General features: G+C 40.0%; 1 protein-coding gene across 1 annotated transcript; it reads left to right on the top strand.

Moving 5' to 3' along the window:
* Positions 1-3311: 3311 nt before the first annotated feature.
* On the top strand, positions 3312-35903 carry LOC150079138 (large ribosomal subunit protein uL1-like). Its single transcript, XM_090382967.1, has 3 exons — positions 3312-3426; positions 31443-31615; positions 35733-35903. The coding sequence occupies exons 1-3, from the start codon at positions 3312-3314 to the stop codon at positions 35901-35903; spliced, it is 459 nt and encodes a 152-aa protein (XP_090239093.1).
* Positions 35904-60948: the final 25045 nt, after the last annotated feature.

Raw genomic sequence — 60948 nt, 5'->3', positions numbered from 1 at the left:
TATCAGGGGCCTACCAAACAACTGCACCACAGGCCCTGACAAATTTCCTCTTTTCGTTATTAAGATATGTAGCCTTTATTGGTGGACTTCCTATCGCATACTTTCAACAGAATTATTGAAACAGCCACTCTCCCTAAAGTCTGGAAAACATACCGCACAAAACCAATACCTAAAACCCATAGCCTAAAACCTGGAAAGACTACAGACCTATTTCCATAGGATGCAAACGTTTAAAAATTTCTGAGAAATCCATACTCAAACAAATAAATAATCAGTGTTTTGGCCATCGTCCATCCTATCTTTGCTCAATCATCTAAAACAGGCCAAATAACCTCTTAGAGACAAGTTACAGAATCCAAACCGCCCTGAAGAGTAAAAGCTAAATGGATATCCTATTCCTGGACATCAAAGCCGCTTATGAAAGGATAGCAATTCAACTCCTCCTCCACTTCCTGAAATCTCACTGTTGCATTACAGGAAACTTTCTCACACTACTGCGAGAATTACTTACAGAGAGGCTCATAATAGTAAAACATGAAAATTTTAGCGTCAATTACACACTAAATAGAGGAATACCCCAATGAGTCTCGCAGAGAGGGGTGCTCTCTGCTACACTATTCGCAACAGCCTTCGATCCTTTCTTCTCTCGATCTGCAATAACATCCTAGCCTATGCGGACAACCTGTAAATGGTCTTCCCATCCAGCAATAATAATAGCGAGAATGACGTTGCTCATCAAGCCACACAGCAGTTAACTAATCTGGCCAACTTCCTCGCCTCGATTGGACTCAAAATTAACCCTCTTAAATCTGCTCAAATGTCCTTCTCTAGAAAGCATAAAATACATAACATCACCATTCTCTTAAATGGCCAACCCATCCAAAAAGTCGATCACTGCAAGGACCTGGGAATTACCTGGGACAACAAGTTATCCTTCACTCATCATTTCACTACCACAAGGAAGAAAACACTAGCCACCATCTGGCTCTCAAGACAAGATTTTGGCTGGGATTCATAATGTTCAACTGGTGAAGGAATACATTGTTAGGTGTGTTGTTCCGGTTGCCCTATACGCTTCGGCCATCTGATCGTCAGCTCCTGAAACGTACGTTAAAACCTTCCTAAACATAGAATATTGGATACTTAGGAGGCTTAACAAGATCTCCCAGTTCCCCTTCACTGTCCAGGGTCGTGAAAGAAGAACTGTTGCGCCATCTCTTAAATTAGTCATAAATGTAAACTGTAAAGGAGGATTCAATAAGCTTTAGGTAGCATAAGCTGTACTACCGTTTACTTTGCTCAAAGTTTACATTTGAGGATTCTCACCAAAGATAATGGCTAATTGTTTAGAAGGCACAAAGGACAAAAGTAAGATTTGAGAAAGACATTTGGATGATAAGTTAGGGGACAGATGTATGGGTTTAGTTAAAGATATGGAAACACGGGAAAATACAGTAGTTATGGAAACAAAGGACAATAAAATATTGTTGGGTGGAAAAGAGTGAGATTTTGATGTCAATGGGACATTGGTGAATGAGTTTTTCTCTCTCACAGCAGGGAATAATCAAGACATAGTGAAGGGAAGTAACGATTGCTTAGGATCTTCAAATGACAAGGTTGTTCTAGATGCAATCTGTTCAGGCAAATTGAATAATCTTGGTGAAATTAGTGGAGTTATAAATAGCGAAAGAGATATGACTGGATTTGGGGATGAGGAAGTTGATAATGGAGAGGATGAATATAGTGAAATCTACATGTCTGTGGCGAGTCATGAGAAAATAACAGATGCAATATCCGCTGGAACAATGCAAAGAAGTTCTGGAAAGGGTAGCCCAAAGAACGTTAAGAATAAAACCGATGGAACATTAACTAAACTAGATATTGAAGAGGAAAGCAGAAGTGAAGGTTTGCAGATAACTGATGACTTGGAGATGGTTACTCCATTATCTTCCAGAAGTCGGTCTCCCGGTTTTTTTAGAGCAGTTAGGCTTCGAAATATATCTAATAGAATGGATGACAGTTCAAAGGGCATCCCCACCTCGCGGAGCACGACTAGGTCGTCATGTAGTAGATCCCCCTCAACCTAGGAAAAGTGCCAAAGGTAAACGTGTGCAACGTTCCAAAGTAAGTAACAGCTTGAAAAATACTCTGCACAATGTTCAGAAGGATCTTGACTTAGCCAAGGCAATAGGAATTTGGAGAAGTTGATGAAATGCACACCAACTGTTTCCCTTGGTTTGTCTCCATGCGATGAAACACAGAGTATGCTAGATCAAGAGGATTTTTACCTGGATCGTGTGGGGGAACCTGTAGATTTAGCTGAGAAAATATCTTTTAAAACATTTAGTAAGCTTTCTCTCTGCCTGCGCAAAGGTCAGGAGGAACTTCTTTTTCAGGAGAAAAAAAGTGTTGGTATGAGGATTGTAAATGGGGTACTTTCAAGATGGCGCACACTTGAAAGTGCTCTACATGATGTTGGAATTGAAAATGAACGTCTAAAGGAGAAGGTCACTGGCTTAGAGAGGGTACTAGATGTGAATGAAAAACAACTGAGAGGAAGACCGGCTTACTAAGGAACTGTTTAATGCTTCCTTGTTGGGAGCAGAAAATAAATGCTTAAAGGATAACATTACATCCTTAGAGGTGAAATTGGAGGAATACAAACAAAAAATTGAAGGAATGAAAAATAAAGATAATAATATGGTAAGAGAACTATATAGTAAGGTAATACAGCATAGAACACCTCACAATCAGGTGAACATCGAGGGACGAGGGCAAACTAAGGGCAGAAAGGAAAGTCAGGTGTGCTTGTCTTCCTCGTCATTGGATGGGACAGGAGGACATGTTCTGATAGTGAAAGCAGCTGAGGGATCAAGATTGAAAAATGATGATGAGGTGCGTTTAGTAGTAACTAAAGAGCTTAAAAGCAGCTTAAAGAAAATTAGGATAAGGAGGCTTCGGAAGATTAGGGATAATGGTGTGGTATTGGAGATGCAAATAGGAAAGGAGCTATAAAAGGTAACGGAACGCGAGAGCATTAAACGATTGGGCGTGATTCTCTCGACTCCAAAAGAGCCAGGGTGAAAAATAATATTGTATGATGTGGAAAAAACGATCAACAAGGAAAACCTATTAGAAGACTTATACAACAAAAATTTACTAAATATGAACATCTCTAGAGAGGAAGTGAAGATGGAGATATTTTTCCGTTTTTGTAGTATTAATAAAGCAAAAACAGGAAATAATTGAGTCCTCCAGGTGTCAAGGCGTATTAGAAGTCATTTTTTACTGGTAGGATTTTCATTGGCTTCATGTCGTATAAGTTCAATGACTTTCATTTAGTTACTTTGTGCTACAATTGTCAGGCATTTGGTCATACAGCCAGAACAGTTTATCGCACAGACCCTGTCTGCAGTCACTGTGCAGGTATAGGACACTCCTACACATTCTGTACTCATCAGCGAGAACAACCGATCTGTTTCAATTGTAAGGCAAAAAATCGAGCTGCAAATCATTCTGTAAGGAGTAAACAGTGTCCAGAATACTTGAATGTACTTAAGTTGGTCAAAGAAAGAGCACGGAAATTTGATAACGTTAATGGGAAATATTGATAACCACTTAATTCTTAATCAGTTCAATGCAAAATCGAATGGTAACCTACGTATACTACAGATTAATGCTTAGAGATCAAAATCAGTGGCTGATGAAGTTAGACTAGTGTGCAGCAGAGAGAATATTGATATAGCCTGCATACAGGAACCATAGTGAAAGGTCGGCCTACAGGATATCTACTTTCAGCACGTGTACTCTGTGCAAATGAACTAGACTTAAGAGCTGCAATTGTAATGTTTAATAAGGACATAGTTATTACTGTTATAAATTCGTTTTGATCTTCACAGATGGTGTGCATAGGGGTAGAGTCAGATCTTGCATCATTCTATCTATGTTATATGTATTGTCATCATTCAACAGACATTAATTTCTACATCAGGTACATGGAACTGGTTCACAATCGCTTGGGTAGTAATTCAGTAATATTTGCGACGGATTCTAACGCAAGATCAGCATCGTGGTTTGATAGAATTACAAATGATCGTGGTCGTCAACTAGATGAATTCTTGGCTTGTTGTGGATTGTTTAGACAAAATCTACCAAGTTTAGATAGTACTTAGTACTTTCTTCACTGTTAATGGAGAATCAAATATTGACTTGACAATCTGTAACGTAAGGGCAGCTGGTATCGTGGACGATTGGCTATTAAGAGCAGACTGGGTCAGCTCTGATCATCGGGCCATTGTATTTTCTGTCAGGGACATAAAAAAACTAGCTCCGTCTCAGGAACAGTTACAACGATTTGCTATCGAAAATGCAAAGTGGAATAGGCTTGACGAATATATTCATGTCCGACTTGGGAATCTGGGTATTTGGGCATTCAATCAGATGTCTGGAGAGAATGCAGTGGAGTTACTTCAGCGCTCTCTCTTTGAGGCTTCCATCACATCATTGAAGCAAAAGAACTGTAATAGGATTCCAGTTAAATGATGGTCTGGTGAGTTAAGACAACTTCGGAAGCAGGTTCATAAAACGTGGAAAAGGTAACAAAGAAGTAAGCGTAACAATGGGGAGGAGGAAGTTAATGTACTTAAAGTAGAGTATCAGAGGAAACGGAGTGCATACGTGCGTATGATATTTAAATCAAAATTAACTGCCTGGAGAACGTTGGTTAGAACAGTGGGCAATGAGAACCCATGTGGAATTGTATATAAGCTATGTACTGGCAAGACTAAAATATATATAATGGAATTACAGCATACTCTATTGAAGGTGTTGACCAGGAAAGTACGAGTTGGAGAGAAAGTATGTCTGCGATTTTGGATCATCTGATTGGAGATACTATTTCTGAGCAAGACGATGAGGAACAGATGTTGATGAAAAGGCTTAATTATGCTTACTCTGGGGTACATGACGAGGATCCCTTTAGCCTGATTGAACTCTGTGATGCAGTACAACGCATAAGGAACAATGAATGCCCAGAAATGGATCTCATTGAAGGAGAGGTCATTAAACGGGCTCATCGACTGATACCAGGGATCCTTCTTGAAGCTTTTAATAGCTGCCTGCGTGACGGAGCCTTTCCATCACCATGGAAGGATGCCCTATTAAAGCTGATACTGAAGGGACCATCTAGGCCACGATCTTATCGACTTATTGCCCTCCTCCCTGGATTAGGAAAGGTGTTTGAAAGGATGCTGGCGAGACGGATTACTGACTATACTGAAAAAAACTTAGGCTGGTCTGGCAGACAATATGGTTTTACTCCAGGTCATGGAACAGAAGATGCGCTTCGGGCATTGCGAAACTATATATTAGGCTGGAACAGTACGTATCTCCTTGGAATCTTTATTGACTTTGAGAGAGCTTTTGACTCCATTCTATGGAGCAGCGTTCTTATGATTTTGAGACTTGCAGGCTGTTCAACTAAGATCTTTAGGGTGGTAAAAGACTACTTCACGAACCGTACAGTGATTGTTAAGTCGTCGGTTGATTCTATTGTACGAGAGCTGACCTGGGGATGCCCACAAGGATCGGTTTTTGGACCACTAATGTGTAACCTAGTTTTGGAGGACTCGTTGCGTAGGGACTTCGAGCATACAGAGATGGTGGCATATGCCGATGATCTTGTGTTGCTTATTAAAGGAAATACACGGATGCAACTAGAAACCAGGTCACAGCAGGTTTCGTTTGAACTTAATAACTGGTGTAGGTTACATAAACGGACTGTATCAGGAACCAAAACAAGGACAATGGTCTTTAAGGATAAATTTTCGAGTAGAAGACCCCCGGTTGTTAGAATGAATGGGTCGAGCAAGGCAATTAAAATATCTAGGCATTATGTTTGACGGATCTTTGACTTTCAACTCACATGTTACTTATCTATCAGAAAATGTGAGGAAATTTATTGGGATGATTACTCGAATCACTAGAGTTGGCTGGGGAATAAAAGGTAAGGCGCTGAACTTGCTATATGAATGTGTATTTATCCCCATGGTAACGTATAGTGCACCAATTTGGTTTGAACGTGTAAGTGGAAAAATATTTACTAGAAAGCTCAGTTCCATTCAAAGGGTAATGCTCCTTGGGATGTGCATGACATGCAGAACTGTGTCGACCCCAGCTTTGCAGATTGTGACTGTAAAATTGCCTATTGATCTGCATTTATTGTATTGTGCATTGGCTTACTTCATCCGCCGTGGCATTCCCTGTTCTTTTCTGAATATACAGGTGGACATTTTGGCAGATCCCAGGAAGGAAAGGACAAGAATCTGGGATGCTTTGGTAAAAGTCTGGCAAGAGCGTTGGAGTGTTTGTGATAAAGGACAGATTACACAAAAATATTTCCCAGATTTAAGAAATGCAGCCTCGATAAAATTCAAATGGTTTGCCCCAAACTTACAAACTATATTCTTATTAACTGATCATGGTTCGATTAATGCAAAGTAGCATGATTTAGGAATTAATGAAAGATCTAGTTGCCATTGTGGTGAAAGAGAATCATGGGAACATATTATGTACAACTGTGAGGAGTACTGCGATATACGAATTGAATTGGTATCTCGGGTTAGTAATCTCAATCTTATGGCAGAAGGCTGCGAGACAATTCTAGTTGATAAACAGGAGAACGTCTTGGCTTTCCAAGCCTTTGCAACTGCAATATTTCTTAGGCGGAAGACTCTTCTGCATCTGGGAGCCTTGGATTTGTAATGCGGTATGGTGTATGCCGAATTACCTAGAATTCTGTGAAATCGTGGAGGCGTGAGTCTACTATATCCACTGCAACTCCAGCTCCTTGTGCTCAATTACGTAAAGTTCTGTGAAATCGTGGAGGCTTGAGTCTGCTATATCCACTGCAGCTCCAGCTCCTTGTGCTAGCATTTCTGCTCTCGGCAGCTCCTGGCGCTGGTATTTCTCTTCTCGGCAGCTCCTAGCGCTGCTGGCTTTCCAGCAGACTGTGAACAGATGCAGATCTTTCCAATGAAGTTTGGACTTTGTCTGAAATTTAATTTTATGTATATTTTATTTTTTATGTAATTTGATTATTTTCAATTTGTCATATCAATCTTTTTGGTCATGGCAGGTTTTTTCCCTCCCTGTACTTGGGCAAACAGGAGAGGGACTATATAAGAGTACTGCTAAATTATGTGTAACCGACAGCGGGGTTGTCATTGGTTGGCTGGGACCGCTTTAAGTAATAAATATCAAACCAATATCAATGTATCCAGGGTCATTTTGTATGCAAATATGGAGTGGACACCTTGAATGTTTATTGTCACTTGGACAAATATTCATATCCTGCTCAAGCTATTGACAGGTAGATATGGTGCGCCAGTACTAACAGGCATCATCTCGCACCCACGAAGTCAGAGACAATCACACAGTCTGCAAATTAGGTCACTTCGCTCCAATCTAATCTCCTTGAAAAGTTTAAACAGGATATTTCCACTAAATACCATAGGAACTCTGAACCATTTTCAGGTTAACTGTGAAAAACTGTGCTCCAATAAAGCCTCCAGGAAGACTACCTACCAACAAAACAGAGTCACAACACTACTAGCTGGAACCCATCGCCTTCTAGTTACTGAGTTATGCTCTCATCAAGGCGTTCGAGTCCAAAGTTAATAATGTTTTAGTGCTGCGAATGCTGCTCTGTGAATACACCCAGAAATAAAGAACAATTTTTTGTATTAATATATATATATTTCCTTTATTTCTAAACTGTAAATATTTTTGTAAATTTATTCTTTGCATTATAAATATACCCCTCTGGCTTGAACGCCGTATAAGGGGCGATTGTAACTTGCAATCATCTGAATGAATAAATAAATAAAAACCTATAAACAGAATCAATGAATAAAAGATCTTTGGATTTTTTTTTTTTTTTTTGTTTATTCATCTGAACACAGAATGTGGATCTCTGTTATGTCAGATGGATCTTTTAGACTACAAGTTAGTAATATAATAAGATGCAGTTCGAATAAATTAAGATCCTTAAAGAAATGTTTAACTTAAGTGAATTTAATAAAATTTAACTTTAGAAAGCTTAAGAAGAGCATAATACTTATGCATTACCTGCTTAATGTTATGCTTGGAGTATTTATTCACCGTATTAAAAAAAAGCAGATAAAATGGCGATAGCAGGGACGATCCCATGTGTCCTGGACTCAACGCGGACTCTAGTGTCCCAGGTGATGCTCTTCCATTTCTGTTCGAGAATAGCATTGGGATCCTTTAGACCCCCATCTCGGATTCCTCGTTAAAGAGCAGGTGACTCCAATCTTCTGTATTCCCGCAGCTGCAGAGATCGGTGTGATGCAAGCGAAACTGAAAGAGTTTTTGATTGAGAGAGCCATGTCCAGTTACCAGAAAGGAAGTTTTCATAGTTAAAGAGTACCAGGCTTTAACCGATTTAGAGAGTAAGAAGGTCACATCAGGCAGGAATTTTCTTGTCGTCGCTCCAAGTGCGGTGGTGTCCCACCTGGTCTGCCAGATGCTATTTTAGGATCTTCATTTAAATTTAGCTGGATACCAAGTAATTCTGAAGGTCATATTTCAACTTTTTATTTATTAAACAGGAATTAAGCACAAGTACTTCTAAAAGTCCAGCTCTCGTATTACATAGATTATTTTCACCCGCTACACTGACAATTCTTGAATGTGATTAGTCGGGAAAAACATGTACATTCGATATTGATATCAAACGTACTGGGACCCCAAGAAACACTAATGTAAGTGATAAGCAAGCACAGTTTTAAAGTATAACGGGCCTTTTTTTCAGAGATCGGCAGTAAAATACAATAAATATTCTTGTTAACACCAATTAGAGAGGGAATGTAGTTTAAAAATTTTAAAACAGTAAAATAAATTCCATACAGAAAAGGACTTCGAAATTTTGAGGAACTAAAACAAACGGCACAGGAGAGACAAAGGTGGAACAGCTCATCAGAGGAACTGCCCAGTCACGATATTGAATTACTGATGATGATGATAATGACAGAAAAAGAAGAAAAACGTTAAAAACTAGTGAAACTAGTATATTTTCTTTCCAGGTTTAGCAGAGTTTTCAGTGTTTCGGGGTTTCATTTCAAAGTTGCAGGGTTTCCAGAAATGAAAAACTAGAATGAATGGACGAAAATTTTCTTCCAGAAGTGAGAACTGCTGAACGCTAGTGAGTCAATGTGTTTCCTTGACTGGCAAAAGCTGTCACAAATTGAATATATATATTTTTTTCTTTTAGAGAGAGAGAGAGAGAGAGAGAGAGAGAGAGAGAGAGAGAGAGAGAGAGAGAGAGAGAGAGAGAGAGAGAGAGAGAGAGAGACATGAATATTATCATATGTAGGACTGCTCTAGAACGTTTGTTCAACTCCCCCATTGTACTCTGTCACGATACGGAATCGAACAGCCAGAATGTATAATGTTATGTGTGTTATGTTGTTTCTGGCCACACCAGAAAGACAATAATCTGGAAAGCCTGCCTAGCACCCATCTACACTACGAGGAGGTGGGCCACAACTAAGCCTGAACCGAGGTTACTAACTATCTCTGCTTGCCCACTAAGCCACCAGGAAACAGAGAGCACCTCGTAGGCAGCACCGGTACCAGCCAACGAGGAGGCGGGCAAGTTTTATTCGTACTTGTGGCGAAAAACCCAGGTATCCAGCATCCACTGGAGGCAGTGCAATATCAGTCGACGCCATCAATGCCCCGTACCACTGGGAGCCCAACCCAAGATACCAGCATAAGATTCGTCTCTAGCAAAAATAGAAGGCAGCAAAATCCTGTCCCGGAAAGAATTGTTGTGTTTTATGTTGTGTCTTATGTGCGGCGGCACCTAAACGCTAGTTCAACTCCGCCATGGCACACTGTGATGAATGCAAAAATCCGTAAAATGGCCAGATATGAGTATGGTGTTATGTCGAGTAGCCTATTTCCGGAAGACTTGCCATATATGGACAGCCCTGACCAAGCGGAAATTAGACGCATTAATCGGGAATATAAGGGGACAACTGAAATTTCCATTTTTAATATGCTTGAGCTAGGAGCTGCAGTAGCTAAATTGAACCATAAAAAATGTCCTGGCATTGACCTCATTGAGAATCAAGTAATTGAAAAATTTTATGAATTCTTCCCTAAGATTTTATTAAACTTATTTAATAAATGCTTGCTAGAAGGGCTTTTCCCTCTTGAATGGAAGCTTGCCCTCTTAAAAATCTTGCATAAACCGGGAAAGCCAAACACAAACCCCAGAGCATACAGGCCAATCTCTTTATTGGCCAATCTTGGCAAATTATTTGAAAGGATGATTGCCCTAAGGATTTCAAAATTATTTACAGAACATAAACTCTCCTCTGATTGCCAGTTTGGATTAAAAAAGGACGTTCCACTGAGAACGCAATCTCAACCTTACTGACTTACATTCAGGAGGCAAACAGCAAATATGTTCTTGCTGTGTTTATTGACTTTGAGGGCGCTTTCGATTCCCTTTGGTGGGAGAGTGCTCTCAGGTCATTGAAACTGGCAAAGTGTGATGACTACCTGTTCAAAGCATTTATCATACACGACTACCGTTTCAAGAAGATGCCCTCAGGGTTCAGTCTTGGGACCTCTCTTTTGGAATGCAGTGCTAGACCAGTGGATCACGAAGGATAGCGATGAGTTCATCAAAGTTGCATATGCAGATGACTTGGTGGTGGCAGTGCAGGGAGGATCAGGACTAATTCTCGAACAAAAAATTCAGTCAGTTTTGAATAATTTAGTGGCATGGGCAGGTTTGAATAAACTAAAGATTTCTGTCACCAAGACCAATTTCATGGTGTTCAAACACCACTTCGATTATGGAAGGCCGCCAAAGGTAACCCTATATGGTACTCAAATTCCATATGTACAGAACACCAAGTATTTGGGTTTAACTTTAGATGATCGTCTCAGGTTTCATGTACATGTCACTAAAATCAATGAAAAAATCAAAAAGTTCGTAGCTGCAGTTGTTAGAATTTCCCGCAAGGAATGGGGTTTATCCAAAAAAACTCTGGTATTGTACTACAAGACGATATTTCTTCCCATTGTAGTTTATGGTGCTGGTATTTGGTTTGCGGCTGCTACCAAGGTTACAACTAAAGCCAAGCTTCTGTCCCTGCAACGTACAATGCTGCTTACAGTTATACGCGCTCCCAGGACAGTGTCGACAAATGCCTTACAGGTTATTGCAGGTACCATCCCCTTGGATTTACACATTATTTTCTGAGGTATTGAATATCACCTCTAATCCAAATAACAACATAAAGGAGGAAAAACATAGAATTTGGGGTGAGCTTGTGAATTGCTTGCAGCAATGTTGGGATTTGAGTGAGTATGGAACCATTACAAGAGGCTTCATTCCAGCCGTAAGCTTTGCAATGGACAGGAGGGTGTCTTCTTGGTTTGCTCCCACCATGACCACGAGTTACTTAATCACTGGACATGGCTTAAGGGCCAAACTATTTGAAAGAGGATTAGAACCTGACCCCTACTGTTCGTGCGGTGAGGTTGAATCTTGGAGACATGTCATCTTTGAATGCGGACTGTATACTTCAGACAGGCAGGAATTACTAAACAGGTTACCAAACCTCACGGAGAATAATTTACCTCTCTTGGTTCAGAGGTGGGACATCTTTGCTTTGCTTCAGGAATTCTCGGCCAAAGATTTTAAAAGAAGACAGGAGTTAAGAAATCTATTGCAGGATACCAATTAAGGGAAGTGCTGCACATTTGACGACAGAACACTTCGTGTAATGTCATCTTTATAGGATGTTTCTTGTTTACAGTGCGAGATGATCTTCTGCTCCTGGATACCCAAATGCAGGCTTGCATTTGTGGATGGACTCTAAGTGGAGATAATGTTAATCTAAGTGTTAATGTTTCTAAGTGTTATTGTTAAGTTAATGTCATTCTAAGTGTATGTATTTGCTATTTACATGTAAATAATTGTATAATGTTGTTTTTGTTTCAACTAGTATACATTGTTCCTAGTTGGAATTTTTTTTTATTATTATTTTTTATTTATTTATTATTATTTTTTTTTTATTTATTTTTTTTTAAATTTATTTTATTTTTTTTTCGCTGGCCTCCAAGTTTGGGCAGCCTTGGGGGAAGGATTGCTGGCACCTACCAGTATAGCACTACTTCCGGTAGGTGCGGGATTTGTGCATTACAGAACACACAGAGAATGGTTGATCCAGGTGTTGGTTAGTCCCTGGTGGCGAAATGGCCTGACATAACACGCTTTTTTCAGGCCTGTTTTGCAGACGTTCTGAGATTTTACAGGAGTAAAAGGTGGAGATGGGCTTATGTCTAGGAGCCACCCTTCATATCAGGACACACACACAATCAAATGTACAGAAAGACTACAGTCTTTCTGTACATTTCTGTAGTCTTTCTGTAGTCTTTCATATATAATAGTATGTATATAAAATCTGTATATAAACATTGTACATAAATTTATTAATATGTATCTTGAGAATGTATATACAGTTGTGTGTTAATAAATAAAAAAATAAAATAAAATATGTCTGTGAAGTGTGTGTGTTGTTCTGTTGTTCCTGGCTACTTAGCTACTAGGAACAGCGATCACCAGGAAGGCAGCTCCCTAGTACTCGTCTACGCCACAAGGAGGTGAGCCACAACAATATGCATACTTTCAAAAGAAAGTGACAAGTAAGAATCCTGCATACACTGGAGGAAAAATCCAGTAATAAATAAAAAGTAAAAAATAACATAAAGTAATAAATACATACAAATAAAAAAACTAAAATAACAAAAAACTAAAATATATGAATGCTAAAAATACCTTTTTAAAAAGGCCATCAGGAACACTGAAATGAGAAGTGAGATAGGGAACAGATAGATTTATTCAGCAGTCGTCATATAGCCTGACCAGGCTACATGACGATGATTGCAACCAGGAGTCTCGTCGTTGGAGAACGTCAGGAGGCAAAGCCTAGTTAGCCGCTGTTGTGTAATAAAATTTCAGGTAGACTTCGTAAGGGAGACACATGGCAAAACAGAAGACTCGATCGGTTGATGCCAGAATCACACGAAGAAGGGAAAAACATATAGTCAACGATGGTTAGTTCTTTACTAAGGTAGGGTAAAATATGAAGGTTAATCAATAACAGGTTCTGTTTGAGGCAGGTAACTATATCATAATCAATAATAAGTTCTATGATATAGCTACCCAGGCGGGTAACTATATTATAGAGATTAAAATTGAATTATAAGGCAGATATCCTGATAGTAGGGAAGCCGGTTAGCTGGCACCGTTTGTTAAAGATTTCTTTTTGCAAAGTCTTAGATGATTTCCAAAATTCCTTATTTGCAATAAAATCATGTTCATTTCCAGGAAAAAAATGTAGTTGAGGTTTTCGCCAAAGGGCTTGGTAGATTGGATAAGAATAAATCACGTGTTGCCATCAGTTCTCGATGCCACCAAATAAGCAAGAATCTATAGAGGTGAGATTAAACTGTAGTAGCTTCAGATTCAGTGATCCGTGTTCTGTTATTAAGTATGATGTGCAAAGACCGGGAAAGAATCATTTCTATATTTCTCCACAATGTTAGAATCGCTAGATGAAATGTCAGGTATAAACGGTTGAGTAACAGTACCTTTGGTAGACAAGGACCGCCTGGATTGCCAACACTTGGTAAGAAGATTCCGGCATTTCTCTTTTTCTTTCTTTGGGTCAAAAAAAAAAAAGAAAAAAAGACAACTAAACTTTTATATTAGGGTCACCCGTAAAGTCACTTTCAACTACCCATATATATTGTGTCTGTAAATTGCATGTGTTCTCTGGTCGATTTGCCTGCTTTGGTGGACGAAAACCCAGGTTTTCAGGGGGTAAAATCTGCTATCTACGCCTGAGACCGATTAACTTAGCCACAGAGTAAAAAAAACTCATAAAAGTTCCTTGCTTCATCGACGGAATTCGAACCCCAGCCTTATCCACCCAGTGTGGGGAGGACGGTGACGATACCACTGTTCTTGTACTACAGATTCAGACTTGATTAGAGTGAAGGGATTAAAAATAAATAAATAATAATAATAATAATAATGGGCGCAATGTCCCAGTGGTTACGACACTGGACTACCAGCCTGATGGACCCGGGTTCGAATGCTGCCTTGGCGGAAGCGAAGGCGGCACCATCACGCTGGGAGACCGGCACTAATAATAGTAATAAATAATAATAATTAATAGTAATAAAAAATTAATAAAATAAATAAACATCCTGAAAGTTGCTCCAAGGGACCTACCTACCCCAAGGTCGGAGTGGCGACTAAGCCAGATTGTGGGGCCATCTGGCGTCACTCGAAAGAACTACCACTGGACATAAGCCGAAGCTAAACAGGTCCACCTCCAATAATGGATGATGTCGCAGAGAAATATTTATCATACTGCATCGAGTGTGGCGCAGAATAAAGTCACTCGCGTTCAGGCCTTAGGCAGAGGGGTTAGTTCGAAAATCAGAGACGGTCTCCCGAGGAAGACAGTGGAGCGAATGGCGCTGTCCCCCATATGGCCACCACAAGAGAAGGGAAGACCATCCAGCCCCACCAACTGGAAGTGCTTCCTGTGCAACTGCGCTAGTGACCACCAAGGAAGGGAGAAAACGCCAACGCATCGAAATGAATATATACATCATGCAAGCATACTACGAAATAACGAAGCTGTAGACCATATCGGTCTACAGCTTGCAATTTACAGGGCGAGACTATATACCAAGTGGCTGGAACGATTCCCGGATGTTCAGGTCACTGAACAGCGAACAGCGGACCAGAGAAGGACCATCGTCACGAAGAACCTGATAGCTCCTGGAATCTTGGAAAAAATCAAGCAGGACGTGAGCGATCAACTACAAAGGATAAAGAATATGGAACCAGAGGAGGAAAAACATACCACCACCGAACCAGGGGAGGAAGAGCAAGAGGAAATACAACCCACAGCAGCTGAAGTGGAAACAGATAAGGGCATGTCTGTTTCCTCATATCCAGAAGAGAGGACGAGTGTAAGAAGGCCCTAACAGAATTCGAAGGATGGACCCCACAAAGACTCACGTGATACCTCTCACGTCACGTCATTCGGCCTCTGTGTCACAGAACACCTGAATTGGCACATAATACCGCATTATCTCGGCAGCAGTGGTGCAACACTGGGGGCCATCCACACAACCGTGTATTGTGCTGCGGTAGCAGCCACGAGGATTAATGGAAGAGAAGCGAGAGACCAGCAACAGAAGAACCGAAAACAGAAGGAACTACCAGCTTCGGAAAGAAGACTTCAGCAGAAAATAAAAGAATTAAGAGTCAAGATAAGCCAATTGACCCAGTACCAACGGGGCAATAGGAGTAAGAAATTAATTGGAAAAGTGAAGAGCATCCTCAAGAAAGACAGCGTCCACAGCAAACATGAGACAAAAAATCAGAGAATAGGAGAGTACTTGGACACATTGAAGCAGAACCTCTTTGCACTCAGCAAGAAACTACGGCGATACAAAGAGAGCTCCCAGAGGAAAATAAACAACCGAATCTTCGATGAGGACCAAAGAGGCTTCTACAGGAATCTCGGAGAAGACGGGAAAGAAGGGAACGGATCACCCGAGAAGAAGACGATTGAGGAGTTCTGGGGAAACATATGGAGCAGGAAAGTAAGACATAACAGCCGAGCCACCTGGATAGAACTAGAACGCAAGAAAACCAAGGACGTATAACTCCAGGAATAGATAACGTCCACAACTACTGGTATAAGAAGCTCATTTGCACACACAAGCACCTGGCAGAGCAGTTCACCAGAATGATAAGGCACCCAGAGACAATCCCGAAGTTTCTCACTCAAGGAATCACATATCTGAAGCCTAAATACGAAGATACAAGAAACCCGGCGACATATAGGCCAATCACCTGCCTCCCAACAACGTACAAGTTCCTGACCAGCTGCATAACCAGGAAAATATCAGACTGCTTGAGAGCCAGAACATAATGGCCGAAGAGCAGAAAGGATGGAAGCGGCTGAGCAAAGGATGCAAGGAAAAATTAACCATAGATGCCGTGATTATGGAGCAAGCCTACAAAAAGCACCGCAACATGTACACAGCCTACATCGATTACCGCAAAGCCTTCGACTCTGTGCCTCATAACTGGCTAATATAGGCGTTGAACATCTAGTCCGATAGTGACAAACTTCCGAGGAGAAACGATGGCGAAATGGAGCACCACCATTAAGGTCGAAAACATAACAACCAGGCCAATACCCATCAGGAGACGAGTCTTTCAGGGAGATGCCCTGAGCATATAAACTCAAAAAAGGAAGGACGAGCCTGTACACCCTCACCCACCTGATGTACATGGATGACAAAGCGTTACGCGGGAACCGAGAAGCACCTTCCGCAACTACTCCAGATCACCGAAGAATTCAACAATGGTATTAGGGTAGAATTTGGTCTAGACAAATGCAAGGAAAACCCACGGATTGCTCCAGGGAAAATTAGTCAACCGAAACTACCAGCTGCAAAGTGGTAAAGAGATAGAAGCTATGGCAGAGGGAGAGGCCTACAAATACTTCGGTATGATGCAGGCTCAGCAGTTACAGCACAAGGAAATTAAGGCCTGCCTGACCGAAAAATATCATCAGAGACTCGGAAGCCTGCAGAAAGCAAAGCTGAATGGAGGGAACACAGTTAACGCCATAAACACCTATGCAGTCCCAGTGCTAACATACTCCTCGGGGTCATAGATTGGACTAACACCGAGCTGGAGGATATCGTGAGAACGACAAGGACAACGATGACCAAGAGCCGTCAACACCACCCGAAATCAGCCGTGGAGAGACTGACAATTGCCCGGGAAGAAGGAGGAAGGGGTCTAATAGATCTCATTGAGCAACAGAAGACAGCGATAGTTAACCTGAAGGATTACTTCCAGAAGCACACAGCAGGACTCCACCAGGCCATAAGGAAGCTAGACAAGCGGTATACCCAATTCAACTTAAGCGAGGAGTCTACTCCCATCAGGCACGTACAAACGAAGCTAGAAAGATGGGCAGAGAAGACACTCCATGGCAGACACTACAATGATCTCCATCAAGATCACATAGATAAAATTGCTTCCAATGCATGGCTCATGATCGGGACGCTCTTCCCCAAGACTGAAGGATTCATGCTCGCCATCCAAGATCAGGTAATCAACACCAGAAACTATACAAAATACATCGCAAAGGAGACTGGAATGTCAGACGACACATGTCGGCGATGCCACCTGGCCTCAGAAACGATCCAGCACATCACCGCGGGTTGCAAGGTGATCACCCAGACTCATAGACGCGACCACGTAGTCAGGATAATACATCAGCAGCTAGCAAGGAAATACCAGTTGGTCGAAGAAAGTGTACCGTACTACAAGTACGAACCCCAGGCAGTACTAGATTCTCCAACACACAAGCTGTACTGTGACCGCGCCATAATAACGGATAGGACAATCCCGCACAACAGACCGGACATAACCCTTGTGGACAAGAAGGAAAGGGCTACCTATCTGATTGACATAGCGGTACTCAACCCTGGAAACCTGCAGAAAACTCATGGGAAAAAAATCAGGAAGTACGCGAACCTAAGACAGGAGATCAAAGAGGTGTGGCATATTCAAGAAGTAACGACCATCCCGATCATCATGTCAACCACAGGTATGGTGCCAAAGACCCTACATAACAGCCTAGCAGCAATAGGTCTCCCAGTGAACACCTACAAGAAACTCCAGCAAGTCGCAATCCTGAACACCTGAAAGGAGTCATAGAGTTCCTCGACCAACAGTAACACCAGACAGAATAACAACCACCCTGTGTACTTGGTAGTAATACCCGTCACGAGGTGGAACCCCCCCAGTCAGGGAGAAATAATATAAGAGCAATAATAATACTAATAACTAGGGGGCTTCGCCCAATGCTCGCCATGCTCGCTAACCCCCGCGCACTCTTTTCTACGTAAATTTAGAGGTATGACGGAGTAAACCAAATATTTTCTACGTAAATACACACCTGTCTAAGCGCGCTGATCGATAGCTAATCAGGAAATGACCTATGTCATTATTTACCTGTTTGTAGTGACGTAATTGCCTCACTCACTTGTACCATGTGACCCGAAACCCTCTTCTCCCATTGGCTACCCCACGCCTATGACGCGGCATTCTCAAGTTTGAATAAATATCACAATTATTTACCTGTGTCATAGATCACTTAGGAAAAGGCCTTTTGCTTCAGGTTCCATAATGCATGCGGAATATTGTTACATCCAAGTGCAGGACTAAAATCTTTATAAACTATACAAATATTTAAAATATTTACAAAATGCTAAAATATATATATATTTTTTTATGAAAACCCCAAACACAATAGGTATTAGAACCTTCGGTATTGCACCCCTTCCACTCCGTCCAGTGGAAGGAGTGCAATACCAAAGGACAGGAGCCCAACCCGAGGGGAAAAAATTACTGTCTAGTATAAAGTTGAATGCATATTAAAATATAATTTTATATAATAGGCTAATATTTATAACCCAAGAAAATACTACACAGCTTGTGTAGTCTTGTGTTAAAACTAGATATGAATCGGGGCAACAGAGGCTACAGGTTGTTAGCCCCTTAAAACAATTGACCCAAAAATTCTTAATCCCAGAGAACAAATAAATCCTACTACACTGTGCTGCCACTTCATTAGGTACGCCCCTGCTGTGCACACAAATAGTTTGTCCACAAACCCTTCCACTGTGGTCATGTGACTTGCAACCCTTCGTTGCAAGTCACATGACCACAGTTGCGGATATAAATGCAGCAGAACAACGTTTCAGTATCAGTTAAGCGTACAAACCGTAGCAAGAATGGGGAAAAGGAGTGATCTAACGGACTTCGAACGTCGCATGGTAGTAGGTGCAAGACGTGCTGGAAAAAAGCATCTCTGAAATGGAAATTCTCCTGAACTTTTCACGCACCACAGTTTCAAGGGTGTATCGGGAATGGTGCAACGAACAGAAAACATCCTCTCGTCAGAGGTCAGAGGAGGATGGCTAGAATTGTTGTTGTTGTTATTTTGGTTTTTAGGAGCATCAGCAACTAAGGCCATATTGCTCCGGGGATATGCGGCAGTCATTCCCTGATCTTTCCACATTCTCCGTATTTGGTGGTCACGGCCTCGAATCCAAGTCTAATCAAGAAGCGTGTGCTACGCACTCCTGCTCTTGTCCACCTGGCTATGGAGGCGCCGCTAGAATTGTGCAAGCAAACAGACGGGCCACAAAGTCGCACATCACATCAGAATACAACTTTGGTGCGCAGAACAAAATATCTCAGCGGACCACTATTCGCACTTTGTCGCGAATGGGCAACAACAGATGACGGCTGCATCGCATACCCCTTTTATTAATGAAGAACAAGAGAGCACGCCTCCTGTGGGCACAGCAACACCAGCATTGGACTATCGAGGATTGTAAAATAGTTGCTTGGTGTGGCGAGTCGAAGTTCCTGATGCATTATGTTGATGGAAGGCTCAGAATTTGGAGAAAACCAGATGAATCCATGGACCTGTCATGTCTGATAACTACTGTGCAAGGTGGTGGGGGCAGTGTCATGGTGTGGGGAATGTTTTCTTGGCACACGTTGGGTCCATTGATACCCATAGATTCACGTCTGAATGCCACATCGTACCTAAACACCGTTGCTGACCAAGTCATCCGATCATGTTGATAGTTTATCCTCAGATAGATGGCTACTTTCAGCAGGATAATGCGCCTGTGCACAAAGCCCGAATCACTATGGAATAGTTCCAGGAACATGACAATGACTTTTCTTTGCTGCAGTGGCCCGCTCAGTCCACGGATCTCAATCCTATTGAACATCTTTGGGATGAGCTGGAAAGGCTGTTTGCTGCAGGCCTACACCTCCATCGAATCTCAAGGAACTGCGTGACACACTCATGTCTGCATGGTACTCCATTCCTGCACAACGTTTTCAGCATCTTGTTCAATCCATGCCTAGATGAATTCAGGCTGTTTTGAAGTCTTAATGAGGCTCAACACGCTACTAGGTAACTGTACCTAATAAAGTGGCAGCACAGTGTATGTATTGTTAATACCATTATATACATTCCAAATTATTACTAATTTAAGAAAACAAAATTTAGTTTCTAAGTTAAAAGCTGTTTGGCCAAGTAAGGTAGAAATATAAGTTCATGAATACATCAGTCTACTGTCCACTTCTAGAATTAGTAAACAATGTGGGTCTTCTTTTATATACCTTGCCAGAAAAAAGATTGGAGTGCCACAAAGTTCTTGGCATCTTGAATCAAAATATTGAGGTTATCAGTCCAGGTTAAGTGCTGTTAAATAGTTCTTGTCAGAAGTCGTCATAAGCCGGGCAATAAAGCAGAACATGCCTCCAATCTTCTACTGCCCCACAGAAACACAAAGTGGCAGGTTCAAGTCCAAATTTACACAATTTATCCCGCAGTGAACCATGTCCCGTTATTAAATATGACGTGTCACCAATCCATAACTTTTTTATTTACAGCAAATGTTGCATCTTCAATGAACTCCCTGGTAGCGAGTCCTGTTTCAGTGGATTGCCATCTGTGTTTCCACTTCTCAATGAATGTTGTCCAAAGATTAATTTTCTCCTGCCGAATGTCCGTGGCCGGATTACTTACAATGTCGAAGACTTGAGTTGCCAAACTTTTCTTTAAGTTAGAAATCATGGTATGCCACACAAAGGTCAATCGGAATACAACCTGAGATCACTTGTAATGCATTGGTTGATGTTGTTCTGCAGCATCGGTGTGTTACCAATATCATATTTCTCTGTAGTGATAAACGTTTGGCCTTCAGTGTGACGTGAGTAACCTTAGGGAACAATATGGCAGCCGCATATACTACAATTCGCAAAAATATAGCCTTATAATTTAATGCCAGAGTTTTGTACTTTATACACCACCTTCGTAGCCGAGTGGTCAGGAGTGGGAGTGCATTAGCACACGCTCTTTGAGTAGACCGGGGTTCAAGCCCCTGACTGCTGAATACGGTCGATCTGCCAACCCGCACTGGACCAGCGTGGCAGATTATGGTCATTTCCCTCAGCATGAATTGTTGAGGAGGCTTCCATCCTGCAGTGGGTTGATAATGGCTGCACTTTACATTTTACCCCATTTAGCTCTGGTGAGCCTAATCACATTGGCAGTAAACTTCTTAATCGTTTCAGCTAAGTTCTTAAAAGAAAATTTATCATCAATTAAGAGACCAAGATATTTATTTTTGAGAAACATAAGGAATTTGGGAGTTGTTGATATTAAGTTTAGGAGGTCTGTTATAATCCAGTTTAACAGACCAAATTTGGAAAAGTCCCCTCTAATAGAGAATTGTTGAAAACATTCCACAATATACCTATGTGGAAAATGTTGGTGAAATCTTTTGATTGCCACATGTTCAACTAACTCCATTGCAGGACATTTTGACAGATTGATTTTAGAAATTACAAGTGCAAGTCCATCTAGACTGAATAGTTCCGTGTCATTTGATCTCTTGTATGATCCATTATCGAACCTTATCTGAGCTTGTTCAGTTGTGTCCTGCTGTAGGTGATCATCAGGGAAAAGTCTCTCTATAATAGCTTCAACCGTGGAGAGCCAATCAGGAGTTACAAGTTTGTCACGACAAATTTTATGTATTAATCACCATGGATCAGAATTACCTGTATGGGAAACTAACTTCTGCCATGAGGATTTTTTGGCTTCCGCAATAGCTTTGAAATATTCCTTATGTAATTGACAGTAGACTTCTTTTAGTCGTCTAACAGCTGTTTCTGTTAAGAATCTGTGCTTCTGGAAACTCTTCCTTTCAGCTATAACCCATCTTGATCCTTGAGGATCTCATCAGATTCTCTCAGACATTCTCTCTGATATGCCAGACAAACTGGACTTGCTACCTGGAAGTTTAAAACGCTGAGGGAAATATTCGGGTGACATTCAAGCCAAGTAGACCCAATTACGACGAAGTCCGGATGGTCTGTGACAGCCAAAATCTCTGCTTCCACCTTCAGCATGGTGGGACTGTTAGTAATCCGGGGTATAACCTCAATGCACAAGCACACTGTGGGTGACCACCACGGTGCAAACCAACGTAAGCAGGAGTCGAGGTGTAGCGCCCATACCACATGGAAGAATGCCGCCCCTCTGTGTTACCAGGCAATACTAGGTGGTAGATCACTCTCATCAACCGGTGCAATATTAGGTGATAGATAACTCTCATCAACCGGTGCAATACCACCACTTTGCTTATTGGAGGCTTGAAGTGGTGGAACCCATATTTTGTCTCTAGAGCTAAGTTCCGGTCAACCTTTCCCTATCTCTTCCATCATGCAGTATGACTGATGACTTTTGAGGTTATGATGAACATCATGGCGAGATCCAATCTTCCTTACATTCTGGGGGTACAGCTCTAAAACAGTATTCGCAGGCCGGCCTGCTAGTCTGTACACACCCTACCAAACCTTTTGGTAACTCTTTAGGCGGCTTCCGGATCAGCAAATGTATAATCTTGCTACTTCTACTCTGCCAGATAATGACTGGAGGGAGTCCGAGTATTGTGTATGCGGTGGCATTGTCAAGGCCACATTATGTCAAGGATCTAGGTATATATTCTTACCATGTGTACGCCATATCCAAAAATTTCATTACTTCATACAGCATGTCCCCCCGACTTTTAATTACTATTGAATACACTATGAATTGCCAAACTAATAGAGTAAGCTTATCCACGAAAAGAACTAAACCTACCGAACACTTCCTAGTTCATGTCTCAAATATAAAGGTAAAAAAATGTAAACTGCAGCCATTATCAACCCACTAAAGGATGGAAGCCTCCTCAACAATTCAGACAAATATACGTGGTCTCAATTGTAATCTCAACGATGTCCATTTCCCCTTTCAGTCTGCCAAACACCATGCAATTATTCTGACAAAATCTCAGTTATCGGTTGATTCAACTACTGCTCATCTCAGTTGCCCAAATTATTCGCTGTATGATTCATTTCGCCTGGAGGGTGGTACTTGTGAATATGCCCTTTCCGATATTCCCCGTCAGAGACTTGGTAATTTGGAATCTCCTCTCTTCGATCTTCTCTGGCTTAAAATTCCTCTACCTCATTGTACTAAATTCATCTGTTCTCTCTACCATTCTCCCAACTCCACTAATCACTTGGAGCTCTTTGATTTCCTCTCTTTGCAACTTGACTCACTCCAGTCCAACTTTCCCAATAGTGAGGTAATTTTCCTTGGTGTTTTAAACGTTCACAACTCCAGCTGGCTTCCGTTTTCTAGTCACACCGACCCAGCTGGTGGAGATGCTGAGGCTTTTGCAATTACTAATGACCTTGCACAGTTTGTTCATTTACCTAGAAGAATACCGGACAATCCTAATCATACAGCCAACATGCTTGATCTTTTTCTCACAAACAACCCTTCTAAGTACACGGTCGAAGTGAGTAGTCCTTTAGGCACCTCAGATTACAACTTGGTGATTGTATCTTCTCCAATGGAGCCTTTATTTCATGGCTATTCCCAACCTCGTATTGTATGGCATTACAAGAATCCAAAATGGGATGACCTTCAAGATTTCTTTTCTTCTTTTCCTTGGTCGGATTACTGTTTCAAAACTTCTGATGTCAACGTTTGCTCAGATCGTGTCAGTGAAATTATTCTTGTAGGAATGGAATCCTTTATTCCACACTCCACTTTAAAATCTTGTCTTTTATACCTTGGTTTTCCAATAAATGTGCTAAGGCTGTTCAAGAGAAGAACGTTGCATATCGTGAATGGCTTGTTTCCAATTCTTCAGTATAATTTTTTGCCTTCACTAAAGCTCGGAACAATTGTAAAGCAGTTATTTATCAGTCAAAACTAGATTTTGAACAGGCTAAGAGTAGAAAACTTGCTTCTTGCCCTAATCGCAACCGAACATTCTGGTCTCTTGCCGAAGCTATTCGCCGCAACTTTTGCCCATCTCTGCCCCCCACCTCTGTCAAAACCAGATGGTTCTGTTGTCACTTCGGCCAAGGATAAAGCTGACCTGCTAGCATCCCATTTTTCTTCCAGCTCATGTATTAATGATCTTGGTAAAACACCTCCCTCCATTCCCAACACGCTCTATTCAATGCCTCCTGTGGTCCTCCGTCAAAAGGATGTCAGAAGGATTTTGACGAATCTTTGCTTTGATGGAGAAATACCATCAAGACCCCAAGTCTTGATGGTATTTCTCCACTTGTTCCCAAAACTTGTGCTCCTGCACTTACTCCTGTTCTTTGCCGCCTTTTTTCACTTTCCTATTCCAAAGGTGTTTTTTCCTTCTGCTTGGAAATTTACTCATATCCAGGCAGTTTCTAAAAAGAGTGACATACCCCCGCCCACCCAATTATTGTCCCATTGCAATTAGTTCTACTCTTTCTAAAGTAATGGAGAAATCAATTAACCGCCAACTCTTAAACTGCCTAGAAACCTTCCGTCTGATCAACTATCGCCAGTATGGATTTCGTCCATGTCGATCCACTGGTGATATTCCGGCTTATGTTACCCATTTGTGGTTAAATTCAGTGGAAAAGTTTGAGGAAACACAAGCAGTTGCTCTTGACATCTCAAAGGCTTTCGATCGTGTTTGGCCTATGTCTTCCAAACAAGCTTCCATCTTATGGTTTGCCAACTGTTTTTTGCAATTAAATTAAAGTTTCTGTCTCTGCTCCGGTACGACAACCAATTCAGTAGAGTTTACAATAAATCGTCAATACAAATATTTATTGTATTTAGTAGTCACGGGATTGAACCCCGGTCCACTCAAGGATCGCGTGCTATGCACCCTCGCTCCTGAACACTCGGCTACGTCAGGCTTGGTTATCAAGTTTTCTCTCTGATCGCTCACTGACGATGATAGTAGATGGCTCTCTGTCTTCTAATTTCTCCAATAATGCTGATGTCCCCTCGAGGTTCAGTTCTTTCCCCCACTCTGAAATTCCTCTTGTATATTAATGACCTTCTTCCATTGACTGGAAATCCTATCCATAGTTTTGCCGATGATTGCACATTGTATTCCACTTTCCATTTTGAGAAACCTTGCATTGCTCAATCAGCTTCAACTTCTCAAATATCCGCTACCAATTCCTTAAATGCCGATCTCCAGGTAATCCTCCAGTGGGGCAAAGACAACTTAGTTGATTTCAATCCTTCTAAAACTCAGTCTTGTCTTATATCTCGCAAAAAGGATTCTTCTGCTCCTATGCTTATCCTTGGTGACACTCCGATTTTTAGGAAAAATGATATATCTCTTTTAGGGATTACCCTGACTTCTAATCTCTCTTGACACAAGCACGTTACAAATATTGCTTCTTCTGCATCTAAAAACTTGGTTTTCTCTTTCGCTCTCGGCGTTACTTTTCGTCCAAACAACTGTTCACTCTGTACAAATCGGAAAACCGCCCTACCATGCAATATTGTTCCCACATCCGGGACGGTTCCCTCAACACCTCTCTCAGGCTTCTAGATTCCATTCAGAAGAGGGCAGTTAGGTTAATTAATGGCTCATCTCTAACAGCCTCTCCACTCGCTGTCTCATAAACGTACTGTTTCTGCTGCATGCCTTTTCTACAGATACTTCCATGGGCACTGTTCTTCTGAATTGGCTTCTATAATTCCCTCTCTCTCTTTCAAAACAGTCCGAACACGTGCCACCAACCAACATCCATTTACTGACCAACTTCAAACTCACAGGACCAACTTTTCGTCTTCCTCGTTTATTCATTCAACTGCCGTTTTCTGGAAGAACCTTCCTTCATACGTATTTCCTGAAAATTAGTCTACAAACGTTCAAGTCTAATGTCAACAAATATCTTCTTTCGTCTTCTCAACCTCCAACCTAAGCACGGCACTAAGTACTACGGGTTCTAATACCTCTCGTGTTTGAGGTTTTCATAAATAAATAAAAAAAAACAGATAACTGGGGATTCCACCATGGGGTGGAGCCAGGTCTCCTAACTTTCCTTTTAGTGGATTCAGTCAAAGTTCTACAAAGAGTGTTTTGCACAAAGTAAGCATATTGCACTTCACATAAACTGTTCAATTGTACAATTTTATCATCTGAAAATTCTTGTTGCATAACTTGCTTAAATTTGGTCCAGTTCGTGGTTCTGATAGAGAAGCGGTTTAAGTCCTGAAGAACCTCCATCCATAACATTTAATACTAAATCAGAAGTAATAGCAAGGTGATCGCTATTACATACATCCAAGCAGTCCATCAAGTTTTCTACATGCTGCGACAAGCATGGAGAGGAAAGGGTAAGTTCTATGTTAGACCTTCCGTGAACGTTCCAAAAGGTTGTTGGCATGTTGGGAAGATTATGTATATTCCAATGGTTAGTCGATATAAATTCTTCAAACACAGAACTTCTAGAGGCGTTATGTTCGCTGAACCAAAAAATGAGATTTTGCGTTGGAGTCAGTTGAAACCAATATATTTTGCACTATGACAAGTGCTTAAAATTTCTTCCAAAAGATGCATTGGTACCTCAATATTATCATTTTTGGACAGAAACCATTTGAAGTCTAAAAATTGGGTACAAAGATGGATGCAGATAGAAAAGGATGTACAAAAACGAAACGTGACTGTTACAGTTAGAGCTCCATTAAATAAAACAATGGCAGTTTGTGGCTTCTTGGATTCACATGCAACGACTCTAGCTACTAACGGGTATCCAACAACATGATATAACTTCTCCGTTTGTCTATACATCGAGTAGGGCTCCTGAATAGCCAAAATATCTACTTTATCCTGCAAATATGAAGCTCTTAGTTCATCTGCAACGCAACGTGAACGTTGCGCGTTCACATGCATTATTTTTAGGAAGTACAGTACTTGTTGGTAGATCTATTGTAATTTAAATGGTTTATTTGTGTATTATTCATTAACAATTTTCAGTCTTGCAAGTTCAGCTGCCTTCTGATATATTCTAGACAGAGTGGGTCCCTTAGTGAGTTGTCCCTATTGCTCCTCTTGCAGTTTATACATCTCGGAGGTATGCTCATTATGCGCTTATACCTTCTCTTATAGTTTATACATCTCGGAGGTATGCTCTTTTTGGGGGAATCTGCATATACAGTGGTCTCAGACAGTTTTTAAATTCTGTACAGTGGGATCAACTGACGATGTTACAAACAGTAAATTCTAAGTGGGAAGAATTCAAGGAATTAATCGTGGATGCTACTAAAAGTTTCATACCTATTAAGAAATATTCTTCAAGGTTTAGGCCTAAATGGTTATCAAATGAACTAATGAGACTCGTGACAGAGAAGAAAAATGCATGGGAGGCATATAAATTATCAAGTGACTAGAGGCCTATGGCAGATATAAGCTAGTCTGTAATCAGGTCACAAAGGAGGTTAGGCAGGCGAAGGCAGATTACGAGAAATCTTTGGCAAAAGATGCTAAGAAAAACAGCAAGGATTTCTTTACTTATATAAACTCTAAAAGGAAGGGGATGAATCTCATTGGTCCACTTGATATTCATGGTTCGACTGTTGATGATCCTGCTCAGATAGCAAACAAACTGAATGAGTATTTTGCATCTACATTCACACGAGGAGTTATTAAGGTTTGAAAATGGCAGAAGGTTATCAAATTGTAGCAAGATGCTTAATGATTTTGTAATAACTGAGAGCAAAGTGGAGGAGAATTTGTTATTAAACATAAGAAAGGCACCTGGGTTGGATGGGATCTATCTAGTTATATTAAAGGAGGCGGAAAAGCAACTAAGCAAACCCTTAGCCATAATTTTGAGAGCATCCTTGGACTCGGGCGGGGCCCCACGGACTGGAGAGATGCAAATGTATCCCCAATCCACAAAGGGAGAACGAAGGGTGACACGAGTAATTACAGTCCAGTTAGTTTAACTTCTGTTCCGGGTAAAATAATGGTGTCACTGATTAAAGATGTATTGCAGGATCATCTAGACAAGACTGCAGCAATAATTCAGACACAGCATGGGTTTGTTAAGGGAAAGTCTTGTCTGACAAATTTGATAAGACATTATGATGTGGTTACAAAGGAACTGGATGCAAAAAATAATTTTGATATCATATATTTGAATTTCAGGAAAGCTTTTGACACCGTTGCGCATGGAAGACTATTGTACAAATTGGAGCAGAATGGTATTAAGGGTAAGTTGCTACAATGAAGAAAAGGATGGTTGAGTGGGAGCAGACAGAGAGTGGTAATTAATGGGTGCTGCACTTCGTGGACTAATGTTATTAGTGGAGTCCCACAGGGTTCGGTGTTGGGTCCTCTGTTGTTTTGTATATTGATCAATGATATTGATGAAGGTATATCAGGCTTAGTGTCGAAGTTTGCAGATGATGCAAAGGTTGGCAGGGTTGTTAATGACAGTAATGGCAGTGTGCTACTGCAACAGGATCTAGATAATTTGGGCAGATGGGCTAAGAAGTGGCAACTGAAGTTTAACCTTGACAAATGCAAAGTATTGCATATGGGTAGAAGTAAACCCCAGAGAATCGTACCAACTTTGTAGTACTACACCTAAGGTGGTAGAAAATGAAAAAGACCTGGGAGTAATTGTGCAGTCAGATATGAAGTTTTCTGAGCAAGGCAGACAGGCTGCCAGGGCAGGTCATGGGTTTTGTCAATGATATATAGGAATTTTTGTTAGCAGGGAAAAGGTGATTGTCCCTCTGTATAAGGCAATGGTCAAGCTACGCCTTGAGTACTGCGTACAGGTCTGGAGGCCTCATTTTAGGAAGGATGTAGATTTGCTTGAGCGTGTACAGAGAAGGGCAACAAGATTGGTGAGGGGAATGAGGGGATCCTCTTACCAAGAGAGGCTTAAGTTCTGCAAATTGCAGTGGGTGGAGAAGGGCAACAAGATTGGTGAGGGGACCTGCGCAGTTATCTGATTGAGGTGTATAAGGCCTTTAATGGATTGAGCACGCTGAATTCTGATGGGATCCTTCCACTTGTTCAGATTACGAACCTAAGGGAGCATTAATTCAAATTAAGAAAAGACAGATGTAGAATAGATGTGCGGAAATTTGACTTTAGCCAGTGGGTGGTTAATTGTTGGAACAAACTTCCATCTGTCATTGTGGAAGTTGATAGGTTAAATACAGTGGATTCCGGTTATTTGGGCCACCGGTTAATCGGGGCAGCCGTTTATTTGGGGCAAATCTTAAAAAACAGAAACCAATCGACAAAATAGGCAGGGTTTATTTCGCTTAATTGGGACAAAATGCCGTTTAATCGGGGCAGGAGACCGCAGCACTGGAGATTACCCTACGATTGGCTCCGACTGTAAGACGTGGTTCGGTCGAAATTCTGGAGGTCACAACCCTAAAACAATAAAAACAATTAGCAGTCACCTGTTTATTGGGCTTTTCTGTTAGTGAAATCTATCATAAATGGATAGTAAACTCGATCTTATTGAATTTGCGGTAATACCAACAGCTGGAATTTTGTGGGTTATTATGGTGAAATGTGTTTACACTTCCATAAAATCTTCAATCATACAAAAAAATTAATTTTCAGAATCTTCTCTTCATTCCTATTTTTAAAGCTTCGTAATTTGTTACTCCGTTCTCACTTGCGCGTATCGTGTTACTTGCAATTTGTATGTGCTGTGTTCTTTGTTATTGATTGCTTATCTTTTTACTGTTTTAAATTTTAACCCCCACCCACAAATGTCAGTGAACAGAAATGTCAACTAGTTCGTATGTACATATTGCAGTACGTATTAATTATTCCGATTATCACGTATATTCTTCCGATTTTCACGTATCATTTAATTTTTTAATTAGTAGGGTAATAAAGGGTAAATTTGTGCTTAATATATCTTTGCTTTTATAGCCTGTGGATAATATTCCTCCTATTTTCGCTAATTAGAATCGCTGTTTAAAAGAATTAAAATTCAATTCACAAACGTGATCATAATGACCGGAGCTTACTGAACATCGTATAGTGAACGGTACTTTACTATGGTAAGTTCATGGTAACGTGATTTGATTGTACAGTGAACCAATTGTAAAAAAGGGGGGGTTACATTGTATTTTTAACTATTTTAACTATTTACGTGAAACTTCGGATAATTGGGGCAGCCGCTTAATCGGGCCAAAATGCACTAGTCCCGATGTGTCCCAAATAACCGGAATGGACTGTATATGAATAAGACCACTGGCTTCAGCAGACTATGTGCAGCCTATTCCTTCATATTATGTGACCAAAGTGTTTTGTGAGTCCCCCAGGTTTAAAATTGGAATTTCTCAAAATATAGTTGAGAATATTGTTTCAATATTCTCAAAGTCAAAATATTGTTTCTCAAAACATCTACTTTTGAAAATCTTTTTAATATTCAGTTTTCTGCATTGCTTATGATGTTTTATGTCTCTTTCTCAGCATTTAAAAACACTATAAACATACAGTGTAAGAATGCTATTCATGTTTGTAATAACACTAATAACTTATGTAATAACTGGAAAAAATATAAGAATGGTACTTACATTTTTGCAGGGAAATCATAAACTTAAGCACTAAACTAATTTTTTTTTATTTTCATATTTAATTATTAATGGTAAAATAAATTAAACTATAAATGTAGACGTCGGCCGTGGCCTTGTGGCCTGCGACATTCAATGTTTTGGCCTCCTAACCAAAAAAAGGGTTGCATGCCTCTGGTCTAAATCAAATAAGCAACCATTCTCATCATGAGTTATCTGTAAAAGTTTTGTTCTGTTAATATACAGAAAAAATATTGTAAGATATTAACATACCTTGTGAACTGATGCACTGTGGCTAGAGTAGTATGCCAAAAATCTCTTTAAAAGGTAAAAAATACATCCATACACAGTCATGAGTCTGTGTATGCAAGTTTTCCATACTACTCCCAAGAGTTCTTTCAAACACTTTCTTTCAAAGTGTTTGAAAGTTTGGCTTCATTATTATTTTTGAAACTTTATAAAAGTACTATAATGGTTATAACAAATAACAGATTTAATGAATATTTTAATCAGTATCTTGAGTTTTGTATGACTTCAGCTCAATATATAAAAATGGTCAATTCCAAAGATTTTTTTTTTTTTTTTTGATAGAGGGAAGCTGAGGAAGCCTAAAAGGAATGATTTTTTTCCCCTTGTTGTTGGGATAAGGGGTGCAAATCTAAAAGATAGAATAAACAAACATGAATTTTTTTGCTTTTATTGAATACATGCAAACATAATTATATATATAGATATAAAATAATTTTGAAATTGCCTTTGAAATATACTAAATTTGTCTCTCTTAAGCAAAGAAGTATGATGCATTCTTGGCTTCTGAATCCCTGATCAAACAAATACCCAGGCTGCTTGGACCAGGTCTCAACAAGGCAGGCAAATTTCCGACTCTTCTTACTCACAATGAATCAATGATGTCTAAAATAGATGAAGTAAAGGCTACAATTAAATTTCAAATGAAAAAGGTAAGTGACTAAAATTTCATAGGGATGTCCATTTGAATCTTTTGTAAATATATATTTGCAAAATTTTGTATGTAAGCTTTCCATCTGTTGTTAATTGGGTCCTTAAAAGTGCAGCAGATAGCACATGCAGGGTGATAGTTTGCTTTGCATGCTATATTTGTAATTATTTCCAGGGAAATCATAAACTTAAGCACTAAACTCATTTTTTGGGTAAATAAATAAAAAAAAACAATAAAAACTGGTTTAACAATAATTTATTGATTTAAACATATAATGTGCATATCAGTTTACTCCTCGAAGAATGAATTATCCCCAGTCTGCATACCAGTAACTTAAAATCCAGAAGTAGAGGGTTGCAGATTCGTGTAGGTATCCTTAAAAAGGAAATCTAGAATTGATTACATCCTGGCCCTTTTCCTCTTATTTAGGATTTCCTTATTAGCAATAAAGATCAATAGAAATCAATCATCATTGGTGCAAAGAACATCTCTTTGTATAGTTATCTAAAAACTCCTTCACTGCCTCCCAGTGGTTAAATAAATCCATCGATGTTGAAGTTCTTAGTTTCTTATTAATTTCTTCATGAGGTAATTGCTGTTGGACCTTGAACGTGTCACCAGCAGTTCTTCTGGGATATAATTTCAAATTAAACTGGCTATCAAGCTCTACAACCCTTTCTGCATTTTTTGACCATTTCCTCTTGGAATACAGGAAATCAGTAACACATTATTCAGGCCATAATTTCAAATTACATTTGTACATACAGCATTTGCATTCATAGGTATTGACTTCATGCAGCAGTGTTTGTATTGCAGGATGGTGTGGGCTCTTTTCTTTGTCAGTGCCTCCAAGAATTTAGTGAATGTGATCATATGGTAGTATCACTTGAAATTAGTATTTGATTTTGTATCAGGGAAAGGAGATGCACTTCATTCCCTCTCCATCCCATCATTAATTCATTTCATCCCATCAAGATTGTTGGTGACCTGAAGCATTGTTAATGATGGCAAAACTACTTTTGGAAAATGGTCCTGGTAATTGAAGCTCCTTTGATTTCCAAGCCATAGGAAGCTAACGTATTTAAAGGTTCTTGGATTTACATAGTGTAAAGGAGTGTCAATTAACTTGAAATCCCAAGTGTCATTGTTTTCCAGAAGAAGTCAATTGATTCTTAGATGATTTGTGATGTGTAAGCTCTTCCCTTCCTTAGTGATGAAAATTCTGTAATTCCTTTTTCCAGAACAGCTGTTTTATCATTGCCGAAGACTTGTTGATTAGGGCTGTATCCAAGCTCCTCAGTAATTTGTCCAAACTGGTGCGATATTAGTGCTTTCTGACTAATAACTGTATTATTTGTTTAAAAAAAATTGTCCATACAACTATATCCACTGTTATCATACTCTTTACCACCTGCTTCTTAAATATTGTCCAACTGTCAGCCTCTGCAACATATTGGCCAAATATGAACTTATCCTTATTTGTAAATCTCTTCTTCCATATTCATGTCTTGATGTCAGCCTCATTTTGAGGCTGGAAATTTGTGAATACAGCTTTTTTCTTTGACTGCAGACATAGGCATTGAGTTTATTGCAAAAATAAAATAAAATGAAATAAAGACTATCTGTATATAGTATATAGATAGTTTGATAACCTCTAAACTCGTAACTACTAAATACAATTAATGATTGTAAAACTTTTGAAAACTTTTTTTTTTTTTTTTTTTAACAATGCAAATGGAAGTTATATACTGGTTTCTCATATCCATCATCTATCCATGATGAATATGAGAAACAATGGACTAGGAAGCTGCTTTATATTGGAGGTCCGCTGTGTTTAAGTTAATGCAAAGTTTTTAATTTAAAAAAATGCGTAGTCACAATTGGTGAATAAAATCATCTTGCTACAAGACATTTATAAATGTCTTGTAGAGTTGAATCTGGCATCCTGAATGTTATATTCAACATATAGTTGTCATAGATGTGAAATAATAGGTTACAGTGATCGTCCAACATCATGTTCAGATACAGGTGCCTTTTTATAGAGTGGGCTACAATTGTTGTTGATTCCTTTAATATCCAGAATGCACTGCATATGTGTGGTGATAGATGTAACAACAAAGTTGTACATTTCATCTTACAATATCATTCTTGCATTTTGTTATTATTCATGAACAGTTTCAGAACATTCATAATTTCAGGTAGTCCCAAAGCTTAAAATCCACTAGTAGTAAGTGTTCTGGTGATTTGGGTAGATATTTCACTCTAATGTTTTGTTAGTTCAGTTTGTATTGCAAAGCACACACACACACACACACACACACACACACACACACACACACACACACACACACACACACGCACACGCACGCGCGCGCGTGTGTACTGCCTACATGCGCGCGCGCTTGCATGTAGGCAGTACAAGTCCTTGCAGCTTTATGTGAAAGTGTGATGTCAATATTCTCTTCAGTGAGTAATGCACATTACCAGTGAAATATAGCAGCATACATTTGTAATCTTTGTGCTGGTTGTGAAGAATGGACAAAGGATCAATTACAAAACCACTAGCTTTATAATTGTTTCCTGACTGTTGTGTGGACTTGTTTCTACCAAGATGGCACGATATACTATGATTGAAATACTGTGTCAGCACCAGCAGTAATAATGAAATAGATTTGTCTGCTGCAAATATCACTTGATCTGACCATAGCTGACTTATTGATGCCACTAACTAGCACAGTGGGAATAGCACATCTTGGTTTCTGTAGTCACCAAGATGTGCCATTCCCAATGTATACCCATCAATTATTGATGGGTATACATTGGGATTGATTCCTTCTGTTTAAATTATGATTGACCATAGCTGACTTATTGATGCCACTAACTAGCACAGTGAACACAAGGGATCAGATTGTTTGCACTTTATTGCCTTTTATCTTCAGTCACCTTGTCCTGTAGGGAATAGCACATCTTGGTTTCTGTAGTCACCAAGATGTGCCATTCCCAATGTATACCTATCAATTATTGATGGGTATACATTGGGATTGATTCCTTGTGTTTAAATTCCTGATGGTAGAGAATAGATGTCAGTTCTTTGCTTTTTTCTTAATATGATGATTTCAGCTATAAAGCATTTAGGGCGTAAGCCTCAAGCTATGGAAAAGTCTAGACTATGTATAAGTATAGTGCAAAGGCATCAATAATACATAGCCAAATCTGAAGGAACAGAATATTAGCAAAGCGGCATTGTTTTAAGTTATATCTCATTGTGAGTATCTTCACAATGATTCGCCATGATATTGCACTACTTCGAATAAGTAACGCTTCACCTGAGGAGAAGACTAATGTTACTTATTCTCAGATGGATACCACCACCAGACAGCACCGTTTCAGAGCTATTTGGCCCTTCTTCGGTGGGTACCTGAGAATAAGTAACATTAGTCTTCTCCTCAGGTGAAGCGTTACTTATTCGAAGTAGTGCAATATCATGGCAAATCGTTGTGGTATTCACAATATGAGATATAACTTAAAACAATGCCGCTTTGCTAATATTCTGTTTATTCAGATTTGGGAAATATTCGTATTTCCCAAATCTGAATGAATCAGTATTTGGGAAATATTCTAAGACTTTTATGATTATTTCTAGTTCTGAGAGATTTTGTCCCAGATGCTTCTTTTCCTGTCTGATTTGTTGCTGCATTCAATTCGTCTAATATGAATGGTTGTTTCTACTTGGTTAACAGTGTAGGTTTAGTTTTTCTCCCTTATTCTTTTCTGTTGGGTATTTCCTGTTGAGGATCGTCAGGAAACAGTTGTTGGACAGTCTGATCCTAGATGTAGGTGGCATTTACATCCTGGGCTATGATTGTGTTACTGTATTGTATTGGTTAAACTCTTTTGACCTTGTTGCCTGAAATACACTTAGAAATAAGAAGACAGAATTGCATTAAGCTTCAGCCAAAAGTGTGCACATTTTCTGTTTTTAAAAACGCTTGAAATACTGCTTTCTACACCATCTCTGTAGAACAGAAACATTTATTTTGTAAGCAGTAATTTGTTTATTTTTTTTTAATTAAATATATCTTTCATGTTTTATTTATTTATTTATTTTTTCCCCTTAGGTTCTGTGCCTTGCTGTAGCTGTGGGTCATGTAAAAATGTCACCAGATGAACTGGCCCAGAATATTAATTTGGCTATTAATTTCTTGGTTTCTCTTCTGAAAAAGAACTGGCAGAATATTCAATCACTTCACATCAAGAGTACAATGGGTTCTCCTCAACGTTTGTATTGAAATGCAGTAGTTATTGACTTTTCAATAAAGTATTGCCTCAATTGACGTTGCTTTTTATTCTTTGCTTTTTATTTTGTTATCCATTAAACTTTTAAAATTATTTCAGACTTTCTCTGTAGAAGTGGGATAGAGTAGAGTAGTTTTCGTGAATCAAATAAACAAATATCATTAAATCAACTTTGTGATTTATGTTTTTTTTTTAAGTGAAAATATGAAATTTTTACACTTCTGAAATTTCGGGGTATTTTTTGTTTCTTTTGGTAAAAGCTAAATGTTTACGTAAATTATGCATGAAACATACCTTATCACGAATAAAAGCAATGTTGCAGTGGTAGATTAGTTTAGTGAAGGTGGATTCAGTATCCTTTGCTTTCCATGTACAAAGGGTACTAGGAAAGTTTTGCAATACAGCTTTGTTTATTTAATTTTTTCAAAGTAATTTCCTCTACATTCAATACACCTCTCCATCCTCCGAAACCAATCTTTAAACCAGTTCTGCCAAGTTTCACTAGGGAGTAAAGCACACTCGTTGTCCCAAGCCCGTAGAAGGTCCTCATCACTGGAAAACCGCCTCCCTTTTAGCTTCATTTTCACATGCGGGAACAGTGCAAAGTCTCAGGGAGCAAGGTCTGGACTGTAGGGAGGGTGCTCGAGAAGTTTCAGTCCTGTCGTGCTCAAATATTCGGTGCAGGCTTTGGCGCGGTGAGCTTTAGCATTATCGTGATGGAGGTACCAGGTGTCCATTCTTGACTTTGGCCGCAGGTTCTTCATAGATCCAATGACTTTAGGCAGGCATTGTTCAGTATACCACTTAGCTGTGACTGTCTTCTGCGTGTCCAAAACGACACGTTCCACAATTCCACTCGATTTGAAAAATACAGCTATCATTTTCTTCTTTACAGATCGGGATTTTCTGACAATTACGGGTGTGTCGTCATCATCAAAGACCCAAACTTTGTTTTGAGCCTTGGTCGGCAGATCGTAATAGTACAGCCAAGTCTCGTCACCTGTCACGATGTTGTTCACATACCGAGATTGTCCCTTATCAAACTTTTTTAACATCTCCCGGCACCAAGTCACACGTCGTGTCATCTGCTCTTCAGTCAGTTGATGCGGCACCCAGAGAGAACAAAGTTTCTTCACGTGCAAATGATCTTGCAGAATCGAACGAATTGCTGGTGCATTTAGGCCCAAAGTATCCTCTATCTGTTGGTAGGTCACTCGCCTGTTTTCGTCAAGCATTTTCCTCACAGCAGTAACGTTTTCCTCCGTAACTGACGTTCGTGGCCTTCCCGGCCTCTCAGAATCCTCCAGAGTGAAATTTCCCCTTTGGAATTCTCTATACCACCTGAATATCGTTGTACGATGTGGACAATCATCATCTAGTGCAAGAGTCATTTCTTCTAAGCACTGGTCTATGGTTAAACCACGCACGAAATTATACCGCAAAACTGTCCTTATCTCATTTCGTGACCACGATGCCATCGCAAGCACTTTACACTCTCACTACTAATGAATAACTGAGCCCATCGACATGGCGCGGCGGCTACTATGCACGTATGAACATGTCTCAACATGCAACAACAAGCAGCTTCCTGTGATTCATTGTTGCGTCATATTGCAAAACTTTCCTAGTACCCTTTGTACAAAAAATTGGGGGAAAAAAATCACGCATAGATTAGCTGTCTGTGGATGAATAAAATTTATTTTTTTAGTAATACAGAAGTACATGTTGCTTAGGCTGTTAAATTATTGGATATTCTGCTTTAACAACAACTTGCTCATTATCCAACTATCTCTTATTGGTTATGTATCCTCCTTTCATTTCAGCCATTACTTCTAAGCAGTCATGTATGGCAATGTGATGTTGCATTCATCTTTCACCAAACATACTATAATTTAGAGAATGAGAAATTTCATCCTGTAAGGTAGTGAAATTTAATTTTTTTTTTTTTTAGGGTCCGTTACTTTTAAATACTTTGCGTGTCATTTTGGTTCTTTTTCCAAATTTGGAAGGAGTTATTTTGAAAATATCATATAAACTGCAAAGTAAGGGCTGAAAACATTAAAACACTATAGAAATTAGGCAAATGGATGGAGAAATGCCATTGAGGTTTAACGTTGATAAGATATTTATGCTAGCAGGTGATTATTGCTTTGTGTATGGCGATGGTTAGACTAAATCTTGACTAATGAATACAAATCCAGAAGCCTCATTTTATGGGAGCGTGTTGCTCTGTTGCAACTAGATTAGCCAGGGGCACGAAAGGGTACACTTACCTCTGACAGCTCTGTAAGTTGCAGTGTCTGGAAACAACAGCTGTAAGGAGACCAGACTGAAATGAAATGAATTGAGTAAAATAAAAGTTGATGGCATCCTTAATCATTCTTGCACAATGGACATTAGTGGCACACTTGTGGGTAGCACAGTTGGTAGAATCGCTGTCCTTCCCACACCATGTGGAAAAGACCAGAGTTCAAGTCCTATCGATGACAGGAATTTTTATGAGCCTTTTCAAAATGTGTGTGAGTTAGTCTCAGGTAAGGGTAGCATGTTTTTTTCTCAGAAAACTTGAATTTTTCTTCCAGCAAACAATCGACTGCATAACAATTCACAGACAGTATATATGGAGCAATATGGCCTGAGTCCCTGATGCTCCTAAAACCCCACTGCAAGAACAACATAAGGGACATAAATCTAATTTGAGGAATAGTTACAAAATACGTGTGCAAAAATTTACTGTCAGCCAGAGTAATTGGTTAGAAACTAGTTTCCATCTGGTTTTATGAAAGTGGGCAGTTTGAATAAATTTTAGGGAGTATTAGAAAGGATGGACTAATGGCTTTTTTTTTTTTTTTTTTTTGCTGCTGCTCCATAATATTTTCTTTGCATTATTTTCCCCTACTAACGCTAATAGCAAGGCTACAAGCTTTAATTTCTGTTAGGTTAATTGTGAATACAATTCAATTCGTGCCTAACCAAATTGTATTCATTTGAATACCAGCGCCAAACTGAAATTGAAGTCAGACTGACTTCAGCAATTGGCAAAATCGTGGAAGAGAATTAAAATGCAATACAGGGACATTTAAATAGAAATAGTATTCCGGAGGACTCTTGTGGGTACCACATTTGTTAGGATTGTAGTCCTCCCTACACCAGGTGGGTAACTCCTGAGTTTGAATCCTTTCAATGATGGGAGGAATTTTTATAGGCTTTTTTTCACAATGCATCTGAGTTAGGCGAGGGTGGAATAGTTTTTTCTTTTCTTGGAAACTGGTTTTTCCGTCCAGCAGAACAAAATCAGCCTTGGAACGTGAAATTTACAGACAATATACATAGAGCAATATGGCCTTAGTCGCTGATGCTCCTAAAACTACTGGCGCCTCTGTAGCCAGGTGGGAAGGAGCAGCAGTGCGTAGCACATGCTTCTTGATTAGACCGGGGTTCGAGCCCATCACCACCAAATACGGAGGATGCGTAAAGGTCAGGGAATGACCACTGCATATCCCGGAGCAATATGGCCTTAGTTGCTAATGCTTCTAAAAACCAAAAAACAAACAAACATCCTAAAACTACTGCTGTTCCAAAGGAAAAATGCATGGTTTCATAAGGGGGAAAATCTTGTTTACCTAATCTGGTTAGCAATTTTTGTTAATTTGGACTAAAATGCCAAAGCAGGGCATTTGACTATAGCATGCTTTTATAAGCTGTAACATGTATTGGGAAAGATCCTTAAATGTATTGTACACTGATGTGCAAAACTTAAGGACCAGTCAGGTTTTCACCTGTAGCTTCTCATAGGAGTGGCCTGGATATGGGAAAAGCATACCAAATGAACCTTGTTTGGTATGCCTTTTTTAACAGGTACAGAAATGATGGAAACAACAATGGTACAGAGGGACTTTATTGAAAAATGGCATAGCACTGGCTGCCATGATACAGATGCATCACTGCCAAAGATGGAACAAAGGGAAGAGGTGGTCCTCAGTAGGAGATATGTCCACCCCCTAATTGTCGATGCAGGCTTTGCACTGCCTGTCCATACTTAGAACAATGTTGTTGATAAGTTCTTGTGGTAACATTGTCCATTCCTCTGTCAGCACCATCTTCAGCTGGTGAACATTTTCTGGTAGGTGTGGACATGCCACTAGGTATCTCCCCAGAGCATCTCATATATGTTTGATTTTTTTGAAGATCATTAGCTTTGTTTTTGTGTTTGATATTTTTATTTATTTGTGAGGGACCAACCAGGTCATCCAGGAAAATCTTTGCTCGGTCCTCAAGGGTTTTGGATCTTCCTGCAATGCAAATAACCAAGCTGTCTGCATTGGTGCAGTTGTCAAAGCTTCTGGTGAGCCACTGGTCAAGTACGGTTTTCAAAGGAGTGATCCTAGCACTGATCTCTGTGGGCAACCTCTGTTTATAAATTTTAAATATGACAGGTGTTGGGCAGTGACCTGAATTCATCCATTACTGAAGTAGGATCTTATGACTTTAAATATACTGATTGCAGTTTGCCCGTCTAAGGGACCTAAGAGAACTCCCATCAAAGGCACCCTCAAAATCTGCAAAGATGTCAATCTCATAGACTGCATTGGAATGTGTACAGTGTTTCACAAGGGCCACAATGGCATTTTTTGCGGAGAATCCTTTCTTGAAGCCATACTGCGAGTTGGATGAAAGGTTTTGTGAGTTTAGGATAGTTTGGATTCTGGGACCAATCATTCTTTCAAACAGCTTTCCCAGGTTGACTAACAGATTGGGCAGTATGCTCTTGGGTCGGTATTAAGTTTTCCTGGTTTTTCAATAATTTTAAGCAGTGCCTGCTTCCAGAAATTGGGGAATATGCCTTACAAGAGGCACTTGTAAAGATTTAACAACATATTAGGGTGAGCTCATGAAATCTGGTGGTGACTGCATTTTCTATCAGGTCAAGGCCTGGACACTTTAGGATTCAACTTGGCCACCACAGCACCAACAGCAGTGAAAAGAACAATGTCCAGGGTACCTTTGTAAACGGCATTGTCTGCTCGAATCTGAATTTGGTGCGTATTGTCAAGGTTGGGATCATTTTCGGGAAAGATGTGTTCCATGATTTTGTCAACCGTTGAGTGCCAGTCTTGTTTCATTGTTTTGATATTGCACTGTGTTGTATATATTTGGACAGATAATTTTGTTCCTACAGAAATTGTATATGAGCCCACAGGGGTCAGTGTTCCCTGCTTGGGGAAACCAAATGTCTCCAAGACCTTAATTTGTTCTCTGCGATGGCCTTATGGTAAATTTTTCGCTTCTTGTACTCTTGCTTGAAAGCATTAAATTTAGGATCAGGCCAGTGCCTGTGTGTGGTAAAAATGATCTCCGTGCCACATGCATTTGTTTTCTGAGATTGTTAAGTTCCTGTGTCCACCAAGGAGTATGAGGAGTGTAGTTTATACATATAATTATTCATATAATTTCATTTTCAAAATACTTTATACATATGGTTTTAGGTGTTTATTTTAAATTCTTTTGTGAAACTAGTCTGCACGCATAGCACAGTGGTATCGTCACCATCCTCGCCACATCGAGTGGAAAAGATCCGTGTTCGCATCCCTTCAATAACGCAAGGAACTTTAATGGCCTTTTTTCACTCCATGGCTGAGTTAGTCAGTCTCGGGTGTAGATAGCAAGGTTTTGTCGTCCAGCAAAACAGGAAAATCGACCAGAGAACCCATGCAAATTTCAGACACAATTACAGGTTTGCGTAATGAATTATGGGTGACCCTAATTTTAAAAGTTGCCCCATAGTGTCATATACTGATGGATAACTAAGAGGCTGCCTGAATATATGATTGCCTTTATACATGCAATCAATGAGCAGGTAATTGTTATTTTTATGTTTTAGCTTTACCGCCAAGTAGTTATCCAGTTACAAGACTAACGATCATAGAATGGTCTGATGTATACTGGCCAATCGCAGAGCACTAAACTAGCAAGTACTCACGGCACTGAGTAGGGTTAATACTCGAGGGGGATAAACCCTCCTGAAGCAAGTATTTAAGAACAAAGACAGAATTAAGTGTAGACTCCAAGTAGTATTTTTGTAAACTTCACAAACAGCGAAATTCTACTTTAAGTGAAATTTAACTGTAACATGGAGGTGTTGAAGTGACTTAAAATTAAAGTATGCAATCTGAAAGGGATAGAGCTCTAAAATGACACAGGAATGTGTTATCTGTTACCAGAATCCTGAGGCCATCTTTAAATGCTGTACATGTAGCCATAATTTTTGTACAACCTACCTAGGTCCATCATTTAAAAAGTTAAAGAAAGTGACTAAAATTGTCTTGTGATTTTTGTCGTGACAGCGCAAGAACTAACACAAAACCAGATCTGACAACTAAAGAAATAACATCTGGAGAAGAGACAAAGTTCAGTTACTCAGGAAAATCATGACTAGGAATGATACTCATACACTCTCCTAAAGTCAATGGCGATAAGAGTAGCCAAGTGATCTGTGGAGAGTTGATAAATGTGCTTATGGAAGCCCTCACTAATCACATTACTCAACTGACAGCGGTATTTACCTCCTTTGGCTCAGGATGGAGTTCAACCTACCTCCACTTAAGTTTGGAGTCAGGAGACAACGATATCGAAACTGAAGGTACGACTTTTGTGTAAATATTGTACAAAGTGATTCTGATTTTTAACAAGTCTTCTCAGGTTAATTCGGCTGTTCTTGTGGATAAGGACATAAAAGACAAAGAATGTTCGGATAAAGTGAATACTGATAAGTCTAAGACACCCAGTTTTTATGATTGCAGGTGGCTTTGTGAAAAATAAAGAAAACCTTGATTGATTTCATGGCTGCTGAAACCAATAAAGTAACTAAGGCCTCAAACATAATCCATAGTTTTTGGGCAGAGATGGAAAGAATTATCACGTCATTGATAATTCAAAATGAGAAGATAAAAGTCAGAGGAGTTACAAGTAAGAGCTACACTGGTGCAAAACTTAAGGACCAACACTATTTCTAAAGGTTACAATCACAATCAACTGAAACAGCCTGTGGTGTTATGCATAACTCGCCATTCAGTAGAAAGCTGGTGCACATGCAAAAATTTGAATCATGATGAGAGGGCTCCCATAAACAGATAAAAGCAGCAGTTATGTGCAAATTACCGAATGGTGAGCACGATTGTTACAGACGTTCGATTGGTTTCATACAGTGCTACAGACAATGAAATGGCCAGTAAATAGGATCTGGACGACTTTACCCAGGATCGAATAATTGGGAAGGTCGAAGTGTGGCTGCAGATTGCGGTATTGCCCATAGCATCGTCTCACGTGAGTGGTCGGCCTACAGAACGACAGTTACGGCTTTTCGAAGGACCAGTGGAGGTCGTCCATGAAAAACGCCCAATGATGACTGCTCAGGGGCTCACATTTGGTATGAGCTAGGCACACCTAGGGTCCTGAGCTGGATATCACCATTCTTCTCTTTCTTGGTGATTCCCTTCTACTTCTCTCTCTCGGTAACTCGGGGAATTTTTTTTTTTTTTTTTTTTTTTGTTTGGCTGGTGCAGCATAAGCCTCAAGCTTCCTTGCACCATGTAGCTAATAATAAAAATATACTCCTACAGGCCAAGAGGAACCGACACCAGACAGAGATCCATTGCAAACCAGTTGCACAGGATGCAGTACATTGCAGTTTACTGTGGCAAAGCAACTCCACAAAGGTGGACTGTTTGCCCTATGGCCAGTATGCTGTGTCCCTTTAACTACTGCCCATCGGAGACACCATTAACAGTGGTGCATCGAACAAGGAACGGACAGCAGCGCAATGGGGGAAGGTACTCTTTACTGATGAGAGTAGATTCAGTCTCAGCAATAACTGAAGTCGATTCTGGACGTCAGCTAATCTGGTGAGAGGTTGGCACATGGTATCACCCCGCAAACATCACTGAAAGGGATCGATATGGCGGTCGAGGAGTTCTCGTCTGGGGAGGCGTTATCTTGGATGGACGTAACCAACTCCAGATACTGGAAGGTGGTACTGTAACTGGTGCGTGCTGCTGTAATGAGGTAATTATTGCCCATGTGAATCTGTTCCGAGGTGCCACTGGCCCCGGAGTTCATGTTTAGGGATGATAACGCCACCCTCATCGCACTGCAGCGGTTGATATGCTTTTGGAAAGTGAGGACATTGTATGTATGGATTGGCCTGCCCGGTTCTGTTGATCTAAATCCCATCGAACAGGCGCCTCCATAGCCAGGTGAGCAGGAGCTGTTGTGCGTAGCACACGTTTCTTGATTATATCGGGGTTCGAGCCCGTGACTACCAAATACGTAGGATGCAGAAAGGTCAGGGAATGACCACCGAATATCCCAGGAGCAATATGGCCTTAGTTGCTAATGCTACTAAAAAGCAAATAACGACAACCCATCGAACACATATGAGACGCTCTGGGGAGATGCCTAGAGGCATGGCCACACCCACCAGCAAATGTTCACCAGCTGAAGGTGGTGCTGACAGGAATGGACAATGTTACAGTAAGAACTTATCAACAACATTGTTCTAAGTATGGACAGGCAGTGCAAAGCCTGCATCGACATTAGGGGTGGCCATATCTCCTACTGAGGACTACCTCTTCCCTTTGTTCCATCTTTGGCAGTGATGCATCTGTATCATGGCAGCCAGTGCTATGTTGCCATTTTTGAATAAAGTCCCTCGGTACCGTTTTGTTTCTGTTGTGTCGGTGTTGTTTCCTTCATCATTTCTGTGCCTCATGAGGTGCCTTTGGTATGCTTTTCCCATATCCAGGCTACTCCTACAAGAAGCTACAGGTAAAACCTGACTGGACCTTAAGTTTTGCACACCAGTATAATACGTTTGACCAAATCATGAGTGGCAAGGCTAGTTTGATGCCACCTGTATATCCATCTTACGCCGATAAAGTCAGGATCAGCTCGATACAAACGAAGCAGATGTATTCTGGAGGGGACAGAGTGGAACGTGGGCAGCATAATAATATAACTGACTCTAGAGATAGGATACTTATTGAAGCTAAAACTGTTACGACACAAATCAGTGCCCCTCAAAATCAATTTTTAGACAGGTGGACGATCCAAGCTGGCCTCAGGTACGGAGGTTGAAGAAGTAATAGCCAAGTCTCTGCATTCTAAACATAAAAATTTAAAAACGTCAAAATTGTGAGAAATAATGGTGTTAGTTGAAACAACTGACAAGTAGGATTTAGTGTTGCTTAGACAATCCTCCATGTTTAAAGATGTTGGACTATAATTGGACAAACCAAAAATGACATTTCCTACACTTTTAGTTTATGAAGTTTCAAGAGATTTAATAAGGAAGAAATAGTAGGAAACATCTTTGTGAAAAATCTTAAAGATTATGGCTTTACTTCTGAAGAGAATCAGGAAGAGGTGATGTTATGTTTTAGCTCCGGTACAAAGACAAATGAGATAAATTGGGTGATAGGTTTCTCATCGAGATTATTTAGACATATTTTTGAAAGCAATCGAATTTTCTTGGAATTCACAGCCCATAAATACAGAAAATTTACAATAGTCACAAAATGCTTCCGTCGCTTGGGATTTAGCCACCTTAAACAGTTTTGCACCCATAAGACCGTATCATTGTGGTCATTGTGTGGCTGGGGGATATGTAGTAGTGGCATGTGATGCAAGAAAGCAAGTGTATGAGCTTGTGCAGCATCAGCCAAAAAAAATCACACCATTCCCTCCAAATGCTTGTCCAGTTCCTCCTTAAATATACTGTATCTGGTTTCACATCTTAACTCCGAGCAAACAACAGTACACCCATTCAAAAATTACTATGGTAAAAGAGTAGATGCTTAATGCACTGTGTGGGAGCACCAATGCAATCTGGCAGCATCCTTCGCAGTGCATTCCATTTCAAACTATGAGGTGCTACCCAAATGTTCCTGAAATTTGAATGTTAAACGGGAACTACGTCTAGTAAGGACTTGTGGTGCTAAGTAACATTGCATGCATCCTTTGTGAATGAGTGTGCCGCCTGGCATCGGGCTGGATAGAGATTGAATATTTATGCGCAGTTCTTTGGCAGTGTGTTAAGCATAGTTTGCAATTGTTGCAATGGCTTATGTGAGAGAGCAACGTGATTGCATCAAGTTTTGTTTCCTTCTTAATGATACAACAGCAAAAACCCATAAGAATTTGAAACAAGCTTTTGGTGACAATGCTTTAGGCCACACGCAGACCTACTACTGGTTTAACCATTTTAAAAACGGCCAAATATCAGTTGATGATGACGATTGCTCTGGGCATCCATCATCAGGCACCACCCCGGAAAATGCAAAAGTTCGTGTGGCAATCTGTAAAGACCGCAAGGCAGACCATCCATGACATTTGTAGCATTGTAAGACTATTGTACACATACCAGCAGATTTTGTCAGATGAGTTGTACGTGAGAAGGACTGCAGCCAAGTTCGTGCCACAGTTACTGAGTGAAGACCAAAATCAGCATCGCATGGAAGTTAGCAGAGATCTTCAAGAACGGGCCAGGAGTGATCAAAACTTCCTTTCTACAGCCGTCACTGGTGACGAGAGTTGGATATATGGGTATGACCCAGAAACCAAGCAACAATCATCCCAGTGGAAGAGCCATCTTTGCCCCGACCAAAGAAAGCCTGACAAGTGAAGGGCAATATGAAGTCCATGCTGATCTGCTTTTTAGGAAATTGACAGGATTATCCATAAGGAATTCATCCCTCCTGGCCAGAACGTCAATGCAAAGTTCTACTGCGACATCATGAGGTGATTAAGGGAAGCCTTCAAGAGGAAATGTCCAGAGAAGTAGTGCATAAAGAACAGAGTCCGTCATGACGAAGCGCCAGCCCACACACCTCTCGCTGTGGAGCAGTTTTTTGGCATCCAACAACATGACAATCATTACCCCACCCACCCTTATTCGCAGGCTTAGCCCCCTGCAACTTCTTCCTCTTCCCAAGAATGAAAAAACAGCATAGAGGATATCCAAACTGAATCGCATGTGGTGCTCAACACTATGACGAAGGACTTTCAGGGTGCATTCAAATCATGGAAGAAGTGCTGGGATCGGTGTTTACGCACTCAAGGGAACTACTTCGAAGGTGGCAGTGGCGAATAAGACCAAGGGTGAGTAATTCATTTTATAAATACATTACGGGAACTTTTGGGCAGCACCTTATGTATCCTGCTTCCAACAGTGTAGCAACCATCTGGACAGAATATCAGGTTTAATGATATCTTTACTCAGTGAAAACAATAATATATCATTCAAAAATTACTAGGGTAAAACAGTACATGCTTACTGCACTAGTGGGAGAAGAAACACATTTAGCCTTAGCCTTTAAACACACAGCAGCAGTGCTTGTTCAGTATCATGCTACTCTTAAAGCAAAAAAGACAAATAGCTGCACAGACAGTAGAGGGTTACCTGACAGGTTCTCGCATATAATTTTTGTATGAAAACTAATAAAATCACTTCAGAAACTATAGCAATAAAAGTCTGACTATCTGGGAAAGTAAAAAAAAATCTGATTTTCAATCAATCACTGATTAATGGTTAACAAGAGAAACATTACTTGATGTTATATGTCAGGTTAACTGCCATTACCACTAGATAATGAAATGGATATATGCCCCGTACAGTCACTTTCTAGCGCTGGCAGTGAAAGCAAGCTGCTTTCAATTTGATGATATTATTATTTATTATTATTACAAAAGGTCACCACAATGGGACATTGCTTGAAATTACTGTTTACTGTAGCAAATGAAAATAGCATATTTTTTTTAAGAGCCACACCATCTCTTCTTTCCCTATCAATGTAATTTCAATAACAACACCTGTTGCTTTCATTCTTCCACAACCTTACTTTTTGCTATTTCAATATCGGGAAACTAATTTTTGAACAATACACTTGCACAATCACTACAATTCAGAGGGAGATTGTTTCACGACAAACGACAAATAAAAATTCAGCTTGTATGACATCATCATCACCATGAAATATAACATCTACTGTCTGACCACGCAAAATGTGACTGTGCCTGGCAAAATGCCAGTATGATTCCATTTCAGGTATAGGCAGTGCCACAGTACAACTCAGATGAGGAACTGATAAACACTATCAGAGTTGCTCTCAGATAAGGAACTGATAAACACTATCAGAGTTGCTCTCAGATAAGGAACTGATAAACACTATCAGAGTTGCTCTCAGATGCACAGTTTAATAGTTCATTCAAGTTTATGAATTTTGTTAGCAAAGAGAGAATGGAAGTAAAGAATGCAAGAGGGAAAGTTTACATTGTCAAGTAAAACATTACTTGACTACGTAAACATTACGTCATTAAATATCTTGATAAGGAAGCACTAAATGGAGTTCAAAGCATGCCAATTAAACAAGCAACTAAGCGGGCAGATGTTGCCACAGAATTTTCGGAAACAATCATTTAAAAAATTAGGAGGGAAGAGAAAGATAACAAAAATCCCGCTTTTAAATCTCTAAAAATGCAAACTAAAACAAGACAGGGTGTATCTCCTGTGGACAAATTCAATCGAGAAGTTAAGGTGAACTGCCCAAGACCTTTACATAAATGACTAACGAGTTCCAACAATACCTAAATTAATTTCAGTTCTGAAACAGAAAATAAATTTTACTATTAAAAGAGAATCCCTTCAAAAAATTCTTCACGAATTCTGATTTTGTTGGAAAAAATCTCAAAGCAAAAGAAAGCTTTTAATGGTAAATACGAAATTGAAAGGACAAGATATTTGTGACAAATTACATGATTTAGAAGAGAAAGTAGTCATACTGTTTATATTCATGAAACTTGGATCAATAGCAATTTGGTATTTTAGTAAATGCTGGAAAATTTAATGTTTGTAACCAGGGGCAGCATGTTGGTAGGCACTGAGGAACTGCAGCACCCCCAGCTTTTAAAACCTAAATATACAGTAAACGGAGTTATATGAAGTTTTGCGAAGAACAATGCAATGCAATGAATATTTTTATTAACAGGTCCCACATGTAGTATACTCATTCTCTATTTCCAATAATGAAAAAAATAAATAATTGCTTTATTTAATACAAGTATTTAACTGAGCCCAGGCCATCCAGGCCCAACCATAGCTTAAGGCCTTTGGTTCATGGAAAAACAACTATTTCCAATAATTACTTCAATAATAAACGAATAAAAACACGAAATTGTTTTAAACCTTGAAGTTTAACCATACAGAACTGTGCGTTAGACAGTTCCACATTTTGCTCTCGGTGGTTGAGTCAATGCCTAGTTGTTGCCAATATGCATTTTTTAGAGGTGACAAAATGAGTCAAAGTAACTGCAGAGCGAGCAGTGCTGACTTGATCAGTGCACCAAACTTGAATGAAAAAGTCATTAATCTATTTTCAACAATTAAAAACCAAAGAATGGATTTTTAAATAAAATTTCAAGATTACCAAAGCCTGTTAAAGTTTTGTAGTATTTTTAACTTGCTTATTATTACTACTATCTATGTCTACATGTTTATAATCAAGGCAATTTAATGTAACTTTAAGAAGCAGCACCCCCCATACATCAGTCATGAGCAGCCACTGTTTGTAAAGTCTATAATCAGGAAATACTTCAAAATGAACTACTGTTTTATGTAGAGGTGAAGAAAACGGATTTATTCCTAATTCAGTGTACTAGGCAAACATAACAGCGGGGGATTATCACAGTCAGATGAATTTGGCAATTTTTGATAAAAGGGCATCAGATAAACTTTTACCCAATATAACTGAAAAGGCTGTCATAATTATAGACAAATACACCCTATCATTCAGAAAACAGGAAATAATGGATTTGCTTTCCCAGAATAATATTGCTTTCAGTGATATCTTAGAAAAGTTGAACTTTTATACAGTCGATTCCGGTTATTTGGGACACATCGGGACTAGTGCATTTTGGCCCGATTAAGCGGCTGCCCCAATTATCCGAAGTTTCACGTAAATAGTTAAAAATACAATGCACACCCCCCGCCCTTTACAATTGGTTCACTGTTCAATCACGTTACGATGGAGTCACCATTTAAAGTACCGATCACTATACGATGTGTAATAAGCGCCGGTCATTGTGATCACGTTTGTGAATTGAATTTTAATTCTATTAAACAGCGATTGTAATTAGCGAAAATAGGAGGAATATTATCCATAGGCTATAAAAGTAGATATATTAAGTACAAATTTACCCTTTATTACCTTACCAATTAAAAAATTAAATGATACGTGAAATTCGGAAGAATATACGTGATAATCGAAATAATTAATACGTACTGTAATATGTACATACTAACTAAACTAGTTGACATTTCTGTTCAATGTCATTTGTGGTGGGGGTTAATATCTAAAACAGTAAAAAGATAAGCAATCAATAACAAAGAACACCGCACACACACAAATTGCAAGTAACACGATACGCGCAAGTGAGAAATAACAAATTCCGAAGCTTTAAAAATAGGAATGAAGAGAAGAGCCTGAAAATTATTTTTTTTTATATGATTGAAGATTCCAAAGAAGTGTAAACACATTTCACCATAATAACCCACAGAATTCCAGCTGTCGGTATTATCGCAAATTCAATAAGATCGAGTTTACTATCAGTTTATGATAGATTTCACAAAAGCCCAATAAACAGGTGACTGCTAATTGTTTTTATTGTTTTATGGTGTGACCTCCAGAAATTCGATCGAACTACGTGGTACGGTTGGGGACAATCGTAGGGTAATCTTCAGTGCTGCGGTCTTCTGCCCCGATTAAACGGCATTTTGTCCCAATTAAGCGAAGTAAATCCTGGCTATTTTCTCGATTGGGTTCTGTTTTTTAAGATTTGCCCCAAATAAACGGCTGCCCCGATTAACCGGTGGCCCAAATAACCGGAATCCACTGTATTTGCCAAAATGCTATTCTCAAAAAGGATTCCTAGTTTTAAGATTGCTGTCATACCACTGTGATAATGCCACTGAATATGTATGAGCAGATTTAATGAGATACATTAGAAATTATAACATTATTGGGGACGTCTATGGATAGATTGTAAGAATTAACTATTCACGGATTAACTTTAATTGGTGAAGAAACTTGGAAAAAAATAGGTGCTCATGTATCAAATTTGGAAGAATAATAATGGAGAAAAGATACCATGATGGAAGTTGTGGCCGTCTAATAATACCAATTGATGACAGTGATGAAAATAAAAGTTATAGTTCAGATGAAACAATGAATTATTAACTTACTAGTCCTTCTGAGGACAAAATGGATGAATAGAAAACATGGAAGTCAATTTATTGATGCTGATGAAAATACCGTTATTTCTATTTGTGAGAAATTCAAGGTTGTAAACCTGAGAAGCAGACTGAAGTTTTGTTAAATAAGTAACAGTAACAAAAAAAGCCTACTTAATACTCTCATTAATATATTCCTTCATATAAGTCCAGCTTTGAACAGCATTTAAAATATTTGCACATTTAACCTAATCACCCTTTAATCATGCCAACTTGGCCATGCACACAAGAATTCAGAGTCAAATTTCATGAGGGAGGGCAGTATTTCTGCATTTCTTTCTGTGTAATACACACTGTTTTTCAGAAACTCCCACTGCCTGAAAGTGAAATAAGACATCTATATATGATACACAAGGCAAACAAATGTGTTACTTTTTATCAGATTTTACAGTACATGGAAAATCTTATGGATATGTCTGCAAAAATTAAATCATATTTCTCTGGCATCTTTACTAAAACGTACTGTTCATTAGATTTGCACCACAAAGTCCAATGAAATAACACACACTACACTGAACAATGCAATTGTAGCACGTTTCACTTCTGCAACCCACATTACCGTAGCACATCTGATAGGCAATTCATTAACAAAAATAAGCAAAAATTAGTAAATAAAGATGTTTTATTTTTGAATAAGAAAAACAGTTTTTGCAAAGGGACAGAGAAATTATCACCAACTATACTACAACGGTGAATTGGAGTTGGCAGCTATGCATTCAGAACCATCTCAATAAAGATGGTAGCTTGAATAGATGCCAGCATGGGAGGTCATGCATGACCAATTTGGTAAATTACCATGATATAGTCATTAAGCAGTTGGATGTGGGTAACAATTTTGACATTATATACATAGCTGTTAGTAAAGGCTCCTGATGCTATCCTTCAAAGAAGGCTGCTGTGCAAACTGGAAGAAGTTGGGGATATTGGTTACCCTCTTTTAGTCAGCCCGCAATCCTACACCAGAATTGCAGGCTAACTAAAAGAGGAGACAGAGGGTTGTCATAAATAGTCAGTCTTCATTGTGGATCAACATAACAAGTAGTCTTTCACAGGGATAGGTGTTGGTTTCCCTCCTACTTTTAATTTTCACTAGTGACACAGATGTGGGTATCCAAGATACGGTGCTAAAGTTTGCTGATGATTTGAAGGAGATTAACAATGGCAGCTGAGCCTTGTTGCTTTAAAAGGAATTGGATTATCTGTATATACATCGTCTGAAAAATTCAATTAATGTTTAATGCACTAAATGTAAGGTCATGCATTAGGGGAAAGAAATCCCAGTCACACCTAGGGTAGAGGATCTCAAATTGATTTAAGATGAAAAAGGCAGGTGTTATGATTCAACATTCCTGTCCACAATTATCAGGACCCATGTTAGTAGGAAGAAGGATGTCACTATCCCTCTATACAAGATGATGGTTAGATAACATTTGGAATATTTTATTTCAGTCTGGGGACTGCGTCTAAAAAAAAAAAAAAGACAACTTCTGGGGAGGGATTCCGAAAAGGGCAACCAGATGCACACATCCCTAGATTTCCTTGTGGGTGACACATGAATCAGGATACAAATATAAAATCTCAGAGAATAACAAATGATTGGATGTCACGAAGTTCGCCTATGGGCAGTTTTTTTTTTTTTTTTTTTTTTTTTTGGTAGTTGTTGGCGCATCGGCATCTGTGGCCATAATGCACCTCCCAAGGTTTTTGCAGTACTTTGATCCAAGCCCGAGGCGGGATTCGAACCCGCGACCTTTGGGTTGCTAGGCAGGTACTTTACCCACCCGGCTAGCCCGGTCGGCGCCTATGGGCAGTGAATCTAGCTAAGTTTAAAGCAGAATTCGATGATTAGCCAATTTGGTTTTAAACCCTAGATATCAAATTAGGGCCTTTTTCACAATACAGAAAAACAGTGATCATAACCACACTGTGCTAGATGCAAGGGTTGTATGTGGAAGTAATATTATTGATAAAAAAAAAAGTACAAAGGTATATGTAAAAAATCATGTTACCGTCATTAAAGAAGCCAGGATATTCACAACGGTATATGAAATATATGAATAGTTTATTAGGAAAATTGTGTTTTTTTTGAGCCATGGATTTGATCGAAAATCTTTTTTCAGCATAAGATATACCTCATAATCATTATACTATATATTAGGTTCTATCTAAAGAGCAATTTGTGTTTTGAATTTCCAACATGAAACAAAGTGTCCCAAAATATAATTATATGAATTCTTTATATCAGGAAGTATATTCAATTGCTATAGGGCATTTTTCTTCTATTATATTTGCCAAAAGCTGCATTATTTGTTTTAATTTAATTTTTGTGTATAACTGAATTTGTGGAAAAGTTGCTATTTAGGGTTCTTTAGTACATATACAAATTTTCAGTTATTTCAGACATCTTCAGTTGTCACTCAAGATTTCTTGAGTGACAACTGGAGTTGGCATGAAATAAGGCTTAGGAGCTATAAATTCCTTGCTCTCGTGATCTTTAGCATCACATCGAGCACCGGCAGGGTTACCACGACAAGCTGTTTGTGAGTGGCCGTACTTTTGACATTTAAAACACCTCAGTGGGTTTGGAACGTAAATCCTCACTGGGCAGTTTAAGTACCCTGCCTTGATGGAACTTGGAGGCCGTGGGGTGTTGAATGTTAGGATGAGAACTCGGGTAGGGACGAGATTCCCATCCCCATTCTTCTCTGATTAAGGCAAGGACCTCATTTCATATTAATGAAAAATAATTTAATATTGCGTGAAACAGGGAGAGAGATCATTGCTCAACAAATTATCACAGCACGTACCTGAATTAAATATATGAATGATGTCCATGTAAAGAAAAAAAAAACAGTAAATACCGTTGCGATAACGGACATATTTTATTGTACTATCAATGCACTTTTTATATAAAATCCAAGAGATAGCGATAACAGAGATCTCATACCGGACATTAGTGTTTTTGATCCTTGGACATTGTAATAATGTTCAAGGATTAAAGACACGAAATAATATGGACTTCCGATATTCTATAGTTATATATGCAGTTAGTCATATATAAGATTCTTGAAAGAACAGTTCGAAATTAAGAGCCATATCAGCTTTTGTGTTTGCTGCTACTGGAATAGCATTTTGTCCGAGCCTTAATTCAGGTTCAGGATGAAGATTACGCTTGCGACAAAAGTGTACGCAAACGGTCTTCTCCGGCGAGAAACTGAAGCCATTAGAAAGTGCCCAGGAATTCAGATTATCAATGGCTTTCTTCAGTTGTCTTTCAATAACCCTCATGTTGCATGACTGACAAAATATGCTAAAGTCATCAACATAGAGGGCATTGGTTACAGTTGGAGGAAGTTGTTCTGTGATGGAATTTATTTTGATGGCGAAAAGCGTGACACTTAACACTGATCCTTGTGGTACTCTCTCCTCTTGGCTGAAGGAACGAGAGTGAGGATCCCACACGAATTTGGAAAGATCGATTGGCTAAAAAGTTTTGAATAAAAATGGGGAGTCCTCCCCTAAGACCAAGGCTATGCAGATCTTTTAAGATGCCAAATCTCCAAGTTGTGTCATACGCTTTCTCCATATCAAAGAACACCGACGCCAAGTGTTCGCGTTTTAGGAAAGCATCCCGAATGGATGTTTCCAGTCTAATAAGATGGTCCAATGTCGACCGGTTCCTTCGGAAGCCGCACTGGATGTTGGAGAGATGGTCATTTGATAATAAATACCAGATTAAACGAGAATTAACCATTCTCTCCAGGATTTTGCACAAACAGCTAGTCAGAGCAATAGGACGATAATTGGTGGTGACTTTTGGATCCTTTCCTGGCTTAGGAAAAGCAAGGACGATTGCCTTCCGCCAGGAGACCGGAAACTGCCCTTCAATAAAGATTCTGTTATATAGAAGGAGCAGATAATCCATAGATTTTGGTGAAAGACGTTTAATCATTTCATAATGGATGCCATCTGGTCCAACAGCACTTGCATTAGAAAGAGTGAGGGCTCTCTTCAGTTCCTGCATAGTGATTGCCCCGTTGTAGGGATAGAGGCCCTTGGACTTGAAATTAAGTGCCTGCTTTTCGATTTTATGTTTCAGGACCAGGGACTCTGGGGAATACGAAGATGTTGCGGAGATGTTAGAGTATGTTTCCCCAAGAGCATTGGATATTGCAGTTGGATCTGCAATAGCGCATCCATTATAATCTAGGATTGAAGAAGGGTGGGATGTATATTTTCCCTTCATTTTCCGGATTTTATCCCAGACTACCTTAGAATTGGTAGCCTGGTTAATAGATGATGTAAAACGGATCCATGATTCCTTTTGACTCTGACGGCGAATGTAGGGTGCTTTGGCCGTCCACGCTTGAAAGCTATTAGATTAACAGTGGTAGGATATCGACGGAATATCCCCCATGCTTTGTTTTGAGCCTTTTTTGCTGCTGGGCATTGTGAATTCCACCAAGGTTTGGGAAACGGTGGAAACCGGGCAGATGTTTTTGGAACAGCGTTCGCGGCTGCTTGGACGATGATTTCTGTGATGTACATTACTGCATCATTGATCGGCTCCTGACTGACGGTGCTGAGATCAATATTTGCCTGATGTTGGAAGGCAGACCAGTCAGCCTGATCAATCTTCCACCGTGGTAACCTGAAGGGAAGACAAGGTCTCCCACTGTGTAACAAGGTTATCACAGGGAAGTGATCACTTCCATATGGATTCTCCTCCACTTCCCAAGTGAGTGAATGGAGTAGGGAAGGGGAGCAGATAGAAAGATCAATGGCAGAGAAGGTACGGGTAGGCATGTGGAAGAAGGTGTTTGTTCCAATATTTAGAAGGGAAAGGTCATTGTCATTGAGCATACGCTCTATGACTCGCCCCCTTCCATTAATGTTAGCACTACCCCACAGGGTGTTATGTCCGTTAAAATCCCCGAGAAGTAAGAAAGGGGGAGGCAACTGCGATACAAGATCATCAAGGTCTTCCTGGGAGATGTCAGTCCCAGGTGGCAAATAAATAGAGCACACAGTTAATAAAAATCCCACTGTAAGGCGAATTGCAACAGCCTCGATGCTGGTTGTAATTAGCAAGGGCTGAACTGGGGTCTGATTACCCACAAGGATAGCCACTCCTCCATGAGCAGGACCATCCGCAATTCTATCCTTACGAAAGATTGTGATGTTATGCATTGTGGGATCATCATTTGCCTTTAGATAAGTCTCCTGCAAGCAAAAGCAAACTGGCTCGTGCTTTTGCAGGAGGGCCTTGATGTCATCAGTATTTCGCCGGAATCCACGACAATTCCATTGTAGGAATTTAGCCATTACTTTGGCTTGGTGGGTCCATCAGGCGGCTTCCGACGTGCTGAGGGCTTACTTTTGTCAGTCTCGAATTTATCTTTTTTGGGGAAGAAAGGACGCTATCCCGTGTCCATTTCTTCCTCCGCAAAGAGTTCCAAGACTAATTCATCCTGTACCTCCTTGTTCTCTACATCCATTGTTTCTGGTATTACGGGTCTCTTCCGAACGTTTTTGCTCTTTTTTACCACTTGGTTTTGGTAGTGGTGGAGCATTAGGAGGTACGGATATAGGAGTGGCAACTGATTGTGTTTTTTTGGTGGGCTTTTGGGAACTCAATAAATAGCGAGCAATCGGGGTAAATGACTCTCTTGGTGGTATAGTCATCTCAGTTTGTGTCCCGATAGTGCACTTTGCAGAAACCTTCTGGGCATATGAAGGTTTCCCGCTATTTATTGGTTGGATACGTTTTCTGGCCTCTGGGTAGGAGATATTCAGCTCTGTTTTCAGTTTTTGGATTTCTTTTTCATCCTTCCACCGCTGGCATGCTCTAGAGTAGGCGGGGTGCTCTCCTCGGCAGTTGACAAAGGTCGGTTTTGAAGCCGAACATTCCTTGCTCTCGTGGTGTTTAACACTACATCGAGCACAGGCAGGGTTTCCACGACAAGATGTTTGTGAGTGGCCGTATTTTTGGCATCTAAAACACCGCAGTGGGTTTGGGATATAAATCCTCACTGGGCAGTTTAGATAGCCTGCCTTGATGGAACTTGGAGGCCGTGGGGTGTTGAACGTGAGGATAAGAACTCGGGTAGGGACGAGATTCCCATCCTTGTGTATCGATATACACTTGACAGCTGTCACTCCTTGTTCTTTTAGTTCAGAGCAGATCTCTTCTTCAGAAACGTGAAGAAGATCCCACTCTGATATGACACCACGTGAAGAATTTAGAGTTTTGTGGGGGGTTACGATGATAGGTATTCCCCCTATGGATATAGCGCTCAAGATTTTTTCCGCTTGTTTTATGCTGGAAGCTTCAACCAGAAGGTCGCCAGAACGCAGTCGTTTAACGGATTTTGGTGGCCCTGCCAATCCTTATAATCCTTTCTGGATGAAGAAGGGTGACATCTTTCCAATGGACTGCTCTCCGGTGGAATGGAGAATGAGGAAAAGCGGTGTCACTGATAGTGGTGGTTTATCCTCAGTTCTGGCTCGTTTTGCAGAGGTGTTATCTGCGTTATCATCTCGATTAGGTAGGGGCCTTGTTGGGGCCCCAGAAGGAAGATTTAAATTACTCATAGGAGTAAAGGAAAAGTGTCTGATGTCTAAGTACCTCACCCACCACGGAGCCCTACGAGGGGGCGCCCACTCGTGAACTAGCAGGTACTGCGTACACGAATGGGACGCCGAGTTCGCTTAGAACACCATACCCACGTTACCAATAAGTCTTTATCCCGTCCCAGAACCATAGGGAGGGAGACTTATTGGAACGCAGTTGACCCTAGCAGTATAAAACCACCCGCCGATTGATCCCAGTCGAGCCGGTCCGGGACCGCCCGTCTTGTCGAAGCAGGGGCCAAAGTGGTGTATTAAGGCTGGGCCCCTCAACCACCAGGATCCCCCTTTCTGCTTCCACGGGTCGCGGCGCACGGCTGCACACGCCGGATTCCACAGATGTAACCCTGGAACGAAGGTATGGGCGTTAGATCCCAGTGATGCTAATCTGGAAACCCAGCAGCATCACTGGGAGGTCCCCTCACCACGTACAGGTGCCCACGTCGAGGGGGCGAGTATAAGGTGCATTCAACAAGAATGTGCTTCACTGTGAGTTGAGAATTGCAGTGTGTACACTGTGGAGGATCATTGCCTGTGAGGAGAAATAGGTGGGTAATGTGACTGTGACCAATTCTTACTCTGGCTAAGATTACTTCTTCCTTTCTATTTTCCCGAAAGCTAGAGGCCCATAATTGTGGATCTGGTTTTATTTGAAAGAGCTTATTATCTGGTTTATTTTGCCATATAAGTGTCCATTGTTCCTTACATATTCGTTGTATATTAGATTTGTAGTCAGCATATGGAACGAGAGCACATGATGAATCTGAATTAGAAGGATGTTTGGCGGCATAATCTGCACATTCATTTCCAGATATCCCAGTGTGGCCTGGGATCCAGCAAAAGATAACTACAAGCTGGCGTTCCTGAGTATGTATCAACATATCTCTTATAGTTTTTATTAAAGGATTCTTTGGTGAGGAGGTGTTTTGTAGGGTTATAAGTGCACTCTGCGAGTCCGTATATATTATACTCTTTTTGATGGACAGAGGGGGAATATTTTGTAGGGCAAGCTTGATGGCGAATAGCTCAGCTGTATAACTGCTGCATTCGGTGGGAAGTGATAGAGAGATGGTGTTAAAAGGGAAAACTGCTGCAGCACCTACTCCACTATCAGACTTTGATCGATCGGTATATATTTTTGTAAAAAGAGGATAATTCTCTGTGTGAGCAGTATGGAGTTGTTGTATATTGATATTTGCCAGGGAATTCTTCCTCCAGTTTAGGAAGTAATTTTCGCAGGATGGTATAGTATAGGCCCATGGGGCGACTGAACAGGTTGGATCTTGGAGGACTTTTTCGAGATGGACATTCCAAGTCTCTGATAGTGCTTGTAATCTGATACCAGTAGGCTGAACTGCCCTGGGTTTATTTCTGTAAAAAATTTTAAACTGTGGGTCACTAAATATAGGCCAAATTGGATGGGTAGGCATGCTTCGAATTTTAGCTGCATAATTCAGAAGTAACACCTTTCTTCTGAGACAGAGTGGAACTTCATGGGATTCAATATAAAGGCTTTGTACTGGCGATGTCCTAAAAGCTCCTGTAGCAATCCTGAGGGCAGAAGGTTGAATAGGTGCAAGGCGTGTAAGTACGCTTTCCTTGGCAGAGTCATACACTGGGGTACCATAATCAAGACGAGACCTAATTAGAGTTCTATACAATTGAAGCAGGGTATAGCGATCTGCACCCCATGTTGTCGAAGAAAGAACTCTGAGTATATTCATTTTTTTCTGGCAAGTAGTCCGCAGATATTTCATATGTTCTAAGAAATTAAGCTTACTATCAAAAATGAGGCCCAGGAGACAAATACTTTTCATGACTAATATAGGATGATTCGTTAAGTGAAGCTCTGGTTCAGGATGCATCTTTCGTTTGTTACAAAAATGAATGACATTGGATTTCTGATGTGATAGTCGGTATCCATTCTGTGTCATCCATAATTTAATATTGTTAAGAGAGATTTGTAGTTGCCTTTCGATGAAGTTCATATTCTGTGAACTGCTGTTGTTGTTGTTGTTGGTGTAGAGGCTTTTGGGCACAAGGGCAACTGAGGCCAAAATGTGCCTATTCAAATATTTGGAATGGTACCGGAGTTTGCCTTATTTGTTATTAGATATATTCATAAAGTCTAATTTGTTTGAGATAAGCGAAAAGCTCATCCAGATTGGCATTTTTTTTCAATAGGTGGGTTAGTGATAAAGGTTCTTGCATTTGTGTCAGGGAAAGGAAGGTAGTATTTCTGATATGGGAATAATACGAACAATCTAACAGAATACGTCGAACTGTAAGTTGTGATGAACAATGCATGCATACAGGAGGGTCATCGCCCATGAGCAGGAACAAGTGGGTCAGGTGTGTGTGCCCTATGCGCAATCTTGCCAGTATTACTTCTTCATGCCTGTTTTTCCTCAAGCTCGAGCTCCATATTTGTGGTTCTTGTTTAATTTCAAATAATTTATTGTTTGTCTGTGTCTTCCAAATGTTTAACCATTGTTCCCTACAGATACGTCGGATATGTTTTAATGAATCTATATAGGGTACTTGGTAAGATGGAGGTGCGTTGCTCTTTGGGTGCTTAGCTGCCTGGTCTGCTGTTTCGTTACCTGTGATTCCAGCATGCCCTGGAATCCAACAGAAACTTACGGTATGATTCAGATTCCTCAAATGATTTAGACGAGACCGGAGTTCTTTTATTATGGGATGTGGGGTTGAGAAAATGTTACTTATTGCGGAAAGCGCACTCATGGAGTCTGTATAAATTAAACTATTAGTGTTGAGACAGATATTGATATTGTATATAGCTAGGTGGATTGCATAAAGTTCTGCAGTATAACTGCTACATTCAGTCGGGAGAGATACAGATACTGTAAATGTGGGAAAGACTGCTGCAGCACCTACGGCATCATCTGATTTTGAGCCATCAGTATATATTAAGCAGCTTTGCGCATTGCTAGCGGCATGTCCATCGTGCAATTGCTTGATGTAACAGCTTTCCATGGACTTTTTTCCCCATTGTTGGAAATAGGTATCACAGTAAGGTGGGTTTGAGGACCAAGACGGATCAGATA

This window comes from Mastigoproctus giganteus, chromosome 10, assembly GCF_048544385.1.
Source record: "Mastigoproctus giganteus isolate SK-2022 chromosome 10, ASM4854438v1, whole genome shotgun sequence".
Lineage (NCBI taxonomy): Eukaryota > Metazoa > Arthropoda > Arachnida > Uropygi > Thelyphonidae > Mastigoproctus > Mastigoproctus giganteus.
The sequence above is the reverse complement of the archived record's forward strand: the minus strand, read 5'-3'. Positions and strand labels throughout refer to the sequence as shown.

Excerpts from the sequence above, each read along its gene's own strand:
- LOC150079138 (XM_090382967.1), top strand. The coding sequence starts at position 3,312 with ATGTCGTATAAGTTCAATGACTTTCATTTAGTTACTTTGTGCTACAAT. Across the intron at positions 3,427-31,442 it reads TGTCTGCAGTCACTGTGCAG|CAAAGAAGTATGATGCATTC; the intron begins GTATAGGACACT and ends GTCTCTCTTAAG. Across the intron at positions 31,616-35,732 it reads TTAAATTTCAAATGAAAAAG|GTTCTGTGCCTTGCTGTAGC; the intron begins GTAAGTGACTAA and ends TTTTCCCCTTAG.